Source organism: Nyctibius grandis (genome assembly GCF_013368605.1).
Source record: "Nyctibius grandis isolate bNycGra1 chromosome 34 unlocalized genomic scaffold, bNycGra1.pri SUPER_34_unloc_1, whole genome shotgun sequence".
NCBI classification, from domain to species: Eukaryota; Metazoa; Chordata; class Aves; order Nyctibiiformes; family Nyctibiidae; genus Nyctibius; species Nyctibius grandis.
Window position 1 is genome coordinate 26,449 of NW_027167468.1, and position 70,819 is coordinate 97,267.

General features: G+C 48.5%; 2 protein-coding genes, 2 long non-coding RNA genes and 1 pseudogene across 4 annotated transcripts; all 5 read left to right on the plus strand.

Annotated features, from left to right (window-relative positions):
- Positions 1 to 5,113: 5,113 nt before the first annotated feature.
- On the plus strand, positions 5,114 to 6,848 carry LOC137676986 (volume-regulated anion channel subunit LRRC8C-like; annotated as a pseudogene).
- A 1,192-nt stretch (positions 6,849 to 8,040) lies between these two features.
- Positions 8,041 to 22,214, plus strand: LOC137676987 (ubiquitin carboxyl-terminal hydrolase MINDY-2-like). Its single transcript, XM_068424182.1, is given in 7 exon segments — positions 8,041 to 8,275; positions 8,278 to 8,994; positions 13,079 to 13,215; positions 13,314 to 13,456; positions 19,733 to 19,809; positions 20,047 to 20,146; positions 22,109 to 22,214. Coding segments are annotated over 7 exon segments (1,482 nt in total). The 5' UTR covers positions 8,041 to 8,073.
- Positions 22,215 to 28,053: 5,839 nt separating this feature from the next.
- Positions 28,054 to 29,314, plus strand: LOC137677030 (cytochrome c oxidase subunit 7A1, mitochondrial-like). Its single transcript, XM_068424220.1, has 4 exons — positions 28,054 to 28,165; positions 28,865 to 28,957; positions 29,053 to 29,137; positions 29,217 to 29,314. The coding sequence occupies exons 1-4, from the start codon at positions 28,151 to 28,153 to the stop codon at positions 29,270 to 29,272; spliced, it is 249 nt and encodes an 82-aa protein (XP_068280321.1). The 5' UTR covers positions 28,054 to 28,150; the 3' UTR covers positions 29,273 to 29,314.
- Positions 29,315 to 34,736: 5,422 nt separating this feature from the next.
- Positions 34,737 to 38,059, plus strand: LOC137677026 (uncharacterized). The gene is made up of 3 exons (XR_011050208.1): positions 34,737 to 35,592; positions 37,714 to 37,836; positions 37,975 to 38,059. It is a non-coding gene; the product is annotated as an uncharacterized lncRNA (long non-coding RNA).
- A 3,718-nt stretch (positions 38,060 to 41,777) lies between these two features.
- On the plus strand, positions 41,778 to 54,395 carry LOC137677036 (uncharacterized). Its single transcript, XR_011050209.1, has 3 exons — positions 41,778 to 41,842; positions 42,395 to 42,630; positions 54,125 to 54,395. It is a non-coding gene; the product is annotated as an uncharacterized lncRNA (long non-coding RNA).
- The last annotated feature ends 16,424 nt before the right edge of the window (positions 54,396 to 70,819 follow it).

Consider the following 70,819-nt stretch of genomic DNA (forward strand, 5'->3'; position numbering starts at 1 on the left):
CCGGCAGAATTCTAGCCAGAATCAGAGCCTGCCCCTGGGCTCTGGCCACTTTCACAAACACCGCATTCCCCACAGTATCCAACATTGCATCCACATCCTCACAGTCAGGCTCCTGGGTTTTCACAATTAGTTCAGATCCTTTCGCAACCTTTTCAGGATCATCCCGATAATTCCCAGCAGCATCTCCTTCTCTATCTAATCTTTCATTCTGTGCACCAACCCTTAAACATTTTTGTACAATACTACAAGCCAAGCAACATCCTTTTAACCTCCTGCTTTTTTTTTTTTTTTTTTTAATGTTTTAATATACATCCTAGAGGAGATTTTTCAGAATCCCCCTTCCACCAAGGGTTTGTTACCCATTGCAAAATAATATCAGAACACAAAACAGTGTTAAAACACACAGAGACACAAAAGTAACAACACCACAGACACAAACATAAAATCAACGACTTAACACAAAATAATAAGATGCTGGGGACTCAAACCCCTTGTATCATTTTCAGGTGACTCGAATCCCTTATACCACTTTCAGTGGGACTCTAATCCACCCCTTTAGTAGACTGTTTGTTTCCTATTTCAAAAAGTCTCAAAATTAACACGAATATCCGAATAAAGCCACACAAGTATCATAATTACCACAATCACAAATAAATCCATCACAGTTCAAAGTTGGACCGGCTGTCAAACTGATAGCAAACAGCAAACAGTAAAACACCGTTCACCCCCCCTTCTTCTCCTTTCCCTCCCCTGAGAGGGAGGAATGGAGAACACAGAGACAAACCTGCAAGCTGAAAGTTAAAAGCAGTTTCACTAAGCAGAATGCCCTAAGTATTGCATACAGCTCACAAGCCTGTGTTGACTAGCCAGGGCTCAAAGGTCCAGCTTCTCTTAAAGTAAAAACTTCTCCCATCCACCTCTATCTTAGGTCCCCATTATAGGATTAAGTCCCTATCTAACAAATTGTACTCTGCTTCTGGTTTTAATAAGAGGGTTTCAATCCCATATTTATAATTTGATTCTATTACCACAATTTTAATATCAGGGGCCTTAAAGGGTTCCCCTTTTGTCCCAATCACATTAATTAATTTTCTCCTGATATTTCACATCCCTAGGGTAGAACTTGTACAGTGGACCTTTCAGCTCCTGTATCTACACGAGAGATGATTCTTTAGCGCTGGGGACCACTTTTAGGGTTATCAAGGGTTCTTTTTCACATGGGGTCCTCAGTAAGTAGAGTCCTTGACCCCCCCTAGTCTTTTGAAATGCTTTCTCAGCCCGAATCCTTTTTCTACAATCTTTCTTCATGTGTCCCTTCTTCCTGCAATAATAACACTTTATAGTCTTGTTCTCTTTCTTTTCAACCTTCTCTCTTAATACACACTTTCTGAGCCTCCCGCAACAATTCATCTACGTCCAACAAACACACTTTCTGAACCTCCCACAACAATTCATCTGTGTCCAACAAACTTCCCATTTTCTTCTTGAATTCTCTTACATCTCCTGTATTCAAAGGGACAGCTACATAGCCCGTTCCTGGCCGAGGTTTATCTATCTTTTCTTTAGACTCATTCTTCCTTCTAAGGGAATTGTTCTGATATATTTCCCTTCTTCCCTGTTTCCATGGAACCAGAAGGCTTGCTCTTCCTCTGTCCCACCGGAATATCTGGGGGTATCTTCCCCATTCCCATGGAATCAGAGAGCTTGCCTGGGTTCCCATGGAATCAGAGGTATGCCTGGGGGTCTCTCCCCCCTCCATGGAATCAGAGGGCTTGCTTTTCCTCTGTCCCATCTTCCAGGGTGCCCTTATTCACACATACACACTCACTTCCTCTCGGTCGTGACTCGCTCCCTCGCGGGTTACGAGTCCGCACTCGCTTCGTACGTATTTGTACATCTCACTCACACGTTCGGTGGCCTAGTCGAGAGGCTTCCCGTCACACACACAATCATACACAATTACTCTGTCCTTCTCCGGCTGTTTCCCTCGCTGGATAACAGAACCACGGATCTGGATTCCGCCCACATACAGTCTCACCCCAGGAATCACCCCAACCAGACGAACCTTACTTACCGCTCCCTCGCGGTCTTCGTTTGGTCTTCGTGCACAAAATTTAAGGGGTCTCCTTTGCTCATTTATCGTAATTTAGAGGGGTTCGTAGATCCAGTGTTTAGTGGCAGCACCCTCCAAAACAGGGCTATCCGTAGATAGGGCGCCCCCGTCTGCAGAGGTCTGCACTAAAGAAGCCTGGATCCGAGTCACGGCACCAAATTGTTATAGAAGCTCGTGATAAATCGGGAAAGTCAATTTATATTAATCATAAGAAAGTTTATTAACATGAATTTAGCAAGCGATAAATGAGCAAAAACAGCGCTGGGCGGCCGGGGAGTCACCGCTCCACCAACGGCGTGCGCCGAATCACACGGAAGACACCAATTTATTGGATAAAACATACATATTCATTAAGATGAGTAAGGGCTGTTATAATTAGTTTCTGGGAATGGGTGTAGTTATGTTAATTATTTCCAGGAACCCTCATTATTTGTAAATTTCCTTCTGTTTGTGTTCTGATAGTTCCTCTTGTCGGTGTTTGCCGTTAGTCGGTTGTGTCGACAACTCCTTATCTAGTTACAAGCTCAGCATATGTTATTTAAACCTACTATCTCTACCTAACAGGATGGTCATCTAGGATCACATTTTTTCTTATTACACGAATCATCCCATTTATGCCCCCCCCAGTCCTTTGTTCCTGCATACGTGGCCTCCAGAATCCTCTGCGTTGTTGTTAGGTGGTCGTTATCGGTCTCCTGGTGGTCGTTGGAATGAAGGTCGAAGTCTTCCTTACGTGTCCTGGAGTGAACCTGGTAATTTAGTTAGTTTGCGCAAACCAACCCCCTCCCTTGAGTTGCTTAGTCATAGGGATTCCAACAAGCATATGACAGTTTCCTTGATTAAACAGTTTTTAGGACTGCTTAGCAAGCGTATAGATAAGGCAGCAGTTGTTTCTGTATATGGCATTAGTCAGCAAGCAAGTGAGCAGATGTTTACTTATCAGGATGTTTGCGGAGCAGATGTTTACTTATCAGTATGTTTGTGGTTTCTCTTAGCTAAGTTACAGTGAAGCCCTCTACACTCACATACGATTTTATGAACAAAGTTAACCCGTTTATTACAGGGATTATCTACCATGAGTGCTCCGCCGATTTTGCACATTTTCAGAGATTATATACCATAAAGTTATATATAGTCATAAGATTCCCAAGAACTCATTTGCATAGTCATGAGATTCCCCAGAACTCATTAATATATGTAAATATCCGTTTCGAATGCGCAGTCTTTTTCTCTGGTGGTCGTCAGGGGTCTTCAGATGAAGGCTTGTAGTCTTCCTCACTGTGTTCGCTGACTGACCCCTGCTTCTGCGCAAACTCAGTCCATGGATCACGTATGTTCATGTAAGTTATGTCCTTCAAGGCAGCTGTTGCAACTCCCTTATCTTTAGGTTTCTGTTTTCCCAAGGCCAAGTTGTCTGAAGTGAAATACAGCCATCCTAACTAGAAACTATCTTTTCAAGGCCCAGTTGTCTGAAGTGAGATATACCCATCTAAATTAAAAAAGGCTCCCCTTTGTTTATTTATATAACTAGGTTAGTTGAATGTCTAAGGTATTTACATCCTCCTCCTTGTTCTTGGGGCCCCCAACCATTTCATTCCCCCCCTTACTTGTTACTTGTAAATTCTTTTACAAAGGTTCCAAGTTTTCATATTTCATTACCTTAGGTAGGATCCAAATTTTCATAGCTAATTTCTTCAATTTATACCATAAAAGGCAATTTAAAGCTGTTAATTATAATGACAAACACTAACAATATCAGAGGTGGTGTCAAAAACAAAAACACAATATAATCATTAACAGTCTCGAGTTAACTTTACGGATGTGGGTTCTGTGAGCTGGGATTTCCATGGTCCTTCGGGTGCCTTCTTGATTCTCAAGTAGCGGATCCAGGCAGTGTGCTTCTCAAGCCTGACCGCTGTGCAGGTCGTGAGCAGAACTTGAAAAGGGTTGCTCCATTTCTATTCGAGAGGGTTACCTGAAATATTTTTAACATAAACCCAATTCCCAGGTTTAAACAAATGCACTGGTGGCCATAAACCATTCATAGGTTTCCTTTAAACTGGTCAGCAAAGTATATGGGTTTTCCACTACTGGATACAAATCTTTACCTATCTGATTTATTGCTCACAAATCCTGCACCCATCGATAAGTTTTGCCATCAGGTTTTTCAACAGGTAAAATAGGTGTGTGTTATACTCTGAAGAGAGAATGACATTAAGGCATAAACGAGGTCAGATGCTGTCACTCAGACCGCTTTATTGAACGAGAGGGCAGAGAGAAAACGAAGCGATAGGAAAAGTAGGAAGTGAGAGGAGAAAACTAAGCAGGAGAGCGGAGAGAGCAGCAAGGTTAGTCACCACCACGGATCCAGCGGTGTGCTGTCGGTCCTCGTTCCTCGGTGGGGGGGGTGTACAGAAGTAGACGCTGCCCGGAGGAGGAGGGAGGCGGCGGCAGGGGGGGCAGCAGCAGCAGCAACGGGGAAGCAGGGAGGCTGTAAGGATCCTGCGGCTGGTCCATGGACTCGTGTCATCCAATGGGCATGTGTCTCCATGTAGGTCTCCTCCAATGGATGCGTGTCCACAGGCCTCGGTAACAGAGCTTGTCCCTGGCAGATAGAACATGCACACTTATCCCAAAATAACTAAACGCACTTCCTGTCTGCCCCAAAGAGTCCATTTTATGGTCCTCCACACCACCCCATGGCTCAAAGTTTGTTATGTCGTCTCAGATCGCTGTCTTCGGGATCCCATGGTGGTGGGAGAAGGAAAGGATAGTAAAGTAGGAAAAGAGCATTTGAACTTCCTAAAATGTAAACAATCAACAAATTCAAACAATTTGTATAACGGATGGCTTCGGTTGGTGTATTCAATGCCAGCCAGTGATGAGGTAGGTCAGACAGAAATAAATTCAAACAAAACTAGTCTTCAGACCTTATTGCTTTTTCAAACAGAAAATTGTAGGCAAACATATTATTTATCTGGGGGTCTGTCTCGGTGAGCAATGCACGCCGGCAGACCTGCTGCAGGTGAGATAAGGGCAGGGCACTCCAGTTACTTCTTTCCATTTCACTCTGTGTGCTTTTTTAAATCGCAGTGTCTCTACAAACTGCCTTGAAAGCTGAGGTGGGGCAGAGCGGGAGCAGCACGGTGGCTTTCACTGGTAACAGGGCGCTTGTCTCATAAGTTAATTTTACAGTAGTCTGTAATGTTGGTATTGAAGAACTGACAGGATATAAGAATTTTTGCTGTAATCACACGATGGCACATCTGTTCTCTAAACTTTCTTACTGCTACCTACGCTTTGTAAGCATCTATGGCCTCACATGCCTTTATACATTGCACTGGTTGTTCTACCGTTCACTGAAAGAATATTCTTTTGAATATGTTCGGCAAGAGACGGGAATTGATGATATCCCAGATGTCAAGAATGACTTTGCTTTTATGCTTCATATGATCAATCAGTATGATCCTCTCTATTCCAAGCGGTTTGCTGTCTTCCTCTCTGAAGTCAGTGAAAATAAGCTGAAACAGCTGAACCTGAACAACGAGTGGACCGCAGATAAACTGCGGCAGAGGCTACAGACGAACTCCCACAGGCATTTGGAGCTGCAGCTTTTCATGCTTTCTGGACGACCAGACACAGTTTTTGAAATTACTAAGCTGCAGTCATTAAAACTTGAAATAATTAATAACGTAGATACCAGCAACCATTGCACAGTTGGACAATCTCCAGGAGCTCTCGTTGCACCAGTGCTCTGTGAAGAGCCACAGTGCCGCCTTGGCATTTCTGACGGAGAATCTCAAGAGCTTGAGTGTCAAGTTTGATGACATCAGAGAACTTCCACACTGGATGTATGGCCTCAGAAATTTGGATGAGCTCTCTTTAACTGGCTTCCTAAGTCACAATATTTCCAAAAACATCACACTGGAGTCTTTTCGGGAACTTAAAAGCCTTAAAGTTCTTTACATAAAAAGAAATTTGTCCAAAATCCCACAATCTGCACTCGACGTTTCAAGTCACCTGCAAAAATTGTGCATCCATAATGACGACACTAAGTTAGTGAAGCTCGACAACCTGAAGAAGATGGTCAACCTGACACAGCTGGAATTGGTTCACTGTGACTGAGAGTGCCTACCTCATGCAGTCTTCAGACTTCTCAGTCTTCAAGAATTGGATCCAAAGGAAAACAACCTCAAATCCATTGAAGAAATAGTAAGTTTCCAACATCTGCGAAGACTGACAATCCTAAAGCTGTGGTACAACAGCATCACGTACATCCCAAAACATATAAAGAAACTCACTAGTCTCGAGCGGCTTTACTTCAGCCATAATAAAAGAGAGGTTCTTCCATACCACCTATTCCTATGCAGCAAAATCAGATATTTGGATTTATCTTACAATGACATTCGCTTTATGACACCTGAAATAGGAGTCCTGCAGAGTTTACAACACTTTTCCATTACTTGCAACAAAGTGGAGAGTGTGCCAGATGAACCATACTTCTGCAAAAAACTTAAAGACTCTGAACACTGGGAAAAATGACTTGTCAGTCCTTTCACCTAAAATACGTAATTTGGTATTCCTCTCCTACTTGGATATTAAAGGCAATCTCGTTGAAATCCTCCCACCTGAGCTCGGTGAATGTAGAGCTCTGAAGTGGACTGGTTTCGTTGTAGAGGACACCTCGTTTGAAACATCGCCTTCTGATGTCAGGGAACAAATGAAAGCTGAATAACCACCTTCCTCTCGCTCAGTTTTACAGAAATAACGCTTCTACCAAATATGCTGTAGAAAGTGCATACTCCGAACAGCCTGCTCCTGAATATTTAGCAATTCCCCTTTGAAGCATGTCCAGCCTTCCTGGACTCCTTTGCCCTTCAGGACTGACTCCCAAGGGACTCTGTCCACCAACCTCTTAAATAGGCTAAAGTCTGCCCGGCAGAAATCTAAGGCAGAAGTTCTGCTCTTGCCCCTCCTTACTTCCCCCACTATCGAAAACTCTAACATTTCATGGTCACTATTCCCAAGATGGCCACCGACCCTCACATCTCCCACTAGTCCTTCTCTGTTCACAAACAACAGGTCAAGCAGGGCCCCTCCTCTACTGGGCTCATTTACCACTTGCATGAGGAAGTTGTCCTCCACACATTCGAGGAACCTCCTAGATTGCTTCCTCTCTGCCACGTTGTATTTCCAGCAGACATCCGGCAAGCTGAAGTCGCCCACGAGTACAAGGGCCGGTGACCGGGCGGCTTCTGACAGCCGCTTGTAAAACGCCTCGCCCGCCTGCTCATCCTGGTTAGGTGGTCTATAGCACACTCCCACCGTAATGTCCGCCCTGCCGACCTTCCACCTGATCTTCACCCATAAACATTCAACCTTGTCATCCTCACCATCTTCCTCAATTTCGACACAGTCCAAGCACTCCCTAACATACAGCGCTACCCCACCGCCTCTCCTGCTTCGCCTGTCCCTCTTAAAGAGCTTATAGCCATCCATAGCAGCACTCCAGTCATGAGAGTCATCCCACCACGTTTCTGTGATGGCAACCACATCATAACCTTCCTGCTGTACAGTGGCTTCCAGCTCTTCCTGTTTGTTGCCCATGCTGCGTGCATTGGTGTAAATGCACTTCAGCTGGGCTAGCGGTCTTGCCCCCGATGCCGGACTGTCGCCCCTAGGTTCATTTGCAGTTGCCCTGGTCTTATCCCCCTCCCCCATCGAACCTAGTTTAAAGACCTCTTGACCAGCCCTGCCAGCTTCTGGGCCATAACCCTTTTCCCCTTCTGACTCAGCTGTTCCCCATCCGGCATAAGCAGGCCCGGTGCCACGAAAGCCACCCTGTGGTCAAAGAACCCAAAATCCCACCTACAGCACCAGTCTCTTAGCCACGTATTAATCTGCTGTATTTTCATATTTTCACCCAGAACGAGAACGGACCCTGCCCATTGCTGGCCATCATGAACGTGCTGCTCCTGGCTGGGAAGATTAAGCTGCCGCCAATGATGGAAATCATAACAGCTGAACAGCTGATGGAATACTTAGGAGACTATATTCTTGATGCAAAACCTAAAGAGATATCTGAAATTCAGCGTCTAAATTATGAGCGGAATATGAGTGATGCAATGGCAATTCTACGTAAGGTGCAGATGGGTCTGGATGTCAATGCATAGTGTTTGATCTTCTTGATATCCCCTTGTATCACGGATGGTTAGTGGACCCTCAGGTTGCTGACGTAGTTAAAGCAGCTGGTAACTGCAGTTACAATCAGCTAGTGGAGAAGATAACTTCTTGTAAACAGTTGGACAACAGTGAACTGGTTAGCGAAGGTTTTGCAGCTGAGCAATTTCTAAATAACACAGCTACACAGTTGACATACCATGGACTGTGTGAGTTGACTTCAGCTGTCCAGGAGGGAGAGCTTTGTGTGTTCTTCAGGAACAACCATTTTAGCACCATGACCAAATATAAGGGTCAGCTTTACCTGCTAATGACAGACCAGGGCTTTCTTACAGAAGAGAAAGTTGTTTGGGAAAGCTTACACAATGTGGTTGGTGATGGAAATTTCTGTGATTCTGAATTCCACCTACGGCCTCCATCAGACCCTGAAACTGTCTACAGAGGGCAGCAGCATCAAATAGATCAAGACTATCTGATGGCATTGTCTCTACAACAAGAGCAGCAAAATCAAGAGATTAACTGGGAACAGATCCCAGAAGGAATCAGTGATCTAGAGCTAGCAAAGAAGCTCCAGGAAGAGGAGGACAGGAGAGCTTCTCAGTACTATCAGGAACAAGAACAAGCAGCTGCTCAGGTCCAGGAGGTGCAAGGTGCTGCTTCTCCAGCAAGTGGAAGACAATCTGGGAGTAATGAACGCAAACGTAAAATGACTCTGCAAAATAGACTGGCCTTAGACTTACTATTAGTCAAAGAACAAGGAGTGTGTGGATACCTTAAGTTAGACAAAGAGCACTGCTGCATCCACATCCCAAACATCACTGATAATCTGCAAGAGCGATCGGATCAAATGAAGAGAGTAGTAGAAGACAGCAGGGCAATCAGGGATGCAGCAGAAAACAGTTGCCTCAGCAAAATCCTGCAAGAATTAGGTGCACTGTCTCTAAAAGGATGGTTAGCCGCATTGTTAGAGGGAATAGTTTATGTAGTTGTGATTATAGCTATCACAGGGATCTGCGTGGGTCGTGTTAAGAGAATCATTGAGAAAAGTATATGGAAGTAGTGAGATAATAACTCTAACTGCTTCCAAAGGGGGGAATCGATACCAGACCGTTTAGTAACGGTTCAGCAAGAGCAGGCCTCGGAGTAGGCTCTAAAAGGCCTGCTCTGTGTTACCTTTACACAGAATCAACTTTCCTGGTAGTAATTTTCCTTTCAGCTAGAATAACAGAGAATAACAGGATGTTCTGAAGCAAACTGCATGTTTTGTAGATAGAGTCTGCTTATGGGACTGATAACAGTGTTATAGTCATCAATGATTCTGGCTTGCGCTTAGTCTTAGAAAATCCAAGGTCTCTGTTAAATTCCTTGCTAATTATAAAGAAGGGCCAAAGACAAACAGGACTGCGAAAAACAGCTTTGTGATGTCTAAATTAACTTGATTCCCAAACTCTGGCGCCGGAGGAGAGGTAAGTCCAGTGAGAACCACAACAACCTCTTCTCCTTGAGGCCACCTGCACTCGTCAACAAGAAGGCCTCAACCACGCATGCGCAGAAGCTCAATTATGGGGGGACTGCGACCACTAGAGACCCCCAGGGACCACCCAAGACCCCTTCCCCAAGTTAGTACGCATGCGCAAAGACAATTACATAATGTATTAGCATATGCATAAGTTTCTTGGAATAGGTGGGCTTTTCTTGGAATTATATGAATATTCATTTTTCTATAATGTATATAATGAGTATGCTTTTATTCTTACGTGTGCATGCTAGGAGGAGAGATCCCCCATGCACCCAGCGCTGCAATAAACCAATGTCGGCTTTCTAAACTATCATTTGGCTTAGAGAGTTTTCCTGGTTACTATTTTCCCGTAACACGGTGATGGAGCAGCTATAAAATGCATGTTACTTACAACACGTTGAATTAATTGCACAAAACAGGGGACAATACACGGTAAGAACATCAACGTTACAAAACCACGTAACAGGTTAAATAAAACACGTTTGACCCATGGAGCGCCTGGAAGCCACGAAAAGGGATCTATTTCCCAACCCTCCCAGGTTTGTATTGGGACATGAGCTAATTTTCATATTCCTGACATTATCTGTTTAACAACTTGAAAGAACATCAATTTTCAAACAACAGTTAGAATCATTCAGTTTACCACATACCCTCCCCCGCCTTCTGCCAGCAATTAGTCAAGGACCATTCAATGTTAAAAATTTGCCGTTCTCATTTGCGTGGCCTGATCTGCTAATAGATCCAGAGCATGAGCCATTTCATTGGTGATGGTTTCTAAGACAGCCTGTAGCCAAATTATGTGGTTTAGGTTATTCTCAGGCACCGCTGATTTTCTCACGAGGATTCCGGGTGGCAGGTCCATAATAGGGGGCCAGGCATCTTCTCCCCACACTTGGCCACTACCACCCACTATAGCAGCATATAATTTGATACTCAAATCTTCGTCCTTGTCTCCTGGGAGCAGGAAGAATAAAGGGTGAATTGCCCCAACATAACACACCCCACTCCAATTTGCTGGCAGCACCTTATGTGTGTAGTGGCCACAAATCCAGTAATGGCCTTTTAGTGCTCCAATTCCCTTTTCAAAGGGGGCTCTGCTGCTTGCAGGTCTGTAAAGATATACATTTTTCTTATTTCCAAGGGGGACCCCCAAACAGGGATAAATTCTCTTTTTGTTTTATTCCAATAACAACGAGTACATTCCCAAACTTTTGAATCGTTTATCCAAGTACAGCCACATTCAAAACTGATTTGACCGAGGATGGTATCACTTGTGTGAGACCAATATTTTTGGAACCATACCGCCTTTCCAGCCTTGTTGGTCCAATACCACAGTTTTGATCTTTGTCTGGCGAAACGATCATATGTATAACCCGTGCCAAACGGACACACAACGCAATAAATACCAGTATTAGACACGGAATTAAAACCCACATGGGAGTCTGCTGCCGTCCTCCTTTGAGGGATTCACCTGCAGAAAAGGGAAGAAAAGCCCAAACACCTCTCCCTTGCCTAAGATGGGGGGGATGGGGGCTCCCTCGAGGGGGTGCCAGCCCAGCCGGCTGCGGCACTGGCCTCAGGCAGCGATACAGCTTTGACAGCCTCCCCCGGTAACCGGCCAGCCCCGAGGCTCCGGCCTCCCGGTAGAGCTCCTTTGCTCCCAGATGCCCCCTTTTCACATGCAACCACTCTCATCATCGCTCCCATTCTTCTACCACCGGCCCACTTAGCAGAGGAGCCAGTCGGGCTAGTTCATCAGCTTTGTTATTCTGCTGGCTGACCGGGGTTTGTCAAGCTGCTGCGGAGCCACCCGTGCCATGGCAAAATTTCCTTGTTTGGCAATAGCTAAAATATTTTGCCATCTCTCCTTCTGCCATACAGGTATTCTGTTAACTCCCCACCCATTCTGCTCCCACAAGGGGAGCCGCTCCGTACACCCCTTAAACACACCAAAGGAGTCAGTGTAAATAGAAACAGGGGAAGTGGATTGGGACACACGTTTGAAAACACTCCACACAGCCACTAACTCTCCCGCTTGGGCGCCGCCTTCCCCTTCCGTAATCAATTTTTGATCAGTTCTTCCCTGTACAGCGACTGCCCGGTATCTCCAGATCTTACCCTCCCGTTTAGCGGAGGCACCAGTGAACCACACGTTTTGCACAAAACAACTGGGGACGGGGGGGGGTGCACTAGGAGTCAGGGGTTTGGATATTGCTCCTTGGCTCGCCCGCTCCCCGGGCCACCCCGAGACCAACTTCTCTAGCTTGCCTGGGGGTAACCCGTCCGTGAGATCCTGCGGGATACCTTTTCCACACCCCAGGGCAGATGTCGCCGACGGTACGTTAACCGGACCATACTTTCGTCGGTAATTAATTAACTCCTGGGTGACCTCCCCCCAGGTCCACACCTCCAACTCCCGGGACCTGCGTTCAGGGCTCACCCGCCCCACCGCTGCGGCGGAGACCCTCTCGCTCCGAGGCACTGCTGTAACCGCGCTCTGCCATCGTATGCCCAGGAGTTTTAATGATGCCGGGACACCCCGTACCAAGGGTGTCCTCCGGGCAGGGCCCACGGGCAGCATCGCTGGCGATTCCTGTTCAGCTCCGAGCTCGCGCTCCTACACCGCTGGGAGCCAAGCCGCCCTCCGTACGCGTAACAGCGGGTGGTCTCCGCCGGACCGTGACACCCTCCGTGCCTATTCGGTTTCCGACTCCCCAGGAGCGCGGCTGTACTCCTGTTTTAGTGCGGCCAGGCCTACGGCCGAATGGGGAGTGTCTTTGGCGGCAATCTGAGCAGGGTAACTCAGATCATCATCATATATAAAGTCTGGTTTAACTAAGGCTCGCGACCAGCGGGCATTTCTTGCTTGTCTGGTCTGAGTTTTGCCGCCTCTAACTCCTCACAGAACACGCGGCTTCCCCCTCGGGGGGCGACTGGAAACGGCGACTCTCGCCCGCGCGGAGCTGCTCTGTAAGCACAGGCTGCAGACAGCCTGCCTGAGCCTTCTGCTCTTCCAGCCGCCCCTCCAAAGTCTCCACTTGCGCCTGCAGGGACCGGACGAGAGCCTGCAGGGACTGTACCAGCAGAGACTCGGCACCACGCTGCCGGTTTCGGGCCGTCACAGCCGCCACTAAACTCACACCCCAAACGGCCCAGGCAACGGCTTTCCCTTTCCCAGCCCCACATCTGCCACCTTTCAGTACGGCACGAGTTCGGTCATGCAACACGCTACTCACTGCCACATCTGACACGCGGTTTTTTTACAGAAGCCGAGACCGCCCACGCCCTCACGTCCACGAAAGTCTCAGTTCTCAAGCAATTCTCTCTCAAAACTCTGGCCCGCAACGCTGCCGAACACGCCGCTTTACCGGGCAAAGGCGCAGGAAACCGAGCAACAGGAAAGGTGGGAAATACAGGGGGGAAACAAGGGAGCGCCCCGAGAGAGAGAGATGCGCGGGGATACTCACCCCCGCGGGTCCCGCGACGCCGTCTCTCTTCCAGCGGCGAGTGACGCGGCGGGGTAAAGGCAACCGCACACCCCGACGAGGCAGCAGCGCTGGGAAAGCCGAGCGCGCGCAGCCCGGGCGGCAGCACGGCGAGAACCGGCGGCCGCGGGCCCCGCTGCGCAGTTCCTTGCCTGGGCAGTGAGGGAGGGCGGGCGGGAGCACCTGTCCCGTCCAATGGGCGTGTGCCCGCGCTCTCTCCATCCAATGGGTGTGCCCACGCGGCCCGCCTGAGCGTTGACAGGCAGGTGACGGGACCAGTGCTCGCCCCAGTGTCACCAGTGCGAGCGACAGGGACAAACGGCCGCTCCGGACAAGTCCTGCTGCGCACCAGCGTCCAGGTACGCCCGCACGGGCAGGCGCTGGGACATCTGTTTGCCAGTTCGGTCCCTCACCGTAACAAAGCCAGGAATCCCCATCTTAAGCATTGTTTCTCCTGCGGTGAAATAGACAGGTGAGGTGGCAAAGCCCGGCAAAATTCGAGGGAAAGCTGCAATGGCAAAGGGAACATTTTCTTTTTTCTAGGTCACGGACATTACTCGTGTCCATAGATCTTTCTCTGTGAATGTTCGTGCATACTTTTATATATTTCAATATTATTGGGAATTTTTCTGGTTTTAACTCTTTTGAAGGACAGTTCACAGTTTTTAGTATTTCGTGTCATACCAAGATGTTTCTGTTGACTCTGCCTATTGAATGTTTGTGTGTTTTAATTACACAAGCCTCTGGTTGAGCATTCATGCCACTTAACGTTAGTCACTGAATGTACATGCATGAGGCGTGAATTCAGCCCTCACATGCAGATGGTGGATGCAAGTGTCTCCAATGACTGGTTCAGGGCCCTGAAATAAGCTCTCCCTCCGAACTGTGCTTTGGATCAGGAGCGGGTTTGTGTCTCTGAGTGGATGGTAGCTGAGGGCTATTTCGCCCCTCAGGAACCCGAAGTTAAGCCAAAGAATGTCAACGGAATTCAAAACACTGCTCAAGCCTTTGGAACGTCCTGGCTATATTCATTTCGGCAAACAAGTATTTTAGTCAAGCAACCCTCACGCTAGATAAAAGGAGAGGACTAAAGGCTTTTGCTGCTTGGAATAATCATTGAAATGTCATTGTAGGTGTGGGTCTTCAGATGAGCTATGTGTGCATTTTTTTTCTTTTTCCTTCCCCAGCCCACCTCCAGGGAAGCTTATGCCAGAGGAAAGAAGGAAAAGCCTCCCTTTTTACCAGAGGAGCCATGCTCCTCCTCCTCAGATGATCCTGTTCCAGATGAGTTGTTATGTCTCATTTGTAAAGAGATGATGACGGATGCAGCTGTTCTTCCCTGCTGTGGAAACAGTTACTTTTCATTTAGTATAAATAACCTATTACAATGAAGAGCTTCTGCTGAAACTGCACAAAAAGCTTGAGAGGAAGGAGCATTTATATTACAAATTACCTAGTTTATCTAAATAAAAAAGGGGCATTCAGAACAACAACAACAAAATACTACCCTTTTAACATCACACCCCACTCTAACATTATGTACGTGTCCACGTGAGACGAGAAGCCCCCGTGGAGCTTAAAAATCAGCAACCGCTGGGCTTAAACCCAAACCTAAAAGTCCCATCGCCCAAAAACACTGGCCTGCATTTTGCGGTTGGGGCGACCTTGGAGAAAAGAAAACCCTTGAAAACCAGGAGCACAGCTCTTAGCTGAGAGCAAATGCTGACTGGGCAAATGCCCACTTTAATCGCGTTTTAATTCCAATTAAAATTCCCATTTTGATCGTGTTTTGATTCCGATTGAAATTCCCACTTTGATCGCGTTTTGATCACGGTTAAAATTCCCATCTTGATCGCATTTTAATTCCAATTGAATTTCACATTTTGATCGCATTTTAATTCCGATTAAATTTCGCATTTTGATCGCATTTTGATTACAGTTAAAATTCCCATTTTAATCGCATTTTACTTCCAACTAAAATTCCCATTTTGATCACATTTTAATTCCCATTAAAACTCCCATTTTAGTCGAATTTTAATTCCCATTAAAATGGAATAAGAATTAAATTGCCCCCAGGGGGGAACTTGATGAACCCCCGGGGGGGGTTAGAACAGCCCCGAAGGGGAGAGAATTGACCCCTGGGCAGGGGGCAGATCAGCCCCAGGGTGGGGGGCACAAAGTGTGACACCAGGTAGTGACAAACCAGCTTTATTACCCTGTGGGGGGGAGGTGAGCACAGTGTCTGGGGGGCGATACACATGACTCCTCCTAATTCTGCCCTCCTGGGGGGCTCAGCCACACCCCCCTCCCCAAAATACCCCCCCAAGCTTCCTCGTGTGGGATCCTGGGGGGGGTACACAAGAACGGGTGGGGGGGCCCCAAGCCGAGGATGCTGATGGTTCTCAGGGGAACCCAGGGCAGGGGGGCAGGGGGTCGGGGTGGTCCAAGGGGGTCCTGAGGGGGGGTCCTGCGTGTCAGGGGGGTCCAGCCCCAGGATGGCACATGGAGACTCGGCGTGACGTCGACAGACCCTGGGGACACGGTTTGTCCCCCTGAGGGGGCTCTCAGGGGATGCTGTGGGGGGCATCAGGGTGAACGGGGGTCCCCGGGTGGCGGGGGGGTCCCGGGTGACGGGGGGGGTCCGCTACTTCCCAGCGATGAGGGGGTTCCGGAGGACGATGATGACGGAGTCCCCACGCAGGAACATCTTGGAGACGCAGCGATCTTTGGTGACAGGCTGGGAGATTTTTCTGGAGACATGGAGAAAAGAAACACCTGAGAAGAAAGAGAAACTGGAAATTTCCTCCTGAAATCTGAAAAGGGCACGAGCATTACTGGGAAGACTACATTGAAGATCAACTGCAAAGTGGGAGAATTAGATAGAAATCAATACGCAAACCCAAAAGATGGGGTTTTTTTTTGCCTTTTTTGGACACTGGTGCAAAAGGTCATAACTACTTGCTTGAGATTATCAGTAAAGACTTTTCCTTGCTATTGCAATCTGCACTATGGCAAATGTGTTTAAAGTAAGTTTTCAAATGTTTTCATGCTGTAACCTTCAGGAGAGGGCTTTGGTACAACTTTCTCTCTGTCAGGTACAAAAGGATTGCAAATTCAATCTTGAAAGTGATTTAGGTTTGCTTTGTTGGATGACTGAATACTGCTGTGCTGCTAATAAAAAAAATACCCAAAACAACAAAACAAACAAACAAACAAAAACCCAAAGCAAACAAACTAGAAACAAAACCAAAAAATACACAAAACCCCCAAAACCAAACCAAAACAAAACAAAGCACCCAAAAAACCCCCCAAAAAACACAAAAAAAACCCAAAATGAAAAAAACACCAAAACCTCCAACTCCCCCCCAAAAAACAAAACCAAAAAAACCCCAGCCCCCCCCAAAAAACCCAAGAAAACCCTCAAAAAACAAACACCCCCCCCAAAAAAAGCAAAAACAAAAACAAACCGGAAAAAGCAAAAAAAACACCAAACCGAAACAAAAAAAAACAAAATCCCTAAAACAAACACAAAGAACCACCAAAAAACCCACAAAAGAACCAAAAAAACCCCCCAAAATACCCAAAACACAAACAAAAAAAAACCACCCCAAAAGAAACCAAAACACCCCCCTCTGAAAAAAAATCAAAAAACAAACAAACAAAAAACCCACCCAAAAACAACCCCCCCAAAAAAAAAAAACAAAAAAAAAACCACCAAAAACAAAAGAAACAGAAAAAAAACAAAAGAACCAGAAAACGCAAGGAACCTAAAAAACCCTTAAAAAAAACCCCAAAAAACAATAATAGGTTATTTATACTAAATGAAAAGGTGGTCCCTATTCCTGCCATCTTAAGGGGACACTTGTCAATGGATCTCAAAATTAAACTTTGTGCTCCTTTGCTAAAATATAGTTATGATGGTGGAAAAGCTCTGTGAGCTTTTCTATTAGCACCTCAGTATCTGGAATGTAGCAGCAGAAATAATGTTTACAGAAATAAGTGGAAGGTTCAGTGCTGAAGATATGCCAGCGGATGCATCTGAGTGTGCAAGAGCGATGTAGTAAAAACTTAAGAAAATGAGGACTTTAATAATTGCAAATATTAACGTGAGCTTATAGAGTGTGAAAAACTTATTACACTGAGGCAGAGAAAGTCTGTCTAAATCAAATAGAAAATGGAGAGTTGTTTTCTAGGTTATGAAGATGCCCTCGAAGAATTCAGGGGCAAAATGTCCCGAGTCCCTTGTTTCAGCGTTAATTCTCCTGGTGCTGCTCTGGGGTGGCTGTTGGGGCTCAGGGAGTCGCTGTCGGGGGGTTTTCTAGGAGTGGAGCTTTGACACACTCGTTGTTGGGGGCTGCTGAAAGGCCACAGTGCGAATAGTAAAGTCTGATCCCCCCCGCGGGGCCTGGGACACACCCCTGAGGCCTGGCACCCAGCCCAGCGCCTGGGACCCGCCCCCGGGCCTAGGACTCCCACCCCCACAGGCCTGGCACCGCCCCCCAGCACTTGTCCCCCTGCCCCAGATGCAGCAGCCAGGGGACAGCGCCCGGGGCCCAGAGCCGCCCCGCAGACACCGGTAAGGGGACACCCCCCCCCCCCCCCCCCCGCCCCGCATCCTTTCGCCTGTCAGCCCCCCCCCGTGTCCCCCCGCGCGCGGTGTCCCTTGTGCCCCTCCGGTGCCCCTCCCGTGTCTCCTCCCCCCCCCCCCAGTGTCCCCCTCATGTCACCCCCCACATAGCTATATGTTTCCCCCCACCATGTCACTGCCCCCCTGGTGTGTGTCCCCCCTCCCGTGTCACCCCCCCCACAGTGTCCCCCTCATGTCACCCCCAATATAGCTATATCTTCCCCCCATGTCACTGTCCCCCTCTGTCACCCCCCCAGTGTCCCCCTCATGTCACCCCCCATATCTAGATGTCACCCCCCCCGATGTCACCCCCCCACAATTGTCACCCCTCGCCCGATGTCCTCCCGCAGCTTACATTGGGGAGGGGGAAGCTGCGGGGGGGGGGCTGCACCTCAAGGTGCTGACCCCCACTTCCCCCCCCCCAGGCAGCGGCTGGTTCACTGCGATGGGAGAAGCAGGAGGAGCTGGGGGAGGCCGAGAGCCCCGGGCTGTGCCCTACTGGGCCGGACTGGGAGGCACTGGGTGGGGCTGAGGGGCTCCCTGTGTCCCCCAGCTCCCCCCCCCGGGGCGGGTTCTTGGGGCTCAGCCCCTCCCTGCTGGCATCCCCGCACCCCCAGGGCCCCCCCGAGGGGGTGATCAGAGGTGGGGGTGGGGGTGCACGGGGGGGGGGGGTGGCAATGTCTGTGTCCGTGTCCCCCCCAGTGTCACCGTGGTGTGTGTCCCCCCCCTAGAGCTCTTCAATGACGTGTGTCTTGGCCCGGAGGTGGGGACTGGCAGCCCCCCTCCAGTGTCACCGGGGTCTGTGTGTCCCCCCCCAGATTTTGTCGATGACGTGTGTCTCGGCCCGCAGGTGGGTACCGGCACCCGCCCCGGTGTCACCCCCCCACCCCAAGTGTCACACGCCCCTTGGTGTCACCCCCCTGCTGTCATCCCCCCCCGGTGTCACCCCAACTCTAGTGTCACCCCATCAGTGTCACCACCCCTCTGGTGTCACCCCCCCCCCCCTGGTGTAACCCCCTGTCCCCCCAGGGCACGGCAGTGTCCCCACCGGTGGCAGTGGCCCGTAGCAGCACGGTGTCCCCTGGGGGGGCCGGGGGGCCAGAGGGGACAGCGAGGGTCCCCCCCGGCCCAAGAAGAAATGTGTCAATGGGTTCGTCACATTCTGCCGCGTCCAGCGGGGACCCCTCCGCAGGTGGGGACAGGGGACATAGGGGGGACATGAGAGGGACAGGGGGGGATATGGGACCATGGGGGGCCATGGCGGGCCATGGGGGACATGGGGAGGAAACAGGGACACTGGGAGACATGGGGGGACATGGGGACAGGGGACACGGGGACAGGAGGGGACAGGAGGGGAGGTGGGGGACATGGGGACATGTGGGAAGACATGGGGACATTGGAGGGGACAGGGGGACGAGTGGAACATGGGTACATGGGGGGACAGGGGAGCATGGGGATGGGGGCACATGGGGACATGGGGGGCACACGGGGATACAGGGACACGGGGACATGAGGGGAACATGGGGACAACGTGGCCCCCGCAGGGGGATGGGGACAGCAGCGAGGGGACACAAGCTCTGGGGGAGGGCGTGTCCCGGGGAGGTGACAGCGAGGTGACAGTGACGTGACAGCATCCACTCGGGCCTGACCCCCACGGAGGCCACGCGGGAGCTGGCCCGGATCTGGCGCGGCCTCGGCCCCGCCCAGCGCCGCCCGTACTGGTTCGTACTGGGTTACACTGGTCCCCCCCCCAGTGTCTCCCCCCAGCCAGCGCGGTGTCCCCCGCCATGTCCCCTCTGTCCCCGCAGCCGGCGCGCGCGGCGCTTCAGCCGCCTCCACAACCGGGTGCTGCGGCCGGACGGGGACAACGACAGCGACGGGGACAGTGACGGGGACAGCGACCCCCCCCGCGCCCCTCCAGCTCCTCCTGGCCGCCCGCGCTGCCACGCCCGGGGGGGACCCTCTGCCACCCTGATGTCCCCTCCTGGCCCCAGCCCTGTCCCTGTCCCCAGTTACCCCCGTCACTGCTCACCCCAGTCACCCCGGTGTTGATGGGGTGTCACTGGGGCTGTACCCCCGGCTCTCTGCAATCCGGCTCTGAGCACCGGCTGATTCCCCGCAGCCCGTTTCCCCCCCGGCTCCTGTCGCCCCGGCCTCCCCCGGCACGGCTCGCAGGGGCTGCCCGAGGTGCGGCCGCTCCCCCGCAGGCCGCAGTGCCGGGGGTGGGAACAACCCTCCGCGGGGCTGGGGGGGATTTCTGCCCCTCTTGGGCCCGGACCTTGGCGCCATCGGTCCCTGGGTTGGTGGGTTTGGGGTTGCTTTGGGGTTATTTTTTTGTGGGGTTTTGGGGAGGGTTGTTTTTGTTTGTGTTTTTTGGTGGTTTCTTGGGGGGTTTTGTTTTGGGGGGTTTGGGGTTTGTTTTGGGGGGTGTGGGGGTGTTTTCTTTGTTTTTTTTCGTTTTGTGTATTTTTTGGTGTTTTTGGTGGTTTCTTGGTGGGTTTGTTTTTTGTGTTTTTTTTTTGTTTTGTGTTTTTTTGTTGTTTTTTGTTTTTTTGGTTGTTTTGGGTTTTGTGGGGTTTTTTTGTGGGTTTTTGTTTTGGGGGGGTTAGGTTTTTTTCTGTTATTTTTATTTTCTGGTTCTTTTGGGTTTTTCTGTGTTTCTTTTGTTATTTTGGTTTTTTTTTTGCTTTTTAAAAATTTTTTTCGTTTTTTTTTCAGGGGGTTGTTTTTGGGTGGTTTTTGTTTGTTTTTCATTTTTTGTGGTTTTGCATGTTTTGGGTTTTTTGGTTTTTGGTTTTTTTATTTGTTTTGGTTTTTTTTCTTGCTTTTTCATTATTTTTCGGGTTTTGTTTGGGCTTTTTTGTTGTTTTTTGGAGGTTTTTTTTAGTGTGTTTTTCTATTTGTTTTGGGGGTTTTAGTTTTTGTGTTTGTTTCTATGGCAGGGTTCGGGGTTTTCTTGAGGTTTTTTTTTTTTCTGGGTATTTTTTGTTTCTTCCTTGTTTAGTTTTTTGGTGCTTTTTTTTGTTTTGGGGTGTTTTTTTTTTCTTTTCTTTTCTTTCTTTTGTTTTTTTTGTTTCTTTTTATTTTTTTCATTTTTTTTTTGGGAGGGGTTGTGATTTTTTGGTTTTTGGGAGGTTTTTGGGGTTTTTTTTTTGGAGGGGGGTGTTTTAAGGGTTTTGGGGGTGTTTTTTGGGTTTTTTTGGGTTTGGGGATTTTTTCTGTGTTTTTTGTGTGTATTTTGTTGTTTTGAGTTTTTGGGGTTTTTTGTTTCTTTTGGTTTTGTTTTTCTTTTGGTTTTGTTTTTTTCTTTGGTTTTTTTTGTTGTTTTGTTTGGGGTTTTTTTAGGGATTTTGTTTTTTTCTTGTTTGTTTTTTTTAATCTTTTTCCGAGTTTTTTTTATTTTGTTTTTGTTTTTTATTTTTTTGTTTCTAGGGGAGGTTTTTTAAGGGTTTCTTAGGGGGGTTTTGGGGTTCTTTTGCTTGTTTTTTAATTTTTTTTCTTTTTACGAGTTTGTTTTTGTTTTTGTTTTTGGGTTTGTTTTTTTGTTTCTTGGTGAGGTTTTTTAAGGGTTTTTTGGGGAGGGGTTGGTGTTTTTTTGGTTTTGGTTTTTTTTGGGGAGGAGTTGGAGGTTTTGGGTTTTTTGGTTTTGGGGCTTTTTTTTGGTTTTTTTTCTGTTTTATTTTGGGGTGGTTTTGTGTTGTTTCTTTTTGTTTCGGGGAGTTTTTTTAGGGTTTTTTGTTGTTTTGGGTATTTTTTTTGTTAGCAGGGCAGCAGTATTCAGTCATCCAACAAAGCAAACCTGTATCATTTTCAAGACTGAATTTGCAATCCTTTTGTACCTGACAGAGAGAAAGTTGTACCAAAGCCCTCTCCTGAAGGTTACAGCATGAAAACATTTGAAAACTTACTTTAAACACATTTGCCATAGAGCAGATTGCAATAGCAAGGAAAAGTCTTTGCTGATAATCTCAAGCAAGTAGTTATGACCTTTTGCACCAGTGTCCAAAAAAGGCAAAAAAAAACCCCATCTTTTGGGTTTGCGTATTGATTTCTATCTAATTCTCCCACTTTGCAGTTGATCTTCAATGTAGTCTTCCCAGTAATGCTCGTGCCCTTTTCAGATTTCAGGAGGAAATTTCCAGTTTCTCTTTCTTCTCAGGTGTTTCTTTTCTCCATGTCTCCAGAAAAATCTCCCAGCCTGTCACCAAAGATCGCTGCGTCTCCAAGATGTTCCTGCGTGGGGACTCCATCATCATCGTCCTCCGGAACCCCCTCATCGCTGGGAAGTAGCGGACCCCCCCGTCACCCGGGACCCCCCCATCACCCGGGGACCCCTGCTCACCCTGATGCCCCCCACAGCATCCCCTGAGAGCCCCCTCGGGGACAAACTGTGTCCCCAGGGTCTGTCGGCGTCACGCCGAGTCTCCATGTGCCATCCTGGGGCTGGACCCCCCTGACACGCAGGACCCCCCCTCAGGACCCCCTTGGACCACCCCGACCCCCTGCCCCCCTGCCCTGGGTTCCCCTGAGAACCCTCGGCATCCTCGGCTTGGGGCCCCCCCACCCGTTCTTGTGTACCCCCCCCCCAGGATCCCACACGAGGAAGCTTGGGGGAGTATTTTGGGGAGGGGGGGGTGTGGCTGAGTGTTTCATTAGCATGCCAGTAGCTGTATTATACAATTATATTATGCTAAGTGATTGTGATGTTAATGTTTTTCCTTTGCTATTTTTTCTGAGTAGGTAACGACTGTATGCCAATGAACATTACAACATTGTTTGACAATGGACTGTTTCCTCCTCCAACACCATAAATGCAACCTCAACATCACTGATGAATCAGCCGGCACAGAGGACAACATTCAACATCTCCAGGACTTATAGCATCCAATGGAACAATCTACTGATGGTGCCTGGCTGGCTGAGTGGTTTCCTTCCCTGACAGGATGACTGGGACACTTGATTTACCATATTATTCTATAGATATATATGTTTATTCCTTTTCCTATATGTATTTATTGCGTGCCTCTGTATATTACTCTGTTCTATACCCCACAAGCCCAAATGTACACGTCCAGCTTTGTACTCCCCAGGAGACGCGGTCCTGAGATTCCTGCCCTGCTGGGAGAAGGATCAAAGCACAGTGGAAAACTGCCACCTGCAAGAAACCCTTAATATACAGGCGAAGGCAGCAGGCCTGGAATCTCTCACTCTCTGTCTAGCAGGAACCAAGCTCCGTGGTGCCTGCATCCCCGCTTGCATGCCTTTGCCCTGGGTGCTGCTTCGGAGAACCCCCGGTTTGCGAGGTAACGGGAATAAATTTGCTCTTTGCATTTTATCCGTGGTTTTGTGGTTGTTCCTGCATCCTGCCTGTGTCGGCTCACACAACAGTGAACACTTTTTCTTACCTTTACTTTGAACTGGTACAGCGTAGAACAAACCTGGGCTTACAACGTCTGTTACACAGATGGTTTCATCTATAGCCAATTCAATCGACTTCCCGCGCCCAAGTGAGGTTTCTAATAGACATAGTAAGAAAATGCAGTGTACCACTTTCCTCCAAGCACATACATAAGTAACTGTTACAGAATATCTTTTTGAATTTTAGAGACAACTTCATGTTTTCACTTCAAGAAGAGAAATCTAAACCAAGACAACTCTTGCTTAATTTGCTGTTCATAATCTATTAGCATATAAAAGTAGCTAAAGTAACAAACACATCAGAAAAATAAGATATTGGAAAGTAAACATGGGAAGTTTCAGTCATAGCAGATTTGTAATTCTCTACTGTCAAATATTCAAATAGCATTCATTTAAGACAAACCCAATGACTTTTATCTTTCTCTTTATGTCTCTAATGCCACCTGCAGGGCAGCTTGTGTTTAACTGTGAAAACTGACAATATAATCAAGATTATGCATGTTTATTATTGATATTAATTATATTCAAAGAGCAAGATCACAGTTTAAGTCTGAAATACTAAAAATTCTTGTTGAATCTAAAAGTTAACATTAATTGAATTACCTTTTTTGTCAATGGAGTTGTTTGGAAAGCTATTTTTATCTTGTAGAACTTCCTTTACAGCCAATTTTTCAGAAGTTAGTACCTCATTGATCACTTTTGGATGACCTGTGGGATTGTCAATAAGCTCTACACCTGTCCCATCTTTTGAAAGGGAAGTTACTCTGGCTTGAAGCTTTATCCCTGCAGTGTACATATGAAATCTTGCTGTAGCTTCTGGAATCCATTTGCTATTACCAGGCTTTATACCTAGGAAGTAGGAGAACTCTTCAAAATATCTCCATTAAGTGACTTTCTTCAATATTATGTTTTCCTTTAAAAAATTCCTTCTCCCCCCCTCCCCCCCAAACCACAACTCAAAATACCAAGGCTACTTTTACTACCTTAGGGACACGCATTGTACTTCATCTTGTTAACTGGTCTCCCTTTTCCTCCTTTCTTTTCCTCAGGACACAAGTTTTCTCAGGACTCCCAAGTTTTGTTTTCTACATTTGATGATATTCTACCAAGTAAATCCTTGTGCCTTAGCACAAACAAGACTGTTAAGATTGTTTATGAATCAGTTTAATATAGCCTTTTTGTCAAAGGAGCAGAAAAACAGTGTGTTTTAAGAGACAAAAATAACCCAGCAGAAGACACCTTGACAAAATGTGGGTTTGAGCTTTTTTCCTGTTTCCACATTTTTTATTTTTAAACCAAGTAGACTACATTAGAAAGAAAGAATAATTCTGTAGAATTTTGAGCGATTTGGTGTGGAAAAGGAAGAGGGAGAGAACTGGTAGAAGACTGAGAAACAGCAGTATTTTGCCAAACTCTGCAGAAATCAAATGAAACATCCCTACCGAGAACTAAAGGCCAACTTGCTTCAAAAAAAACAGATGAACTCCTTTTGCCTGCAAAAATTTTGAAAAATAATTAAGTTGCACAAAAGCACATTTAATCCTAGCAAGGCAGCAACCAAAAGCTGGTAAGCACTACAAATGAAGCAGAACTAAATGACAAGTTCCCTTTGACTGGTGAATCAGTAAGTAACCTCCATGCAGATCACTCCACAGCAGTGTCAGGAGCTCAGGGAAGAGCCACCATCTTTCTGTTAAATACCAGTCTGCTGTGCAGTACGGCTAAAACAACGGCTCCCACAATTCCCAGAGGCTGGAGGCACCACAGACATTTATTATTTAAAAACAAACAAACAAACACAAAACCAAACCAAAACAACTAAAAAAACAAACAACAGCAACCAACCAAAAAAAAAAAACCAAACCCAGACTTCTGTGAAGTATACCCTGTCATCACCTCCCTCTCCCAAAGCAGCAAGTCTCTAAATGCAATAGCTCTTACAAGAGAAAGAATCAATAAGAAGATCCACCTGAGAGCCAGCATTTAATTCCTTGAAATGGAAGGTTTAGGAATGAGGATGAGATGTGCTGTATTTTATCCAGTGGTACTTTCTCAGCAATTCCATAGTCCACAAAGCATACTTTAACAGTTCCATCCGAAGTAACGTTCTGCACTAAAGCACGGTACCAGTTACCATCATCTAATTTTAAAAACTAAAAAAAAATTACTTCACGTTTAGTAAGCTTACCAGCATTTATATTTTAGTAAATATGCCCAATTCTTTGCTATCCTCCACCAATGCAAACTCTCAGATATGCAATTTTATTTTTTTCCTTGCTTTATGTTCACCCTTTAAAGAACAAAAATATTTTAGTCTGTTACTTATCAGAGAAAAAGCACAACAAGGTTCTCCAGTTTCAGGCTTAAAAACATTTGGTGGAGTTTTCTGACAGTATTCAGACAATGATTTATTAAGTAATTTTAGAGCAAGTAACTCTGAAAATTAGAAAGAAAAAAAAACAAAGATGAGATCAACAACATAAGCTGACTTGAACTTTATCAATAGTGTTCAATGTATAGCTTGCTTATAAAAAACTTGAGAGGGGATTTCTGTGAATTTTAGAATTTCACAAAAAAAGAGCTGTCGACACTGAGTTAACTCTTTAACTTACTGGACAGACTTATCATCAGGAAGAGGTGAGATAGCTGATATTTACTGACAAATTAGTTCAGTATGATAGCAAAATGACCAGTAATTCTTCCTTCTAATCCAACTTCACCCCAAAATCTAAAGTATACTTTACAGCCAGATAACACCATGGGAATTACCTAGTTCAGCCAGTGCATACGACAGATTACGGGATCTCATCCTGCTTGCTTATTTATATTTTATATCAAGTCCTTTAGCCTGCTCTGTAACATCACTTTTAGGGAGGAATTCAGTCATGTTTTAAAGGCCATAAGCCACGAAGAATCTATACCATCCCTAGATAAGCCAAAGAATAAACTTCCCTCACTTTTTAAGATCTGCCCTATATTTTTGGTTTGAATGCAATTAGCTTCCACTTCCAGACACTGAATTTCATCATGCTCTTTCTCTAGTAGGTTAAAAAGCCAGTAGCTATCAGAAGTCTTTATACATGCAATAGATGAACAAGATTTTTTTTTGTTTCCTTTGCCTTTGGAACGTCCTGGCTATATTCATTTAGGCAAACAAGTGTTTTAGTCAAGCAATCCTCACGCTAGGTAAAAGGAGAGGACTAAAGGCTCATTAAAGAAATGAGCCTTTGGACCCTAGATGAGGAGTTTGGACCATGAATGTACCCTCTATGTACCCCTGGGGGCACCTATGGGCTCTATATACCCCCCAGGGGCACCTATATGCTCTATATACCCCCCAGGGGCAATTATGGGCTCTATATGTCGCTGCAGGGCACCCATGGGCTCTATACACCCCTCCCAGGGGCACCTGTGGGCTCTATATATCCCCGCTGGGCAATTATGGGCTCTATATGTTCCTGGGGGCATCTATGGGCTTTATATACCCCTGGGGGCAGCTATGGGCTGTACATACACCCCCAGGGGCAATTATGGCCTCTCTATGCCCCCAGGGGCACCTATGGGCTCTCTATATCCTGGAGGGGCACTTATGGGCTCTATCTACCCCCCCAGGGGAAATTAGGGGCTCTATATGTCCCTGGGGGGAACCTATGGGCTCTGTACACCCCCCAGGGGCACTTATGGGCTCTGTATACCCCTGGGGGCACCTATGGGCTCTATATACCACCCCAGGGGCAGTTAAAGCCTCTATGTGCCCCCCCTGGGGCATCTATGGGCCCCATCTCCTCCCGGGGTACTTAAGGGCTTTGTACCCCCCCAGGGGGGGCACTACACTCCGAGGGGCACCTATAGGATCTAAATACCCCTGGGGGAGGCACTACACCCCCCAGGGGACAATTCTGGGCCTTATCTCCCCCCCCAAGGGGCAATTATGGACCCTATAGATGCCCCCACCCTGGGGGCAGATCAGGGCTCTACATTCCCCCCTGCCCCCCCCCTCCCCTCCCCCAGGGGGGGCTTTTTACCCCCCCAGGGCAATTCCAGCCTGAAGCCCCCCCGGGGGGGCCCCCCCAACACTCCTTACTCCCCCCCTTGTATATTTGTACAGCCCTGATAATGCCGCCGCCTCCGACCCCCATTTACCCCTCCCTTCCTTCCCGGGGCTGTCACCGCTGACTTATCACTGTGTGATAGTCCGGGCCCCTCCCCCACCCCCGGGGCCCCTCCCCCCAGTGGTGGCTTTTTTGGGCGGGGGGGGGAAGGGGCCGTGCCTCAATAAAACCCTTTGCCAAGAACCTCGTGGTGCTGTTGGGGGGGGGGGGGGGGGCGACACGGACCACCCCCAACACCCCTAATGACCCCCCCAGCCCCTAATTACTCCCCTGTCCCCTAATTACCCCCCAGCCCCTAATTGCCTCCCCAATCCCTAATTACCCCCCAGCCCCTAATTACACCACCGGACGCTAATTACCCTCCCAGCCCCTAATGACCCCCCAGCTCCTAATTAACCCCCAGCCCCTAATTACCCTCCCAAGCCCCTACATACCCCCCCCAGACCCTAATGACCCTCCCCAACCCCTAATGAACCCCCAGCCCCTCATTACCCTCCCCAGCCCCCCCCCCTCCCGTCCCCCCCCAGGGTCATGGGGACAGGGGGGTCACAGGCCCATGGGGGGGGAAGGGGCGTGGTGCTTGCGCTGGGGAAGTGACACCCTGGCCCACGTGACGTGGTGGGTGTCACCCTGTCCCGCCCCCCCCTCCCCGCGGTGCCCTTTGTGGTGGCAGAGGACGATCGGGCCGGGCTGAGCATGAGGGTTCTGCGGGTACGGGGAGGGGCGGGGGTGTATTGGGGGGGCCCTATGGGGAGCGTTATGGGGGGGGCCCTATAGGGGGGCCCTATAGGAGGGCCCTATAGGGGGGACGTTATGGGGAGGACACTATGGGGCGGGGGCATTACTGGGGGGGCACTATGGAGGCCCTATGGGGGGGCCCTGTAGGAGGGACCTATGGGGGGGGACATTATGGGGGGAACACTATGAGGGGGGCGTTATTGGGGGGGCACTATGGGGGGGGGCCACTATGGGTGGGGCGTTATGGGGGGGCGCCTATGATGGGGTCCCTATGGGGGGGTCCTATGTGGGGTGTTATTAGGGGTTACTGGGGGGGGCACACTATGGGCGGGGCATTATGGGGGGGTCCTATGGGGGAGAGCACTATGGGGGGTGTTATAGGGGGCTACTATGGGGGGGGCCCATGGGGGGGCAGTATGAGGGGGGGACAATATAGGGGGACACTATAGGGGGCCCCTATGGGGGCGGCGTTATGGGGGGACACTATGGGGGGCCACTGGGGAGCCCTATAACGGGGGAAGTCCCTTATGGGGGGCGTTATAGGGAGGGCTGGGGGGGGTGCTCCCTACAGAGGGGGGTTATGGGGGTGCAGGTGACTTGGGGGGTGGCCCTGGGCGGGGGGGGTGGTGTGTGTCCTGCCCCTCCCCCCCCCAACCCCGCCCCGCCCCCAAGGCCGCCCCCTGGCGGCTGCTGCGCTCGCTGCGTCCCCCCGCCCCCCCGCGGCACCTCCATAACCGCGTGCAGGAGCATCAGAAGCTCTTCCAGGTGAGGGGGGGAGAGGGGCGGGGGAGGGGAGGGGTGTCCCCTGGCGGGGGGAGGGGACACCCCCCCGACGTCCCTTGTCCCCTCCCCCCGCCCAGGAGGACAACGGGCTCCCGGTGCATCTCAAGGGGGGAGCGATGGACTCGATCCTGTATCGCTTCACCACGCTCGTGTGCTCCGTGGGTACGGGGGAGAGGGGCAGGGGGAGGGGTGGGATCCCCGGGGGGGGAGAGGCGGTCCCTGAGTGTGCCCCTCGCCCCAGGCACGTGCTACTCCCTGTGGTCGCTGGCCCAGGCCTCGAGGCCCAAGAAGAACTAAGGGGGGGGCCCAGACCCCACCCCCCAATAAAAGGCTCCAGTGGTGCTGGTGGCCTCCTTGGGGACACTTGGGGTCATGGCAGGGGTGGCACTTGGGGATACACACCGAGGGACAAGGCGGAGACTGAAACAACGAACGGGTTTTATTGGGGGGGGCCGGCTGGGGGGGGCAGTGCTATGGGGGGGGGGTGGTCCCCAAGTGTCCCCAAGTGTCCCCTCCCCCAGGGCAGGACTGGCCCCCCTGGGGGAATAAATAGTTTTGGGGTTAAAGGCATGAGGAATGGGGATGTCCCTGGGGGGGTGGGGACAGGGAGAGGGCTCGGGACAGAGATGGGGCCAGGGGAGGGGACATGGATGGGGACAAGAACAATGACAGGGTGAGGACAAAAACTGGGATGGGGACCAGAACTGGGATGGGGACCAGAACTAGGTGGAGCAGGGCTGGGATGGGGACAAGAACTGGGATGGGGACAAGAACTGGGATGGGGACAAGAACTGGGATGGGGCCAGGAGGGGACATCAGGGTGGCAGAGGGTCCCCCCCGGGCGTGGCAGCGCGGGTGGCCAGGAGGAGCTGGAGGGGCACGGGGAGGTCGGTGTCCCCGTCACTGTCCCTGTCGCTGTCGTTGTCCCCGTCTGGCCGCAGCACCCGGTTGTGGAGGCGGCTGAAGTGCCGCGCGCGCCGGCTGTAGGGACAGAGGGGACATGGCGGGGGACACTGTGCTGGCCCGGGGGGGAACACTGGGGGGGACCAGTATAACCCAATACATACCAGTACGGGCGGCGCTGGGCGGGGCTGAGGCCGCGCCAGATCCGGGCCAGCTCCCACGTGGCCTCCGTGGGGGTCAGGCCGGGTGGGTGCTGTCACATCACTGTCACCACACTGTCACCTCCCCGGGACCCCCCCCCCCCCCCGGGCTCATGTCCCCATCCCCCTGGGGGAGCCGCATTGCCCCCTGTCCCCCCCATGTCCCCCTGTCCCCCCCATGTCCCCATGTTCCACTCATCCCCCTGTCCCCTCCAGTGTCTCCATGTCCCCCTACATGTCCCCATGTCCCCTCATTCTCATCCCCCCATCCCCCGTGTCCCCACGTCCCCCCATCCCCATGCCCCCCTGTCACCCGATGTCCCCGTGTCCCCATGTCCCCGTCCCTGTCCCCCAGTGTCCCTGTATCCTCCCCACGTCCCCCCCATGTCCCCTGTCCCCACCTGCGGAGGGGTCTCCGCAAGAGGCAGCAGAACATGAGGAACCCATTGACACATTTCTTCTTGGGCCGGGGGGGGCCCTCGTTGTCCACTCTGGCCCCCCTGGGGGACACTGCGCTGCTACTGGCCGCTGCCACCTGTGGGGACACTGCTGGGGCCTGGGGGGACACGGGGTGACACCGGGGGGGTGTGGCACCAGAGGGGTGGTGACACCTGAGGGGGGGTGACACTGATAGGGTGGTGGCACTAAAGTGGGGGTGACACCAAGGGGACGGTGGTGACACTTGGGGGGGGGTGTCACCGGGATGGGGATGACACTGGGGGGTGACACTGGGTGGGGGGGGGGGGGTGACACCTGGGGGGTTTGACACCCGGGTGGGGGGTGACACCCGAGGAAATGCCGGTACCCACCTGCAGGCCGAGACACACGTCATTGAAGAGCTCTGGGGGGAACACACACACTGCGGTGACACTGGACACACACACACACACAGACATTGCCACCCCCCCCCCGTGTCCCCCCCACCCCCACCTCTGATCACCTCCGAGGGGGGGCCCGAGGGGGGCGGGGACGGCAGCAGGGAGGGGCTGAGCCCCAAGAACCCGCCCCGGGGGGAGGGGAGCTGGGGGACACAGGGAGCCTCTCAGGCCCGCCCAGTGCCTCCCAGTCCGGCCCAGTAGGGCACAGCCCGGGGCTCTCGGCCTCCCCCAGCTTCTCCTCGTCGCAGTGAACCAGTGCAGTTCCCCCCCGCCGCAACTTCCCCCCGCCAGTGTCACCTACCACTCTGTGTCCCCATCGCTCGGCCCAGCCACAGCGGTGCCACTGTAACCGGGGTGTCTGTGGGGATGGGGGGACACTGGGGGGGGTCCTATATTTAGGGGGGGTCCCCAGTTTGGGGGGGGTGTCCCCTGAATGGGGAGAAGGGCTTGAGGGGGAACTTGAAGGGGGGGAGGGGGCCATGGCGAGGGGCGGATCCCGGGGGGGTCTCAAAAAATCGGGGGGGGTGTTCAGGGAGTGGGAGGGTGTCCAGGGTTGGGGTGGGGGGGTTTCCCCTTGACCTGCCCCCCCCCTCACGATGCTCATGGCGCTCTGGGGGTGCAGGATGTGGTCCGGGGTGTTGCTCAGCAGCTGCGTATGAGGGGAGGGGTCCGGGGGGGCGTGGGGGTGCACACCCCCCCTCCCAGGCCCACCCACTAGACCCCCAGTTTGGGGGTGTCCCCAGTTTGGGGGAGGTCCCAGTTTGGGGGAGGGAGGTTTCCACAGTTTGGGGAGGGAGGTTTCCACAGTTTGGAGAGGGTCTCCAGTTGGGGAGGGAAGGGTCCCCCCAGTTTGGGGGGGTGTCCCCAGTTTAGGGGGGGTCCCAAATTTAAAGGGGGGTCCCCATTTTGGGGGGGAAGGGTCCCTCCAGTTTGGGGGGTGCCCCCAGTCCCGGGGGCCTCTCCAGTTTGGGGGGGGTCCCCTGAATGGGGAGAAGGGCTTGAGGGGGACTTGAAGGGGAGGGAGGGGGCAATGGCAGGGGGGGTGCCGGGGGGGTCTCCAGAATCTGGGGAGGGGTCAGGGAGTGGGAGGGTGTCTGGGGTTGTCCCTCTTACCTGCCCCCCCCTGCAGGACGCTCACGGCCCTCTGAAGGTACAGGATGTAGCCCAGGACATTGCTGAGCACCTGCACCTGAGGGGGAGTCGGGGGGGTGTGTGGGGGTGCACCCCCCAGGCCCCCCCCCACTAGATGCCCAGATGCCCCCCCCAATCTCCCCCCTCAGCACCCTGCCCCCACCCCCAGCCCCCCCCTCCACAGCACCCCAAACCACCCCACCCTCCAGCACCCCAACCCCCCCCAAACCCCCCCCGAACCTCCCCAAATTCAGGGTGCCCCCCCCATACCTGGGTGCAGCGCCCCCCCTCACTGGGGGGCCATGCCACGAGCTTGGCCAGTTCCCCCACGAGAGAGCGCCAGTCCGGGGGGGGGGGCCCTGGGGGGGGGAAACTGGGCGAGGGGTGACAATTGCGGGGCGATGACATCGGGGGTGGCGACACATAGATTGGGGGGGTGACATGAGGGGGACAATGTGGGGGGGGTGACAGAGGGGGACAGAGACATGGGGGGGAAGATATAGCTATGTCGGGGGTGACGTGAGTGGGACACTGTAGGGGGGGTGACACGGGGGGGGACCAGGGGAGCACGGGGTGACACGGGGAGGGACACACACCAGGGGGGCAGTGACATGGTCGGGGGAAACGTATAGCCATGTGAGGGGTGACATGAGGGGGACACTGGGGGGGGAGGCAACACAGGGGAGGCACCATGGGGGCACGGGGTGGGGGTCAGAAGGGACACCGCGGGGGGAACACACACACGGGGGGGGGGATGACAGGTGAAAGGACGCGGTGTGTGTTATCCCCCATCCCCCCTCCCCCCCCTTACCGGTGTCTGCGGGGCTGCTCCGGGCCCGGGCACTGTTCCCTGGCTGCTGCATCTGGGGCAGGGGGATAAATGCTGGGGGGCGGTCCCAGCCCCGGGGAGGGGTCCCAGGCCTGTGGGGGTGGGAGTCCTAGGCCCGGGGGGGTTCCCAGGCACTGGGCTGGGTGCCAGGCCTCAGGGCTGGGTGCCAGGCCCCGGGGGTGTGTGCCAGGCCCCGGGGGGGACGCAGGCTCCGGTGGGGTGTCTCCAGCCCCTAATTATGCTCCCCAACTCCTAATGACCCCCTCAGACCCTAATTACCCTCCCAAACTGATAATTACCCTCTAGCTTCTAATTATACTCCCCAACACATAATTACCCTTCAGCCCCTAATTACCCCCCAGCCCCTAATTACCCTCCCCAACCACTAATGACCCCCCCCCAGCCCCTAATTACACCCCTAGTACCTAATTACCGACCCCAACCTATAATTACCCCCAGCCCCTAATTACCATCTCCAACCCCTAATTACCCCCAGCCCCTAATTACCTCCCAGCCCCTAATTACTCCCCCAGCCCCTAATTACCTTTTCCAACCCCTAATGACCCCCTGAGTCCCTAATTACCCCCCCAGCTGCTAATTATCCTCCCAGTCCCTAATTACCTCCCAGCCCCTAATTAACCTCCACAACATCTAATTAGCCCCCTAGCCCCTAATTACTCTCCCCAACCCCTAATGACCCCTCAAGACCCTAATTGCTTCAAGCCCCTAATTGCCCTTCCCAACTCCTAATTAGCCCCCAGACCCTAATTACCCTCCCCAACCCCTGATTACCCTTTCCAACCCATAATGAACCCCCGAGCCTCTAATTACCCCCTCAAGCCCTAATTACCCGCCAGCCCTTAATTGCCCTGCCAGCTCCTAATTACCCTCCCAGTCCCTAATAACTCAACCAGCCCCTAATTGTTCTCCAGCCCCTAATTACCCTCCCCAGACCCTAATTACCCTCCCCCAACTCCTAATGACCCCTTCAGCCCCTAATTACCCCCTCAGCCCCTAATTATGCTCCCCAACCCCTAATTACCCCCTCAGACCCTAATTACGCTCCCAAACCGATAATTACCCTCCAGCTTCTAATTACACTCCCCAACCCATAATTACCCTTCAGCCCCTAGTTACCCTCCCAGTCCCTAATTACTCAACCAGCACCTAATTGTCCTCCAGCCCCTAATTACCCTCCTCAGATCCTAATTACCCTCCCCCAACTCCTAATGACCCCTTCAGCCCCTAATTACCCCCTCAGCCCCTAATTACCCTCCCCAACCCCTAATTACTCCCTCAGACCCTAATTACCCTCCCAAAACAATAATTACCCTCCAGCTTCTAATTACACTCCCCAACCCATAATTACACTCCCCAACCCCTAATTACTCTTCAGCCCCTAATTACCCCCCAGCCCCTAATTACCCCCCCAGCTCCTAATTACCCCCAAGCCCCTAATAAACCCCCAGCCCCTAATTACCCCCCTAGCCTCTAATTACCCCCTAGCCCCTAATTACACCCCCAGCCCCTAATTACACCCCCAGCCCCTAATTACTGCCTCTGCCCCTAATTGCTCTCCCAGCCTCTAATTACCCTCCCAGCACCTAATTACTTCCCCAGCCTCTAATGACCCCCCTAGTCTCTAAATGCCCTCCCCAACCCCTAATGACTCCCCCAGCCCCTAATTACCCTCCCCAACCCCTAATGACCCCCCTAGACCCTATTTAATCCCAGCCCCTAATTACCCTCCCCAACCCCTAGTTACCCTCCCCAGCCCATAATTACCCTCCCCAGCCCCTACTTAACCCCCCCGCCCCTAATTGCTCTCCCAGACCCTAATTACTCCCCCAGCCCCTAATTACTTTCCCCAAACCCTAATTACCCTCCCCAGCCTTTAATGACCTCTCCAGCCCCTATTTACCCTCCCCAACCCATGACCCTCAAGCCCCTAATTACCCTCCCAGCCCGTAATTAACCTCCCCAACTCCTAATGACCCCTCAAGACCCTAATTATCCCGAGTTCCTAACTACCCTTCCCAACCACTAATTACCCCCCAGCCCCTAATTGACCTCCCAGCCCCTAGTTGTCCTTCCAGCCCCTAATTACCCTCCCAAACAGTAATGATCCCCCAGCCTCTAATTACCTTCCCCAAACCCTAATTACCATCCCCAACCTTTAATGACCTTTCCAGCCCCAAATTGTCCCCCCCAACCCCTAATGACCCTTTCCCACCTCCTAATGACCCCGCAGCCACTAATTACCCACGCAGCCCCTAATGAAAGAATTAACCAGAATTAGGTAACTCGGTCTTCCTTTGTTAGGTACTTTTGTTGAAGGAATGGGGCAGTGACTGTGACTTCTCAGTTGTTTTCAGTCTTCTGTTGGAAATTTGCTCTAGTCAGCTTTCTTTTCTCCTACAGGGAGAAGTGGCCGGGCATGGCTGGCGTGTGGTCCTCAAAGTGAGGTGGTGAACGCTGTGACAGGAGGGCGGCTCTCTGCGCGCCGCTTCAGTGGAGTGAATGAACAGCGTCCCACTGTTCGTGTGATAAAGGGAGTTTCCCTGGCAGGAGAAAACTGGACTGCTGGTTGGGTTGGAAGAAGCAGAGGGAAGTGTTCTGTGTCTGTGTGACCCTGGAATATCACGAGCGGTTAAAGCACTTGTTCTTCCAGGAAGGGTACATACTTTTGAATCGGAGAAACGAAACTTCTATGTTGTTATGTGCTGCCTAATCCTGTTTCAGGAAAAGCTTTGGAGCGTCTCTTTGCAGGAGGAATTTTTTCTATATGACATTAACATACTGTCCCTTCAGAGTATCCAGTCCAGAGAGCCCTGATGTAAAATCTTGGGCTTCATGATACCATTAACTTTTGAGTATACTGGTAGTAAAACAAGTTTTCTGATTTTATTGTAGTGCACAATAGTTACCTAATTCTCCACTTCCACAAAGAGGCATTGAAAACTCGCTTTTTTTGGCCAGAGTGAAACAGAAAAAACCTGCGCTCTTTACAGCGTCTGTAACAGCCATTTAGGAAATGCTGAACTTCTGTCAGAAATACTGCCTTTAAAATATCTCAAACTTCCATAGTGGTGCTGTAAATGACTTGGACACATTCCCATGAATCTCAGACTAGCAAGCAGGTGACTTGAGAGCAGAACACATTTTTGTGTTGACTGGGGATAGGAAAAAAGAGCCTGAGTGAGTTATGTGGCAGATTGTTGAAAGATTGCCTTTCAGTCTGCAGTCCTTGAATCACTGCTTATTGAATATTGTGTCTGTGTAGATGGGATACACTGGTGTAATGGTACGAGTTTTTTCTGACCTCTGTAACCCACAAACTCAAATGATGTAATGTCCCCTGGTCCCATTATCTTCGTGTAAGCAAGAATCAGCGTAAGTTAATAGAACATCAAGGTTCACTATGTTTCTATCATCTTAGAATTCGCAAAAATAAATCCTTAGTTATGACCCCGCTTTCCATAAGGTGATTTGGTTGGACATGCTGGAAGAGGGCGTAAGTAGGCCTTTACCCTTGGCTGTGCCTGGTGAGGCAGGGGGGTCTCCATATTTTTTTGCTTAAGGAAGTGTGTTAATTTAAAGAGAACTTTTTTCAGGGACTGACATTTTGAGGATAACCTTGGAATGTTTAGAAATCCTCTTCTGAAATGACTGTCAAGTCATACATGGATTAATTTGACTGCCTTCTCCCCAATGGACTAAGACTGTTTTTCTTCTTGTGCCTGTGGATTGAGGAATTGTGGAAAGCATGCTGCTTTGGGTTATGTCAAGCAGTTAGGATGTGATAGAACTCATTTCTTTAAGTCATTTTGTTCTCTCAGTGGTATTCAGTGAAACAGGCAGTGTGTGTATTGTGATGAAACAGAGTCTACAAATTATTTTTCAGAACCAGTTCCCCCAATTAGGACATGCATTGCAACGCTTAAGTATGTTAATAATGGGATTACAGTGATAATATTCTTTAAAGTGTCCAGGATGAAACTAGTGAGACATGAAAAATCAATAGCTGTTCTCTGCCTGAAAAGATATTCTTTCCTGCATTTCAGCCTTGACCGAAATAGGGGATTGACCCATTCCAAGGCAATGATGCATGTGAATGAATGTTTGCTTGGAATACTTGGAGACGAGAACAAGGCATATGTAAATTTATGAGCAATAGAAAAATTGGGAGATGATTTTTTAGTTCTGCCATGGAGCAATCTCACTTGAAACACTTGACCAAATTCAGACAGGGATTCGCTTAAGCAAATCTGCAGTGACTCACCAGAAACTGTGGAATGGATAAATAGACAGTGGAGGAATAATTAGGTGGCAAGAATAGATTGTGCACGTACAAATGGGGTTTGGAAGCCTGGAAGGAAAATGCTTTACATAGTCCAAGTAAAGAAACGAGAAACTACTTCTGTTTGGTGCTGTTTTAAATTTGTTCAGAAGATATGCTGCATTTGAAGTTCAATATCGAGGCAGGCTACAACAACACGAACAGTCTTTGGCCTGGCAGCTGAAGTCATCGTTTATGTTCCTCCTCCTCAGGCAGAGGAGGACATAAACCCAGGGGACTGCATTGGATGGATGGTAATTTCCTCACCTCTTGACTATTGCATAGAAAGCAGTCGCTTCCTTGACTCACTTGTTTGAGATGGAGGTATGACCTTGTGTACTTTGAGGATAAGCATGTAAGGTGCTCTTTTCTCAGAAGATGATTCTACCCTTCTACAAACAGTTAGGGCCGGGAGGCTCACCTTTTTTTCTTTTTTCTTTTATATTTCTAACCTGTAGGCACCACTGTCAGCTAGAAGGAGGAAGGATTCCTGTCCATGCTGTAGTAACAGAGTCTCAAGAGCCTGAGAATGATCCTTGCAATTGTTGCTACTTGTGGGCTGTTCAGTCTACACAAGAAAGGTGAATAAAAACTTACTATAACCTCTGAATTATGTTGTTTTATTGGTTCACATAGAGTTGATACATGTCTATTTGGTTAGCTGTGCAGGAGATCCTCTCATGTACGGAAGGTGTTAAGCTTACAATGTATTTTTACAGGATTTAGCAGGTGTGAAGAGGGACCTCGTAGTTCCTACCTTCTGAAAGAAGGCAAAGCAACAGTGGCTACATTCTTGTGCTTGCTTTCTTAAATGGTTTCCTTTGTTTCTTGATGTCTGCTTCATGATTTGTGTGATATTCACACCTTGGTGTTAAAATACCATCAAAAGCAGTTGAGGCTGCAGATCTGGACCACTAAATGTGCCGATACAATAGCCTGCTGCCCCTAAAGGAGGGAGGTGACTATCGCTGGTGACCTTGTGCCAGCTTCAGCAGTGCTTGGAGCCTTCGTGAGCCAGTTCAGCTCATCTGGCAGAGAACGATCCCTGTTCAGCTGAAAAGTCAACGGTTTCCTGATGGACTGATGAATTAAATGAGAATGTGGAAGGGTGCAGTGTATGCAAGAGAAGGGCTGGAACTTTGATGGGCAAGGGAGAAAGATCTCTCTCTTTCAGCATCAGTAAGCTATTTAATCATCTCAGCTGTTCATAGAGTGGCAATCTTTTGAAGTTTGACTTTAGAGCAGTTTTCTTGTGAGCTCTGTCAGCTGCACTTCCAATGAAATGTACCTACAGTGCCACTGAAGTGTTTATCCTGAAACTTGGTGGCTCTAAAGAGAGCTCTTTCCACTTTTTGGCTGGGTTACCTATTAAATCTACTCTTAAAGCCAGCAAAATACGTAAATAAACAGTGGTATGATTTGGTCAGAAGAGTACACATAAATTTTTAGTACTGGCTCCAAAATGATGTGTTTAAAATATAGATGAGGTATCATTATACCTCAGAGAGCTAACAAACATAACATGCATAACTATAATGTCTGATTCTATTCAGTAGTATGCTTGGAACTCTTGCAAAATCTTTTTGAGGGGAAAGTAATCTTAATTCAGAGCAAGTCTTTCCTCCTATTTTGATACGTTCTCTTGCATTTTCTCAATAGGTATGTAATGCAATAGGGGTTGATTCTTGTGTTGTGGTACTCTGTTTTTATAGGGACTGTGCGTTTTGATTTTTTTGGAATGAGTTTAAATTTTGACCTTTTCCCTAGTACCTGGGAAAGCTCTTTCCTCATCTGTAGGTGTTTCTTTTGAATAGATAAAGATTAGGTGTTTGTTTCTTTAAAATGCATTACCTGTCATGGTGACAAGGTATAAATATCTTCCACTGATTCAGCGCGTTCTAAATATGGATGTCATCTCTCTACCTTTATGTGCAATTTTTAATGACAGTAGTATACAGCAACGCTCGAGGGGAACAGAGCAGCTTGACTGTTTTTTTTTTTAATTTTGAAAAGGCTTTCATTGTAGTTCACTTCATCTCTTGTAGTGCTCTGAGCACTTTGGCAGGTTGATAGGAGAAAGTTTCTTTAATCTTTTTCCAGTTTCACTTATGTTAAAATATGGGACCTTTACCTATTTGACAGTTCTTTGTCTTGGTCATCTTATTTTCCTGAACAAGATGTGACAAGTGTCAGTTTTTACCTCCGAGGGTTGAAATGTTTCAGCAGCCTTTAAAAATGGGTCTACTAGAAATTCCAGTTGACACTCTTTCGGAAAAACACACAAAGTGATTGAATAATGTTATTGTGTTTGTGACCTCAGGAAGCTGTGGTGTAGTTAACCTAAGACTTTTAGCCGTCTACAGACCATGCAACCAATAATACATTCGCAGGCTTATAAGAAATGTCGGGCGCCAGTCTCTGGATTTGATATATTTCACTCCTCTGCTGTTTCTGCTTCCCTGTGATGAGTGTTGCGGAGGATTGAAACAGGAACCAATCTTACAAGGCAGTTGAAGAGAGAACTAAACAGCTGTATGCTCTGGTGAGAAAAGACAGGTTCTTCAGCTAGCTTCCAGATGAGCCATTAGCACATGTAGCTTCATACCAAGATCAGATAACACCTACTGCCAAAAAAAAACAACCCCAAAACAACTCCCAAGCCCCCAAAAACCCCAACAGACGCATTAGGACAGAATCTGTGCTCTACAGCGAATGCTTCTAGTCTCGGAATACTTCCTTGTAGTCACAGATTGGTCAGCACTAGGTGACTGTCTGCCTACATGTCTGTCTGAGTCAAGTTTCTTGTCCCTCTTCAGTGTCAGAAAATTCAAAGAGTTGTTCCCATTTGCCAGACCAAGTCTGAGTAAACAAGGAGGAGTCTACTGTTGATCCTTGTTCATTGAATAGAGGTCATAGGAGCTTGAAAGGCTTGTCTACTGCAGCAGTGTTTTACGCTCCAGGAATCAGACCTGAGGCTATGCAACAGTGCATCTTTTTCTTTGTATTATGGTAAAAAGTCACGAACATGCCTTTTGGAACCTGTGTCACTGTGTTTTTATGAATGTGTGTCAAACTCGTGTCGCCATTGCCTTCAAGGCTCGTTTAAGTCTGCTCAAGTAATTAAACATAAAGATAAGTTTGAATTATGCTTTTTAATACCATCTTTTTTTATACCATGTCAGCAGCTGCTAAACCTAGTGCATCAAATCATGGAGCATGTCTTTACCTTTGTCCTACACAATGCTTGTGGACGGACAGCATGTACAGTCTCTACTTTCATATCAAAGTGTGACCAGTGCATCTCATTTGAAAAGTGTCTTCCTATTTTTACTCTTCCATAAAGTCGTTACTTAATATCTTCCATATAATGGACTTCCTTAACGTAGATTTGCTTGCCCCAGGGTGGAAAATTTAAAACATTGATATTATTTTCCCCTTCCCCTCTGCACCAACTTTGAGGGGGGACTGGCTCTTCATACATGAATAAAAGTTGACATTTCTAGCTGGTAAAATTAATCTCTGACAGCTTTATGGAGTTTTAGTACTTTATCTGGTGAAACTGTCTTTTGGAATGGTGGAAGTCCCGTTCAGGACAACTTCTTTTTTGAAATTGTTTTTAGTGACTATTCGTTCTATAATAAAAGTAAGATTCTTTGCTTAAGCTTCATGGTAGGTTGTCAAAGAGATGGTTTTGATTTTTCTTATCTACTCTGCACGTGTCTGTTATTTCAAGAGTTACTTGATAAAATAGAATGGACTGTGCATGCTTCAGAGCAAATTTCAGCATTTTTCTTTTTAGTAAAGAAATACAATTTTTTTTTAACTTGTATATTTTTTTAGAGAGCCTTGATATTTATTTGTATCGTTTCCTAGAACCGTTAAGAGAAAGCTTGTCTCTTCCCAGATTAGGTGAACAGCATGTATCCTATGAAACCATATGAGAAGGTGTTGCTTCATGCCAGTTCATTTTAGCGCTTTGAGAGTTTAGGAAATTTGGGTAGGATGTGGTATGATCATTTTTTTGGAGGTGTTTTTTTTGTTCAGCGGCTGTTGTGTTTTTTTTGTTGTTTTTTGCTTGGTGCTTATTCTTAATTGTAGAGCTGCTAGCGGTCCACAATACACACACCCATGTGTTGCATGGTAGACAGGTTGAGTGAATGCTGTATTTGAAAAGACATTATATTAGTTAATGCCTATTTTCCCCTTTTGCTGTTGACTGTGCTTGCTGAAGGAACTGTGGGATATTGCACCCATTAGTCTCTGGCAAGATTAGAGGAGGAGCTGGGAAGAGCTGTGGTTTGAAAGAAGATTGTTAATCACTAAGAAGTTCTCATAGTTCCTAGAGAGGGGTGCCTACAGATAACACCTCTCGACAGAGCTTTAGCTACTGTAGTGCCATGATTCTCTAACTTCATCGGTTCTGTTTTAGGTCTTGCATTTGAAAACTTACATCCAGCCAGAAAGTGTGCATGGGTGGCTTTTTTTTTTTTAACTCCTTTTAATATTCACATTGTTTTGTCCAAGGTAATTTGCAGTTGTCCTGTATATTCAGTCATCTCAGACAGTGGTGTTTCAGGAAAAGGAAAGGTAAGCTTGCTATTTTGTAAGGCATTTGAAAATTGCAGGTGATGACGAGTGTGTCAGAATACGGTTCTGTGAAGTGCCAGAGTGGTTTTGACTTCTAGTTGTTAGTTCTGCTGTTATTCTAGTCTTTCTTCCACTTGGCTAAAACAAAGGGCTGAAATTGGCATGTGCTGATGGGTAGAACTTGCTGCTGCTCTGTGCAGTGATGTGTTTTGCTGTAGAGGAAATTTATTCACTAATTAGAAACAGCACAGATTAAGTCTGTGCAGTGAAGTTCTTGTAATTAGTTAACTTCGTCCATCAGAATGCTCGAGGTCCTCACTTGAGAGAGAGCAGCTGCCAGAAGCTCTGTATTAGACCACTGTGGCAAGATCCTTCCTAGAGTTCAAAGGAAGCTGGCTGTAGAGAGAGCCAAACTTTACCATTTGGCTTCATCGGTCTTAAGAGAAGTTAATTTTGGGGGGAATACGATATAATGGACGACTAACTAAGTGTAATCGCTTCGATTACACAAGGTTGATTTTTTTTTTTTTTTTTTCCCCTCTTGCTTTACAGTCTCGAGACCAAAGCCTTTATCAACAGGAACAAACCAAGTCAATGCAGGAAATGTGCTTACTTTCATCGGTAATGTATTGTGCAAAGTTCGAGAAGTACCGAGAGGAAATGAGCAGAAACCCAGTTTCTCACAATGTGATCCGTAAGCAGCCTTTTAACAAAGTGTCATCCTGAGCTACATATTTGGAGAGCGAGACAAGAATCCACGTGACTTATGTCAGTGTTTTGGAGGGAAGGTACTGATGCCGAAATTATGCCCCAAAAGGCTCTATGAAACTGCTCAGAGACAAAGTTTAGTCTTTAAGCAGCGAGGTATTTATTTTAGGCAACGTTGGGGAACCCCGGGCTCGTGCCGGACAAAAGAGTTCCAAAGCAGTCCGTGGAAATCGGACTATTTATACAATTTGCATAAGAGATTACAACATCTTTTCATGCATATTCATATTATTGCAACATTTAATTATAATATTCATAGCAGGTGGAGTTAAGGCAGAGTTATAGGCGTGGTCTTCAATTCGGGGAGATTTTGAGGGGTCGTTCCGTTCTTCAGCTTCATGAACCCAGTGTCCTTTCATCATCATCTTCACAAACTCTTGAACTTTCCTTAATTTGGATGGTTTCCCTATGTACCTGGCAAGGATTCCTAGTGTCTTGGCAAGAATACTTGATTTCTTGGCTCATCCTTTTTCTTATCTTCCCTTTTTATATATATGTTAGCATAGTATTGCCAAAGCATACATTGAGCTGTTTGATTCACCTCCTGAACTAACTTCTCCACTTCAGGATGCACGAGCATTGCCTTGAGAAGCTTAGTATCCATACCTATCTGTAGCTTTGGTATCTCATGATATAAAGTATATCCAGCTTCGATTAATTGCTGGGTAGTTATAGGAGCGGTATAGTTAAAGTCACAGCTTATAATTGTAGTGAAGTTACATACACAAAGGTTAGTATCATTAGTCGTTTCGTGACAATTATCTATGATAACATCTTTGCAAGCGGTTCTAATACAAGCGCATCCATTCCCTATATAAAATACTTGTGACCGGGCTCTATTGTGTGGAAGCATTTCAAAGGTACATGCGCTGTCTTCAGCATCTAAGCATAAATCTTCAGCTTCTATAATGGCATTTTCGCAGATATAACCTAATTGTCCTTTAGGGATATATGTTTCTGTACTAACTGACTGCCACTTGTTCTTAATATTGTTATAATTTGCCCATACGTTATGGTCTATAGGTTTCACAATGACGTTCTGATGTATAGCTCCTAATGTTAGAATAGGAAATTTAGCCCTTTCTTCTGCAGTGTTGATAGTAAGGATATAAGCCTCAATGTGTTCGTGTTGTGGTTCATAAGTAAAGTTTACTAGTTGCCACCAGGCTTGGTGGTCTTTTTCAAATTGTGTAGTGGAGCTATCTTTTAGTATTATCTCTCTTATTTCTTGAGGTAATATGCTTGACATTCCTTCTCTCAATATTCCTGCTGCCACTGATTGTACCCATTGTTGCGTCTGAATGCACTGGATAGCAAGTGCAATTTCTTTGCTAATATCTCCGGTATAATCAGCAATTTTTATGAACCAAGCGTTCCAGCCTCTGAGGCTTTGCTGTATGAACGGTTGACAATCTTTCTGTAAATGTGTAATGTCTGTCTGAATGTTTATCTGCACTTTCTTCAGAGAATATGTGGGATCTAACAGCAGTTTTAATTCGTTCGATTGTCTTATCACCTGAGGCCCTATAAAAGTTGAATTATGTATTTCTAAATCTCAAATTCTGGGTGAGGGGCAGAGGTTGGTAGTGCGCGTGCACTAGACCACAGTCCTCCTGGAATAGGGTCTTGGGATAATACAATACTTATCAAAAGTCCGATGATCAGCGCTGAAAGGGTTTGAGAGGGAGCTGGATTCATGATGTCGGGTCTTCTTGCTTATTTTCTGGAGCTTTCTTGGCTCGAGAATAGTGAATCCATGTAGGCCGCTCCTTGATCCGAATCGCGGTGAAGGTGGTCAGCAGCACTTGGAAGGGTCCCTCCCACTTTTCTTGCAGGGGTTTTCCTAAAAGATTCTTAACATACACCCAATCACCGGGATTAAACGGATGTAGTTTACAGTTAGGTTGTTTGGGCTGATGTTCCATTACTGCTGTGGCATTTTTATAAAAATGTTTTCCTACTGCAATTATATAATCATATATATATTGATTACCTATTTGGTCTATAGCATCGCTATTTACAATTTGCATAGCATAAGGTCTACCATACAGGATTTCAAACGGGCTCAACTTTTCTTGTGATCGAGGTTTGACCCTCAATCTAATCAGAGCAATAGGCAAAGCTTGATACCATTGTAAACTGGTTTCTTGGCATATTTTAGCAATTTGTTGTTTGATAAGATGATTCATCTTTTCTACTTGCCCACTGGCTTGTGGCCTGTAGGGTGTATGCAACTGCCATTTAATCTGCAATGCTTTGCTTATTGCTCTCACAACCTTTGCACAAAAATGTGAACCTCTATCTGAAGAGATACTTTTTGGTATTCCAAACCGTGGTGTGATTTCATTTAACAAAACTTTAGTTACCTCTCTCTCTTTATTTGTCCTGCAGGGGAATGCTTCAGGCCACCCAGAAAATGTGTCAGTTAGTACTAACAAATATCGATACCCTCCTTTTCTTGGGAGTTCAGAGAAGTCAATTTGCCATACTTCACCTGGAAATTTGCCTCGATTTATTGCTCCTTGGTGTATTTTGATTCTGGTATTTGGATTATTCTTCAGGCATCGTTCGCATTGTGATGTGATTTGCTTCACGGTAGTGAATAATTTTGGTCCTGCTATTCTAGCTTGCAAATATTGATAAAGTGGATCCAAACTCCAATGAGCCTTTTCATGTTCCGTTTTTACAAATTGCCAAATTAATTTCCCTGGTATTATTAGCTGTCCCGTTTCTAATTGACCCCATCCATTGTCTAACAATTTGCCTCTGTTCCTTTGAATCCACCTATGATCTGATTCCTGATAGTCTGGTTGAAAATTAGTGCCTAGCTCCCCTGGTACTAAAGCTGTTATATTCACTTCTTCGGTCCTTACAGCAGCTAATTTAGCCTCTGCATCCGCTTTCCTATTTCCTATTTCCGGAACAGTGTTATCTTTCAGGTGTCCCTTGCAATGCATTATGGCCACTTGTGCAGGGAGTTGGACTGCTTCTAACAATTGTAGAATTTCTTCTGCATGCTTGACAGTTTTCCCTTGAGCAGTTAGCAGTCCTCTGTCTTTCCAAATTGCTCCATGAGCGTGTACGACTGAGAAGGCATACTTAGAATCTGTCCAAATATTAATTCGTATGCCCTCTGCCAGTTCCAAGGCTCGGGTAAGAGCGATCAGTTCTGCCTTTTGGGTTGAGGTCCCTGCGGGTAAAGGATTTGATTCAATTACCTCCTCCGTTGTGGTCACCGCATAGCCTGCCATCCTTACTCCTTGCTTCACGAAGCTGCTGCCGTTGGAGAACCAGTTGTCCGCACCTTCAAATGGCTCTTCTTTGAGGTCCGGGCGGCTGGAGTAGACCGCTTCGATAGTTTCCAGGCAGTCGTGCTCGATTGGTTCTGCTGACACTCTTCCCTCTAGAAATGAGGCTGGATTCACAATGTTAATGACTTGAATGGTTATATCGTCTGACTCAACCAAGATTGCTTGGTATTTTAGGAATCTAGAAGGTGACAACCAATGGCCTCCCTTTTGTTCTAGTACTGCGGATACAGTGTGGGACACTAACACAGTCATTTTCTGGCCCAACATCAGTTTTCTGGCCTCTTCTATGTTTGTGATTACCGCGGCCACTGCTTTTAGACAGCTGGGCCATCCTTTGCTTACTTCATCCAACTGTTTGGAGAAATAGGCCATGGCTCTTTTGTGTGGTCCCAATTGTTGTGCTAGAACTCCTAAAGCCATCCCTTGTCGTTCATGAGAGAACAGCCAAAATGGTTTTGTTACATCTGGCAGGCCCAAAGCCGGGGCTCTCATGAGTTCTTGTTTCAGTCTCCTAAAAGCTCCCTCTGCTTCGGGAGTCCAGACTAGGATACTCTTAATTTCTTTTAATAAATCATACAATGGTTTGGCGAGTATTCCATATTGATAGATCCATAATCGGCACCAACCTGTCATCCCCAGGAAGGCTCGAAGATCTCTCACCGTTTCTGGTCTATGCATTTGGCAGATGGCTTCTTTTCTTGCTGTTCCTAAGGATCGTTGTCCTCTGGAAATTTCATATCCCAGGTATACGATTTCTTTTTGCACCAGTTGCACCTTCTGTTGAGAAACTCGATATCCGCTTAGACCCAGGAAATTTAACAGAGAAATAGTCCATCTAATACACTCTTCTTCCGTCTCAGTTGCTATTAGTAGATCATCTACGTATTGTAGAAGAGTACCATCTCCCTGTGGCCTTTCCCATTGTTCTAATTCCTTGGCTAATTGGTTCCCAAAAATTGCTGGACTATTTTTATAGCCCTGAGGTAACACTGTCCAGGTTAATTGAGTCTTTCTCCCTTTGTTCACAGATTCCCATTTGAAGGCAAAAATCTTTTGGCTTTCTGGGGCTAAGGGAAGGCAGAAGAATGCATCTTTTAGATCTAACACTGTAAACCAAATTAAATTGTCTCTTAATTTAGTTAGGAGTGTATAAGGGTTGGCTACCACTGGATGTAGTGTTTTTGCTATTGCATTCACAGCTCTTAAATGTTGAACTAGCCTGTAAGTCCCATTTGGTTTCTTAAGTGGCAAGACTGGTGTATTACAGTCTGATTCGCACTCTATTAATAACCCTAATTCTAAAAATTTGTGAATTATTGGTTCGATTCCTTTTCTATCTTCTAACCTCAGTGGGTATTGTTTTCTCACCACTGATCTTGCTCCAGGTATAAGTTCAATAGTGATAGGTGTTGCCTGTTTTGATTTCCCAGGTACGTCAGTAGCCCATACCAATGGGTATATTTCGCCCATGATTCGCTCGATATTATGACTTTCAGGTTTTGGTTCTACACAACTGATCGCCAAGCTTAAAGCCGTGATCAGTTGTTCTTCATTTATCTGGAATTCAAGTTTGTCTTTGTTGAATTTTATTACAGCTCCTAAATTTTCTAATAAATCTCTTCCCAAAAGTGGTCTACGAGCATCAGGCAGGTAGAGAAATTTATGAATTACTACACTTTACCCAATTTTGAGTTCTAATGGTTTCAAAGGAAAGCTTTCTCAACCTGCCCAGCTGCTTCCACAATGTTAACATTTTGTTTGCTTATTGGCAATAAGGTCTGATTCAATACTGAAAATGTGGCACCTGTATCTACTAGAAATTCTACAGTTTTTCTCTCCTTTCCCTAGCTGCATTTTTACCAAGGGTTCTGCTAGGGAAGATTCCCCTCATTCCAGTCAGTTAGCTCCTGTGTCAGTAATCATTACTGATTTCAGTTTGAGACAAGCCTTTTTCCAATGCGCCATCTGTTTATAATACACACATTGATCTTTTCGGGAGGGGTGTATTTCCCCTCGGTGGGGCATTTGCACTTCGTCTCACGGCGTTAGTGTTATTCCCCGGTAAGTTCCAGAGGGTCTCTGGCCCCTGCGGTGCGCAGAGCAGCCGCTGCAGCACCGGCAGCCGCTGTGCCCTCACTCTCCCTCTGAGTCTCCCTATTTCTATACGCCTGCCATGCAGTCTCCAGCAACCTCTCTAAATCTCTCGCATCCATTCCTTGCACTTTCTGTAGCTTCTCCTAATATCATCTGCCGATTGTCCCAAAAACAGAGATCCACTGTTCCCGGCAGAATTCCAGCCAGAATCAGAGCCTGCACCTGGGTTCTGACCGCTTTCACAAACACCACATCCAACATTGCATCCGCATCCTCCCAGTCAGGATCCTGGGTTTTCGCAATTAGTTCAAATCCTTTAGCAACCTTTTCAGGATCATCCCGATAATTCCCCGCAGCATCTCCTTCTCTATCCCCTCCTCCGATCTTTCATTCTGTGCACCAACCTTTAAACACTTTTGTACAATGCTACAAGCCAAACAACATCCTTTTAACCTCCCTTTTTTTTCTTTTTTTTTTTTTTTCCTTTTTTTTCCCCTTTTTTTTTCTTTTTTTTTTTTTTTCCCTAATCACCAGGACCATAGGGTCCTGGGGTGCTAAATTAATTCCACATTCCTTTTGTCACCCTTTACTCTGGGTGATTCCAGAGAGTAAAGAACATATCTGCATAACCCACTTCATCCCATTTTCTTTCCCTTCTTAAAAATAACAGAAGTTGTCAACTGTCGGATGTCTCTGCGAACTATAAAATACACCTTTTACAGGAAATGCAGTTAAGATGTTATGAATACCTGTCTGTGAGTATGATAGCTGGTAAGATATTATTCACTCTTATTGCAATCTCTCCTCATACAAAACTTTATAAACATATTACAAGACGACACACAGCAAACAAGGAAGCGAAAGCGAGCTGAATTACACAGGAATCACATAAAACACAAACAATACGGGATTAGATTTTCCCATTTAAAATTTATAAAACACAAAGGCAGGGACTGGGGCCTGAACACTTACACACACACACACACACACCCCCCGACAAACAACAATTAACAATTACTATAAACACAGTTTTCCAGGTTCCCACATTTATCAATCACTTTGTCCTTCTCCGGCTGTTTCCCTCACGGGATAACAGAACCACGGATCCAGACTCTGCACTTGCTTCGTACGTATTTGTACGTCTCACTCACACAATCACACAAATTCAGATACAAAGTCAAGTTACCATAAACAAATTTTCCTCTGAACATTCACTCGCCCCCCCGCCAAAACCTCGGGGAGACCAACAAAGGTATAGAGATTACAAAGTTAACAACAGCAGCTGCTACTTCCCATATAAAATTTTAAACATATAGAGACTGGATTCTACAATCGTTATCTCTACCTCATTCCAAAGATTCCTCAGTAAAAAAAAAACAAGGCTTTCCTGGGTCCTAAAGACCCTTTGTCTTAAATCAAATACGGAAAAGCAAATACAAATAATGACAACACAGAGCAAAGCGCCTTTTACACTGCAGTGGTGGGACTCTAACCCACGGTTCGCAGGACTCTAACCTGCTGAGGTGGGACTCTAACCCACAGTTCGCAGGACTCTAACCTGCTTAGATGGGGGACTCTAACCCCCTTAGGGGACTAATGCAGAGGGCGTCCCCTCCTGCTTCCCCGGGCAACCACGTCCGGTCCCCACCTTTTCTTTACCTCATGAGTTTAAACAAGAAAAAAATATAAATACCTCTGAATGTAGCAGAAGGTCCTTGTCCACCGGCGTGTGAAGCCAAGGGGTTGGGGAGACTTTGTCGACAGAAGATCAGTCGGGGGGGCCCCACAAGTGTCCCCAGGCCCCCCGGATTACAGCACAGCGGAGCGGGAGCCTCCTGGCTGGCTCGCCAGAAATGATGCCGAAATTATGCCCCAAAAGGCTCTATGAAACTGCTCAGAGACAAAGTTTAGTCTTTAAGCAGCGAGGTATTTATTTTAGGCAACGTTGGGGAACCCCGGGCTCGTGCCGGACAAAAGAGTTCCAAAGCAGTCCGTGGAAATCGGACTATTTATACAATTTGCATAAGAGATTACAACATCTTTTCATGCGTATTCATATTATTGCAACATTTAATTATAATATTCATAGCAGGCGGAGTTAAGGCGGAGTTATAGGCGTGGTCTTCAATTCGGGGAGATTTTGAGGGGTCGTTCCGTTCTTCAGCTTCATGAACCCAGTGTCCTTTCATCATCATCTTCACAAACTCTTGAACTTTCCTTAATTTGGATGGTTTCCCTATGTACCTGGCAAGGATTCCTAGTGTCTTGGCAAGAATACTTGATTTCTTGGCTCATCCTTTTTCTTATCTTCCCTTTTTATATATATGTTAGCATTTTTCAGCTTTCTCTGTTCCTACTTCATGTCATAGCGTCCTAGGCCATGTCATAGCGTCCTGTTCCTTAGTGAATTATTACCTCCGCTTGTTAATACTAAATTCTCTAAGTTTTTGCTTAAAGCCTACATTTAAACTTTAACTCTCTGATTCCTATATTGCTACACTCTATTCACTTTCCTGGCTTCAGTACACCTGAATAAAACTTGCTTTGGCTTTTTTGCACATAAAATATGTAACATTTAAGACTCAATACCGCATAAGTATTGGCTGGCAGGGATGATACTGTTGTGGGTGTCTATTACAGGCCACCGGATCAGGATGAGGAGGGTGATGAGGCCTTCTACAAGCAGCTGAGAGCAGTCTCGCAATTACAGGGCATGGTTGTCGTGGGGGATTTCAACTACCCTGATATTTGCTGGGAGGCCTACTCAGCCAGCCATCCCCAGTCCAGGAGGTTCCTCCAGTGCGTTGATGATAACTTTCTGATGCAAATGGTGGATGAGCCAACTAGGAGAGGAGCGCTGATGGATCTTATCCTCACTAACAAGGTTGAAGAGGTGAAGGTTGAGGGCAGCCTTGGTTGTAGTGACCATGAGATGGTAGAGTTCAGGATCTCATGTGGCAGGAACAGAATAGCTAGCAGAATCACAACCCTGAACTTCAGGAGGGCCAACTTTGGCCTTTTCAAGCAATTGCTAGGGGAAATCCCATGGGAAAGGGTACTAGAAGGTAAGGGGGCCCAAGATAGTTGGTTAGCATTCAAGGACTGCTTCTTCCGAGCTCAAGATCAGAGCATCCCAACAGGTAGGAAGTCAAGGAAGGGTACCAGGAGACCTGCATGGTTGAACAGGGAACTGCTGGGCAAACTCAAGTGGAAGAAGAGGGTGTACAGATCATGGAAGGAGGGGCTGGCCACTTGGGAGGAATATAAGTCTGTTGTCAGAGGATGTAGGGAGGTAACTAGGAAAGCTAAGGCCTCCTTGGAATTAAACCTTGCAAGAGAGGTCAAGGACAACAGAAAGGGCTTCTTCAAATACATTGCAGGTAAAGCCAACACTAGAGGCAATGTAGGCCCACTGATGAATGAGGTGGGGGTCCTGGAGACAGAGGATAAAAAGAAGGCGGAGTTACTGAATGCCTTCTTTGCCTCTGTCTATACTGTTGGAGGCTGTCCTGAGGAGCCCCGGACCCCTGAGGCCTCAGAAGAAGTCAGGATAGAGGAGGAATCTGTCTTGGTTGATGAGGGCTGGGTCAGGGACCAATTAAGCAATCTGGACGTCCATAAATCCATGGGCCCTGATGGGATGCACCCGCGGGTGCTGAGGGAGCTGGCGGAAGTCATTGCTAGGCCACTCTCCATCATCTTTGCTAAGTCGTGGGCAACGGGAGAGGTGCCTGAGGACTGGAGGAAAGCGAATGTCACTCCAGTCTTCAAAAAGGGCAAGAAGGAGGACCCGGGTAACTATAGACTGGTCAGCCTCACCTCCATCCCCAGAAAAGTGATGGAGCAACTTGTTCTTGGTGCTGTCTCTAGGCACATCAAGGATAGGGGGATCATTAGGGGCACTCAGCATGGCTTCATCAATGGGAAGTCATGCTCAACCAACTTGATAGCCTTTTATGAGGATGTTACCCGGTGGATAGATGATGGTAAAGCTGTGGATGTGGTCTATCTTGATTTCAGTAAAGCGTTTGACACGGTCTCCCACAGCATCCTCGCAGCTAAACTGAGGAAGTGTGGTCTGGATGATCGGGTAGTGAGGTGGATTGTGAACTGGCTGAAGGAAAGAAGCCAGAGAGTGGTGGTCAATGGGACAGAGTCCAGTTGGAGGTCTGTGTCTAGCGGAGTCCCGCAAGGGTCGGTTCTGGGACCAGTTCTATTCAATATATTCATTAATGACTTGGATGAGGGATTAGAGTGCGCTGTCAGCAAGTTCGCTGATGACACAAAACTGGGAGGAGTGGCTGACACACGGGAAGGCTGCGCAGCCATTCAGAGGGACCTGGACAGCCTGGAGAGTTGGGCAGGGAGAAACTTAATGAAATATAACAAGGGCAAGTGTAGAGTCCTGCATCTGGGCAAGAACAACCCCATGTACCAGTACAAGTTGGGGACAGACCTGTTGGAGAGCAGTGTAGGGGAAAGGGACCTGGGGGTCCTAGTGGACAGCAGGATGACCATGAGCCAGCAGTGTGCCCTTGTGGCCAAGAAGGCCAATGGCATCCTGGGGTGTATTAGAAGGGGTGTGGTTAGCAGGTCAAGAGAGGTTCTCCTCCCCCTCTACTCTGCCCTGGTGAGGCCGCATCTGGAGTATTGTGTCCAGTTCTGGGCCCCTCAGTTCAAGAAGGACAGGGAACTGCTAGAGAGAGTCCAGCGCAGAGCCACGAAGATAATTAAGGGGGTGGAACATCTCCCTTATGAGGAGAGGCTGAGGGAGCTGGGTCTCTTTAGCTTAGAGAAGAGGAGACTGAGGGGTGACCAGACTGAGGGGTGACCTCATTAATGTTTATAAATATGTAAAGGGCAAGTGTCAAGAGGATGGAGCCAGGCTCTTCTCAGTGACATCCCTTGACAGGACAAGGGGCAATGGGTGCAAGCTGGAACACAGGAGGTTCTGCATAAATATGAGGAAAAACTTCTTTACAGTGAGGGTGACCGAACACTGGAACAGGCTGCCCAGAGAGGTTGTGGAGTCTCCTTCTCTGGAGACATTCAAAACCCACCTGGACGTGTTCCTGTGTGATATGGTCTAGGCAATCCTGCTCCGGCAGGGGGATTGGACTAGATGATCTTTCGAGGTCCCTTCCAATCCCTAACATTCTGTGATTCTGTGATAAGTAAGATTTGGAGAGAGATTACTTTTGCTATGATAATCTTATTTATGTAGATGCATATATTTACATTATGATACATGTGTTTCCAGGACTTAAGCTAGCTGAAACTAAAACTCTGATTACTATCAAGCTTTTGGCATCTGGATTTTGATAGACTCGATTGTGCGATCAAACAGCAGTCTTTTACCGCTTCCTGCCCAGTTTCTGCCTTTTTTACATAAAACCAGGCAGGATTATAAAGAGCGGAAAAGAGGGTAGTAGTTTGATGATTTGCCTGCAGGTTCTGTTGTCAAATAACCTTGAATTCTGCTGTGTTTTGACTTCAGGGGAAGGCCAGTTCAGAAAGTCAGTTCCATTTTCCTTTCAATTCTAGTCCTAGAGCTGCAGAACCACCAGTCATAACACATCCTCGCCCTGATGCAGAGTTGCACGAGACATTGGTTGGGCCACTATTTTTCACAAAAATGTTCCTGGTATAGTAGATCTACAGAATGAATATTTCAAAAGGTGTTGCTTCTCATATAGGTGTGTATATACTTTCTGTGTTGCAGTGTTCTGTTTGAAGAAATGTTAAAGAAATGGTCAAGTTCGGGACACAGCTAAGTGGAGAATTTGAAGTGGTCACAGCATTGAAATGGAGATGAATTTTCTTCTAGCATGAGAATCACATCACTTTTGCAACATACTAATGGATTACTCTTGCCTCAGAGGCAGTGATTTGGGAAATTAGGTATGAAATGCAAAGGAATAATTAAAAAAAAGAAAATGCCTGTAACTTGTTCATGGAGCTGATACATCACCGAACAGTGGGGATCGACCCATATTTCTTGTTCATTGAACGTTTTTGTTGTGTATCATCTCATCTCAGATTTCTTGAACTCAGCATGATTTTTTCATTCATTTGTTTATTTTCAGTTTTAAATTGTGTATCTTAACAGATTGCTGGATTCAGTGGTTCATCCTGTTCCTTCATGGTCTGCAGCACAGTCACCATGCAGAGCTTCTACTTCATTCATGGCATCCAGCCTGCTGAAATCAAAGATACATGGTTCCAGCTCACAAATGAATTTTTCAGGAGCATCACAGATGAATTTACTAGAGACTCCTCCTGTGGTTAAGATTCACATCTTAAAAACACAGTAACAACCAACCAGACCAAAAGCAGGTGAACTTTATTTAAAATAAAGCCACCAAATTATTTAACACAAATGCTGTTGAATTCAAATTGTGGACTATTCGCAGTGTGCATGTGGTTATTGTATATCTAGTCCTTTTGCAAGCAGTACGTTGGCAACAGTCTTCAAGAGGGAAAGTTTGGTTCTAATTGAATTGCAGTATGCACGTTGTCCCGTAGCTTCGTGAAATACACTTGTTTTTATTGCAGGGAACAAAGTAAGTTAAAATTGGACTTCTCAAAATACCTAGACACTTAAATATGCAATTTGTAGCTTAACCATCTCATTAAGTGCTCAGTCGCTCTGTATAGTTTGACTTGCATACCTACAAACAAGATGTATATGCTTCAGTTTCCTTAATCCAGTGAAATGAATGACAACCGAGTGATGTCCATTAAGTGATGTGAGTCTCTGTCAAATTCAGTGATGGCTTTTTGCAGTAATTTTAGATATTAATTGTCTGTGTTAAACTGTATTTCCATTCACTGCCATCGAACTCTTATCGTGCAAGGAAGTAACACTTGACCTATCTTCTTGGTGCTGAGCTTTTTGCTTTTGCCTACCTGAACAAAACAGCTGTGATCTTTGTGAATTATAATCTTTGTCTTCTTATTAAATACTTCCCATATCATTAAGCTAGTTTCGTTCTCCTCCTCTTAAACTGTTTCAATACTGTAAAATCTTTTTTCTTTTTGAGGTGAGGTAAGAAGACCTGAACACTTCTAGATGAAGATCTGCAGGTACAGATCTGCAGGCATACAAAACCGCCTCAGTTTCTTTAGCTGTATTGTGTGTTTCCAAGTTTACATTCAGTGGTGATCTGAAAGGCAAAGCGTCCTCAGTTTCATCTAGCTCAGTTTGAAGTTACTCTGTTTGGTAATTAATAATGCATTAGGAGACATTTTTTAACTGTACGTTACTGAAGAGAGTGCATCTAAGGCACTGGCCTCAAAAGAAGCACCTGAAACATCACCATATAGTGAACGACATCCATCAGGCAATGTTCAACCCAGCTACGATCCTATAGCTAGAAGAAATGCTGGGAAGGGGGCACAAAAATCTCTTGGCAGACACAGAATCTCTCTCCACTCCAGGCAGATATACATGCAGGTGGGAAAGTAGAAATCCTTGCTGCTCCTACAGGCTGGGGGAAGAGTGGTTAGAAAGCGGCCCGGCGGAAAGAGACCTGGGGGTGCTGATCGACAGCCGGCTAAACATGAGCCAGCAGTGTGCCCAGGTGGCCAAGAAGGCCAATGGCATCCTGGCCTCTATTAGGAATAGTGTAGCCAGCCGGTCTAGGGAAGTGATCGTCCCTCTCTACTCAGCACTGGTGAGGCCGCACCTTGAATCCTGTGTCCAGTTCTGGGTCCCGCACTTCAAGAAAGGTGTTGAGGTGTTGGAGCGAGTCCAAAGGAGGGCGACCAAGCTGGTGAAGGGTCTGGAGGGTCTGACCTATGAGGAACGGCTGAGGGAGCTGGGGTTGTTTAGCCTGGAGAAGAGGAGGCTCAGAGGTGACCTTATTGCAGTCTACAACTACCTGAAGGGAGGTTGTAGTGAAGTGGGAGTCGGCCTCTTCTCCCGGGCAAGTAGCGATAGGACAAGAGGACACAGCCTCAAGCTTGGCCAGGGGAGGTTAAGGTTGGACATTAGGAAGAATTTCTTTTCAGAAAGGGTTATTAGACATTGGAATGGGCTGCCCAGGGAGGTGGTGGAGTCACCATCTCTGGATGTGTTTAAGACAAGACTGGATGTGGCACTTAGTGCCATGGTCTACTTGACAGGGTGGTGTCAGGGCAATGGTTGGACTCGATGATCCCTGAGGTCTCTTCCAACCTGGTTGATTCTGTGATTCTGTGATTCCTAGGAGAAGACAAGAAGAGTTACACACGCCAAATGAGAAAAAAAGAGATTGATCAAACACCTACCGAGCCACATGAGGAACAACCACACCCAGAACGACAGGAAGGGCAGCAGGGCGTCGGGGCAGAAAGAGATGATTAATATTGGAGGCCTTCCCCCAGGCACGGGATGGCAGTCCTTCGCTGCCTGAAGACGTAAAACTATCAGGACGTGATGATACATCAGGAACTTGAACAGATCCTATTATACAAACATGCCCAGTGTGCAAATATGGCCGCAGATAACTAAGCAGTGGAGTTGTTAGGCAATGCTTGTAACCAATCTAGGCCAAGCTGAAAAGACTATGAAATCACAGAATCACAGAATGTTAGGGATTGGAAGGGACCTCGAAAGATCATCTAGTCCAATCCCCCTGCCGGAGCAGGATTGCCTAGACCATATCACACAGGAACACGTCCAGGTGGGTTTTGAATGTCTCCAGAGAAGGAGACTCCACAACCTCTCTGGGCAGCCTGTTCCAGTGTTCGGTCACCCTCACTGTAAAGAAGTTTTTCCTCATATTTATGCAGAACCTCCTGTGTTCCAGCTTGCACCCATTGCCCCTTGTCCTGTCAAGGGATGTCACTGAGAAGAGCCTGGCTCCATCCTCTTGACACTTGCCCTTTACATATTTATAAACATTAATTAGGTCACCCCTCAGTCTCCTCTTCTCTAAGCTAAAGAGACCCAGCTCCCTCAGCCTCTCCTCATAAGGGAGATGTTCCACCCCCTTAATTATCTTCGTGGCTCTGCGCTGGACTCTCTCTAGCAGTTCCCTGTCCTTCTTGAACTGAGGGGCCCAGAACTGGACACAATATTCCAGATGCGGCCTTACCAGGGCAGAGTAGAGGGGGAGGAGAACCTCTCTTGACCTGCTAACCACACCCCTTCTAATACACCCCAGGATGCCATTGGCCTTCTTGGCCACAAGGGCACACTGCTGGCTCATGGTCACCCTGCTGTCCACTAGGACCCCCAGGTCCCTTTCCCCTACACTGCTCTCCAACAGGTCTGTCCCCAACTTGTACTCATACCTGGGGTTGTTCTTGCCCAGATGCAGGACTCTACACTTGCCCTTGTTATATTTCATTAAGTTTCTCCCCGCCCAACTCTCCAGGCTGTCCAGGTCCCTCTGAATGGCTGCGCAGCCTTCCCATGTGTCAGCCACTCCTCCCAGTTTTGTGTCATCAGCGAACTTGCTGACAGTGCACTCTATTCCCTCATCCAAGTCATTAATGAATACATTGAATAGAACTGGTCCCAGTACCGACCCTTGAGGGACTCCGCTAGACACAGGCCACCAACTGGACTCTGTCCCATTGACCACCACTCTCTGGCTTCTTTCCTTCAGCCAGTTCACAATCCACCTCACTACCCGATCATCCAGACCACACTTCCTCAGTTTAGCTGCGAGGATGCTGTGGGAGACCGTGTCAAACGCTTTACTGAAATCAAGATAGACCACATCCACAGCTTTACCATCATCTATCCACCGGGTAACGTCCTCATAAAAAGCTATCAAGTTGGTTAAGCATGACTTCCCGTTGGTGAAGCCATGCTGAGTGCCCCTAATGATCCCCCTATCCTTGATGTGCCTAGAGACAGCACCAAGGACAAGTTGTTCCATCACCTTTCTGGGGATGGAGGTGAGGCTGACCGGTCTATAGTTACCCGGGTCCTCCTTCTTACCCTTTTTGAAGACTGGAGTGACATTCGCTTTCCTCCAGTCCTCAGGCACCTCTCCCGTTGCCCACGACTTAGCAAAGATGATGGAGAGTGGCCTAGCAATGACTTCCGCCAGCTCCCTCAGCACCCGCGGGTGCATCCCATCAGGGCCCATGGATTTATGGACGTCCAGATTGCTTAATTGGTCCCTGACCCAGCCCTCATCTACCAAGACAGATTCCTCCTCTATCCTGACTTCTTCTGAGGCCTCAGGGGTCCGGGGCTCCTCAGGACAGCCTCCAACAGTATAGACAGAGGCAAAGAAGGCATTCAGTAACTCCGCCTTCTTTTTATCCTCTGTCTCCAGGACCCCCACCTCATTCATCAGTGGGCCTACATTGCCTCTAGTGTTGGCTTTACCTGCAATGTATTTGAAGAAGCCCTTTCTGTTGTCCTTGACCTCTCTTGCAAGGTTTAATTCCAAGGAGGCCTTAGCTTTCCTAGTTGCCTCCCTACATCCTCTGACAACAGACTTATATTCCTCCCAAGTGGAATACACTTGTGGAATTATAACCCCTTCTAATAACGCATCCCGAATGATCCCTTTCCATTTCACTCCTCCCCCCTCTTCCCCTGTATACGCGGGCGGACGCTGACTCTCTCCCTCACCTCCCACATTACCAGATGGACGCAGACCTCCCCCCCCACCCTGACCTAAAGGTGGAGTAGGGAGTTGTAAAGGAGGTTGGGGTGGCCCTAATACTTGTCCCGAATACGGAGGGGGGTTTGGGGAAGACATAGTCACATGTTCCGGTGCGTTGGCTGGACGGTGCTGCTGCAATTCCGTCTTTAATTCTTCCAGTCCTCTACCAAGCTCTGTCATGTCAATTTCGTGTCCATTTCGTGATGGTAATGGTCCTTTAAATCCTTGTGACTCTGGTACTGCTGATTCCATAAATGGTGACTTTAACGGTGGTCGTTTAGCGCCGGAATGTGAACTTTGTTCAACAGACTCAGGAAACGGCGAATCCGGTAAAGGTGGATACGAAGCAGGTTTACCCTCCTTCTTGTCCTCCTGCTCAGCTTCATCCGTAGAGAGATCAGTGAGAAGAGGAGGGAGTTTCGGAGGGGGTTTCAGCCAATTCTCCTGTTCAGTATCTGAATCAATTAGTCCAAATCGAGTTCATGTTTTAGGGTGCACTATCGGTTCTGATGGATATGTATCTATTTTATTCACTCCCCGCTCCTCGGCTTTTTTCGGAGCCATTTTTACCCACGGCGGTAAAGGAGCTGTCACTGGTACAGCCACCGGGGCCGTGGGAGGGTTTGGTCCCGCAAATAGCGAGGTAGTAGTAGGTGCCTGCGGTCCTAAAGCCATAAAAGCTGTATGTATGACTTCTCTCTCTGCTTTTATTGCTTTTAACACTTCGCTAACCAGCCTCCATGTAGTAGACAATTTATAGGCTTCCTTATCACCACTTGACACCGCATCCCAGAGAGAGTCACCAATCTTCTCCCATAAAGGCACTTCAAAGACATCATTAAAGGTTGTAAAATGTCCTTTATCTTTTGCCCAGGACAGTAACTGCTTTAACGCAGCTTCATCGTATTTAATTCCTCTCACAGAGAGTATATGTTGGAGGAGTTTCACCACTGCCACTTCTGTCTTGGTCAGGGTAGACCCCATCTCCTCCCCCAGCTGCCTGGGAAGCCCTACCCAGGTTTTCCTTTGCTAGCAAAACTCAGGCTTACCGCATCTGTTTCCCGGTGTGAACGGCATCCATTTCTTTTTCCCGGTGCGAAAATCCAGTGCCGGGGCAGCACTCTACAGCTGGCTTCCTCTCATCCCTTCCCTTTCGGTCCATTGTCTGCTGCTTCTCCGCAGTCTCCGGCCGAAGGGTCCCTGGTCCGGGTTCAGGTCCCTGTTCGGGCGCCACTTGTTTCCGTTAACTTGAGAGGGCACGGAGTAAATGCATGCAGACCAATATGATCGTTAAGCAGATCTCTTTTATTTGCGTATCTGAGGGTACATTTATACTATTCTATTTTTGTGCACGGTCCGTGTACGTGTCATTTCTATTATGATTGGTTAGTATGCTTTGTTCACACGCCTCTATGTTAGTTCTGATTGGTTTATGCTAAAAAGCTATGTCTTGCAGGTGCAGCATTCTTTCTTATTTTTCAACTTCCCCATATCTTGTTGGTCTCATAGCCAAGGCCCTTGTTCTGTATTATGATTGGTCAGTTCATCACCACCCCATTACCACCCCCTGGACATGCCTGGACATAGCTCGTTCAGTACGTGACCATTGTCCCCTGGGAACCCCACACACCACAACTCTTTGGGCCTGGCCATCCAGCCAGGTTTTTACCCAGAGAAGCGTTTGCCCGTCCAAGGCATTTGGCTCAGGAGGGCAAGAAGCTGGGAGGGGACTTGGACGAGACAGATGAGATGGGGCATAGCCCACACCGTGGGACGTTGTGCTCAGCAGTATCCACTTGACTGTCCCCCAGGAAGAAGGAGGAACCTTTGGGTGACAGGGCTTGTCTTCCAAAGCCACCGCTACATCTGAGGGAGCCCTGCTTCCCAGCAAGGGCTGGACATCCGCCTGCCAGGGCAAGCGGTGAGCGAGCTCCTCGCTTGGCTTTGCTTGCACACACAGCTTTGTTTCACTTGTTAAACTGTCTTTCTCCTGATCCACGGGGTTACCTCCCCGTTTGCCCATCTGATTCTCTCGCTCATCCTCGTGGCAGAGCAGCGAGCGAGTGGCTGGCTGGGAGCTTAGCTGCTGGCCAGGGTCAGCCCACCACGTAGGTCACGGACCATTTCAGTTCAGGGAATGGTGTCATAGAATCATAGAATCATTTTGGTTGGAAAGGACCTTTAAGATCATCGAGTCCAACCATAAGCACCAGGCAAAGCCAAAACAAAACCCTAAACAGTGCAAGCGTTGTGAACAATTAAAGATGTTAAGACAGAGAAGAAAACTGAGACAAATTTGTTCAAGTTTCTTATTTCAGTGGCATCCGGTAAGAAATACCTAAAGTCCTGTCTACAATTGTGACACCAAACCACGACCAGATGAGAGAAGCAGGTGTAAAGAACTTTTTTATTGCCAGTGCTGGAAGAGATTTTTCAGAGTGGGGGAAAGGCTGTCATTGTAAGAGGGTGTTCTCCATCTTGGTCACAAACCAGACCGAGAAGACAACTGGTGAGCCAGGAATCGCCATTTCTGGGAGCTTCCAAACCCTAAAAGGGCAAACTCAGTGGAAGAAGTTTATGTTCTTTTTCCTCTTTTGTGCACGAGCTCTTCCTGTTTGCTGGGAGGAGGGGAAGAGTTGAAGGGAGAAAAGCTAGGATTTCTGTGAACCTTGAGTGAATCTTACACATTTAATGTCAGGGTGGAAAGGCAGGGCTCTGCAGTGTGCCGAAAGGAAAGGGACGTCCTGGGGGCATGCTGGGGTGTCTGAACACTGTGGACACCCACTCCTAAACTGGGAACCCCCCCCCCAAACTGGGTGATAGATTGGATATCAGGAACAGTGTCTTCACTGAAAGGGTTGTCAAGCACTGGAACAGGCTGCCCAGGGAAGTGGTGGAGTCACCATTCCTGGGGGCATATAAAAGATGAGTAGATGTGGTGCTGAGTGATATAGTTTATTGGTGGACTTGGTAGTGTTGCGTTGATGGACCTGATGATCTGAAAGGTCCTTTCCAACCAAAACAATTCTATGATTTGATGAAATCTCTGGGGGCAGCGTGGGAAAAGGAAAAGGCCTCTAGGATGTGCAAGCCCCGCTGGCCTACCACCAAACACGGCTGGCATCATCAGCTTGGGCGAGTATTCCCTTTAATGTCCTGTCCCGTGCACAGCGCGATGAGGTGGGGTTGGCATTGCCATGGATGGTATGGCCACGCCCGTGCACGCAAAGGTCACAATGGGGCCCTTTGTGATCTCACTTGGTGACACCCCCCAGCGCAGCACGTGGTCAGCAGGGCAGGAGCGAGGAGCTGGCGAGGAGCCCCCGAGTGCAGCCCATGTCTTTCCCCGCTGCCCCCGGCAGCCCCCCAGAGCTGAGGCGTTTCGCTGAAGCTTCCCCCTTCCCTACTCCTGCCCCTTAACTCTGTCACGCAGGATGGCGGAGAGACAAGGCAGGAGCGAAGAGCTGGAGAGGAGCCCTCAAGGGCAGCCCTCTCCTCTGTCCAGCGGGATGGAGAGGAGACCCCCCAGCCACCCCAGAGTGGCCTGGGAGGAGAACGGGGCTCCCCAGGAGAGCAGCTCTCCATTGCAGCCCCACGAGGTGACTATAGTGCAGCCACTGGAGATTGGTGAGTGAGAGGCCCCGTCAGTCTGGGCAGGGCCAGGGCCAGCGAGTGCACTCTGCTCAACGCCAGGGTCATGATTCCCCGGCTTGCTGGCAGCGGGGATCCCGCGGGTGGTGGGCGTGATGCTGCCCGAATGCCGGGGCTGCTCAGGGCTGGCAGCTGGCCCCAGCACAGCCTCTCCCAAGGAGGGAGAGAGCAGAGGGGACCCGGCTCCTGCTCCAGGGCACAGGCAGCGCAAGACAGCTGGGCTGGCCGGAGGCAGCGATGCTGGGGGATGGGGACCTTTCCTGCCCGTCTGCAAGCGAGTTCCTCAGCCCGGTGCAGTGGGGGCTTTCCCCATTGCGCCGTGAAGAAAAGGGGGAGTCGAGGGCGCGGCTTTTGGGTGCTGGGCGACGGTCCCAGAGTAACGACACAATCCCAATATGAGTATGGAAGTTCTCCGTTTAATGATTATACGTACAGGATATATATAGACTCTAAGCAGAGAGCACACTGATCACGCACCAAAGCCCGCGTTTCCATTGGTAAAGCCTTGCTGTCCACGCGTACTAGTAGCATATACGATTGGTCTATAATTTTAGATACACGGAGCGATGAGCACCCCCTCCCCTTTTCCTGTTTCTCTTATCTGTTTGTTACAACTGCCAAGTTCTTGTTTTGTTGCACTTTTGCAGCGTTCAAGGAGAGTCCAAGGTGACTCGCTCCAGGCCTAACTCTTGCTCAGAGCCTGGATTGCTCAGACTGCTCAGAAGTCATGCCCCCTCTCACTTAACCAAGCCTCCACAATTCCCCCTTCTTGTTTTTGAGCAAGCCAGGCCTGATTAACAATTTTCGTTACAGATTGCTGCAAGCAGGAAAATAAGCAAGGCACTATTAGCAAAATAACCATGATTATAAGCGCTCCCATAATAAGCATTTTTATCAAGTCCATCAACCACCCTCCAATTCCAAAACTACCAAGCCAATTATCCACAAACCCATGACGTTCCTGTAATTTGCTCGTCGAGCTCATCAAGTCTTGAATCTGTCTGTGAATGGACTGCGAAGAGTCATTCAAATCCATGCAACACATCCCATCAAAATCCTGACAACCATGTCCATGCATAAGCAAAAGAAAGTCTATGGCAGCTCTGTTTTGCAAAGTTGCATGCCTAACACTATCAACATCATTTGCCAAGGCTCCTAAGACCTTGGAAGTCTCATTGACCCTTTTTCCACTCCAACAAGTTAGCCTTCTTAACTGCGCTATGGCATGCGCCGAAGCAACCCCCGGTGCAAGGAAAGACGTGAAGATTGCTTCCGTTTTTGACCATAACTCTACCTCCTCCTGGCAGTCCTCACGAAACGAGGACGTGCTCCGCCTTTGTCTAAGGCGATGTAATTGAGTGTGATTTAATATCAATTTTTGAGAGGGCATTAGTAGGCTTAACTTACCCAATGTACATGGACCTCCTATCTTTTTGCTGGGCAGACCAGGCCAGGCCCGGTCTCCACAAATTAGGAATAGACCTTTTGGTAGCTTTCTAGGAAATTTAATGTCTGGAATCTGCCACTGAGTGCCTGGGTTTGGTCCTTCCCCCTCTTTTCCATAGGTCCGGTGACAGCAGACAGAGTCATTTCTCCATACTTCACCACTAGGGGTTACATTTTGTTTCCCAGTGCCGTTGTTCCAGTCTGTATAGTTACGACCTTCAGAATAATTAAAAAAGATACAAGCCTCTGCCCCTAGAGTCCCCAATATATCCAATTCTTGGGGCTTTAGTGGACTGACTGGTAATAAGTCATCCCATACATCCCAACTGTTGATGCATTTTACTGCTGTTTTACACTTTGTTTGTAAAGCCTCACTTCGTCCTGACAACACCTCTTTACTCGCTGATCCGTTTAGGGGCATCCCCACTAAACAGTTGTGGAAGGGTTGTTCAGGCTGAGCTAAAGAGGCACAAAATTGCGTTTGATTCAGTGTTTTCATTAGTGAAACCCAGATATTGTTACTGCCTTCCCAAGGTGTTTTGGGATGATACACAGTATCATGTGTCACTAACAGAGGTAACAGGATTAAGAGGGACCAGACCAGTCTGAATTTCTTTTGGCCCATCTTGTCCATCGCTTCTTACACTCCTTTTTCGTCTTCTCCCACTTCCTTCTTTCAACTTCCCACTCCACTGGTATACAATTACCGTTACTACATTCAATTGCCACCAATAAAACTATTTCCCCAAAAATACACGTATTATTAAACCACCCTGCTTGACAGAATTGATATTCTTCCTCAGTTAACAGTTCTGTACCTGCTTTTAGCACTTCGTTTCCCAACTCTATCTGTTCTTTTAGACACCTCCTACACCATCGACATGCATATGATGCTCTCTTCCAAAACCTCTCATCACATGTAAAACTCCTACGCAGAACCCATGTGTCACATTCAATACCCCAAATATTACTCATACACACTGGACACTTGATTTCCCTCCTGTTTGTAAATAAACTGTAGCTTTTTATCTTTTGGTAGATGTGTTAACAATTGTTCGGTAAAGTCCTATAAGGCCATACACCACTCAAAGTATTGAGCTGCAATAGGAACGGTTAGTGATGCAGGATCTGTGCCGATAGCTTTATAACGAATTTGATCATTCTGAATTCCATTGACCAATTATTGCATACGGAATTTGTCTGTTAAACAAAGTGATAATTTATATTTCCTGATTCAAATCAATACGATGAACGAATTTGGAATGTAGCCTGCTTTCTATTTCTGTAATCAGTTGCTGTACCTCTGCGCTTCACTGTGGTTCGGGTTGCGAGCTGACTGCTTAAGCCTGGCCTTTCTCCAGTTTCGCTGTATTCTGCAGCTGGTTGTTATCAGCTGACCTTGAGCCTTGTACTTGGATCTGTACAGTTTCACAAAATGCCTCAGCTTCTCACAGCAAAGACACATCAAAACACAGTTATCTCTCCCACTCAGCTTCGACTTCTTAAGGCAGTTTCTCTTAAAGTGACCTTCTTGTTCGCATGTATAACAGCAATGAACTATCTTAACTGCCACTGCAAAAGTTTTTGCTAAATGTTCCATCTGAAATGTGGTGTTTCCTACTTTCCCGCACGCATCCATTAGCTCGGTTAAAGTGGGGTCACTATTTGCCATCCCTGTAATAATTTTCCTGCAGTCCTCATCTGTGTTGTCCCTTGCTAACTGTAGTAACAATGCTTCTTTTACAATTTTCCAATCTAATGGTTGCCAAATATTTCTTCCCTCAGGACCCGCACCCACAATCACCAGATACGCTTGTGGAATTATAACTCCTTCTAATAACGCATCTCGAATGCTCCCGTTCCATTTCACTCCTTCCCCCCCTTCCCCTGTATACGCGGGCGGACGCTGACCCTCTCCCTCACCTCCCACATTACCAGATGGACGCAAACCTCCCCCCCCGCCCTGATCTAAAGGTGGAGTAGGGAATTGTAAAGGAGGTTGAGGTGGCCCTAATACTTGTCCCGAACACAGAGGGGGGTTTGGGGGAGACAGAGTCACATGTCCTGAGGCGTTGGCTGAATGGTGCTGCTGCAATTCCGTCTTTAATTCTTCCAGTCCTCTACCAAGCTCTGTCATGTCAAGTTCGTGTCCATTTCGTGATGGTAACAGTCCTTTAAGTCCTTGTGATTCTGGTACTGTTGGCTCCGTAACTGGAGACTCCGGTAAAGGTGGATACAAAGCAGGTTTACCCTCCTTCTTGTCCTCCTGTTAAGTCTCAACTGAGGAATAATTCCCCTGTCCTGTAAGAATGTCCATAGTTACACCATGCAAGGGGTCATTTGGATCAGTCATTCTCCGTGTAGCCTCATTGACGGCTCGTTGTGCCCATTCCGACCCCCACAAAAGGAACTGGGTAGGTGTCAGCAACAGTTTCATTAAATTCTGGGAGTCATGTGGGCATAAAAGATCAGCAGAAAAAAATCCAGGAAACTATATTCCTTGTAGCATCTGATTTCACTCCATATTGTGTAACTGCCGCCTTTGCTTGTTGAAGAATTTTCCAATCAATTGGTTCCCAGGTAGCTGCTCCATTCTGTTGCACCACAGGGAATGCTCCTATTCCACCCAAATCAGCTACTGCGCTCCACTGTCCCTCCAGGATGGCATCACGAATCACTCCGCTCCACCTTGGTGCATGTGGTGCAGGTGGGGGTGGGGCACTGTTGGTATTGTCCCTGTTTTGTAATCCTGGAGCAAATGCTCCTGATTGTTGCGGTTGTATCTTTAAATCTTTCAGTCCCTCCGTTAGTTGTTGCAATGCTTTAGCAATGTCCGTTTCCGGGTTCCCACGGTCACATGGCGGTGGCGTTGCAGACCGCGATGAGTCAGAGTATGAGGGGGGTGGAGGAAATAGCGGGGGGGCGGAAGGAGGGGGCCTGTCTTTCTCTCCTCCCAGACCCAGCAGCTGGGCAGGGTCAGAAGGAGCCGGTCACTCCTCCCTCTCCTCCTCCTCTTGCACTTCCTTCTTTCTGTCAGTTGAGCTGCTGGCTCTCCGAGCACTAACTTCCTCTTTCTCCTGAACTTCTGCTTTCAGAGTGCTGCTGCGTAGCTGCTCAGTGCTAAATCCCGGTTCTATTGCTGCCCGAGCCACAGCGACAGATGGCTGAATCGGTGCAGACATACCCTTAACCGCTGGTAGCCCAAAGAATCGCGCTACAGCCCCAGGAACTTTCACCTTCTTTATAGGGGGAGTAGGGACTGCCAGCATCTGAGCTGCTGCACAGGCAACCTCCCTCTCTGCCTTCATGCTTTTAAGAGTCTCTATCACATTCTGCCACAATCTGCTCACTTTCTTCACCTCCTTTTCTTCAGGATCTTTATCAATAGTCTTTTTCCACATCACATCCCCCATTTCTTTCCATTCCTCCACAGAGAATACAAGCGCCGTGTCCTTAAAACGTACCCAGCGCTGTCACGGCTTTATCAATTTAATTAGTTGTTTTATCGTTGTCTCATTTCCTCTCTTAGAGAAGATAATAATGAGCAACGCGGGGGCAGCTTCTATCTCCATAGCCGCCCCCTGTTTTGGTGTCTGTCGGCCGGCACAGCACCAACCAGTGTCTGCTCTACCTTTTCTTTCAAGCAGCACCAATTTCTGGGAGTGGAGTGATCAGCTCTTCCAGTGTCTGCTCTGCCTTAGAGACCTAAGCAGCACCCTCCCAGCCGTCCTTTCCCAGCACCCTCCAAAAAATTCTGCCTACCGCAGTTATGGAATTGAGTTCGCGGCGAGAAGGATGTCCTTTTGCTCCATGGTAACCATCCTCTGCTACCAGTTGAAGAAAAGGGGGAGTCGAGGGCGCGGCTCTTGGGTGCTGGGCGACGGTCCCAGAGTAACGACACAATCCCAATATGAGTATGGAAGTTCTCCGTTTAATGATTATACGTACAGGATATATATAGACTCTAAGCAGAGAGCACGCTGATCACGCACCAAAGCCCGCGTTTCCATTGGTAAAGCCTTGCTGTCCACGCGTACTAGTAGCATATACGATTGGTCTATAATTTTAGATACACGGAGCGATGAGCACCCCCTCCCCTTTTCCTGTTTCTCTTATCTGTTTGTTACAACTGCCAAGTTCTTGTTTTGTTGCACTTTTGCAGCGTTCAAGGAGAGTCCAAGGTGACTCGCTCCAGGCCTAACTCTTGCTCAGAGCCTGGATTGCTCAGACTGCTCAGAAGCATGAAATCATGCCCCCTCTCACTTAACCAAGCCTCCACAGCGCCGTGCTCCAGCACCACAGCCCGTCTGCCAGGCACCCTCCAGCCCTGACACGCACAGGAAGGCTGTTCCAGGGCAGCGGGCACGGGGCTGGACGGAGGGCAGGGCTCTTTCCTCTGCTCTCCTGCCACCGGACCCTCTCTACAGCCCTCCCTGCTCTCCTCCTTTGGTAGATGCCAGCTGGCTGCCTGTGTACGAAGAGGAGCGAGAAGCCATGGACTTCATCGTGGCCTTTGTCAGCAGCCCACGAAAGGTAACTGTGGCCATGTCGAGCGCGGCTGTGCCGGCCTCTGCTGCCTGCTGCCGGGCTGCTGGAGGTGTGCTGGCTGGGCAGAGCTGCTTCTCCCACACGGCACTGCACCCCCAGTTCTCCGGTCCCACTGGCCGTGTGTCCCCACCTCTCACACTCCCTGTTTATCTCTCTGGCCCCCCGGGCTGCCAGGAGGAGGAACAGAAGATGAAATTTCTTGAGAGCATCTGCAAAATGTGCGAAACTGCAAAGCGCCACGGCTTGTCAGAGGGCCTGGATGTCTTCTGCCAGAGATATGAGCTGGCAGACAATATCAAGGTGAGGGGACACCCAACAGCTCTGGGGAATGAGGCCAAGGCCCCCTGGCACCAGCACCCTGTGAGGACAGGGCTTGGGCATGGTGAGGGTATGGTGGCACTGGGTGCTGGCAGCTGCCAGGTCCCATCCTGGTTGTGCTCTGCAGGTGCTGCTGGAAGAGGAGCCCAGGGACAAACTGTGCACAGCATTGCGGGAGCAAGCTATGCTTGCCATCGCCGCCTTGAGGTACCTGCCCATCCCTCCTGGGGACCCCTGCCCCACAACTCCATGTCCACCTGCACAAGGCCTCGGGGCACTGCTCCCATCACCAGCGGCCGACTGGCCCCTCTCTCTCTTTGCAGCTCAGTGGAGAAGGTGCTGGAGGGCAGAGTGAAAAGCCTCCTAGAAGCCTGCTTCTCAAGTGTTTTCGTGCCTCCTTCAGAAGGCCAAATGCCATACCTGGACACTTACTTCTACTGCAAGGTAAGTGCTGGGTGAACTACAGGACCCCCCCCGTCCCTCTGGGCTGCTCCCTGGACACCCCGTGCTGTCATATCACCAGAGATCCAAGGCAGGGCAGGGGCTTAGCTTTGCTTTCCCACCCTCATCCCTCTCCCCACTTCCCGTGGGCCTGACCATGGCCGGGGCTGTAGGCTGCTCTGCACGCAGCACTTTGTCCGCCCCTGGGTCTCTCTCAGGCACCACGAGGCAGTGCAGGAGTCCTCCCTTGGCTCTGGGAGTTTGGATCAGTCTCCTGGGGGTGGGAGGGACAGCAGGAAACACTGCTACAACTCTTTGTCCTCCTTGCAGACCATGAGAGACATGGACATCATGCTCCAGATGATGGTGCTCAACTGTCATCCCTCCAGAGTCAGCGAGGAGCTGCAGAACATCTTCCAGGTCTGGCATATGCACTGAGTGGGGCTGTTGCTCACCCTGGAGGGAAGGGATTGTCCACTCCTGAGTGGATGGTCCCCACCCCAGTGCCATGCAGAGACAGCATACAGCAGGGAGCACAGTGGCTGCAGGGGGTGGCATCTGCCTTCCTGCCTGGCCACAGGGTTGGCCCGGGGGGTTTTCTCCCAAGCCTGCAAGGGACCTTAGGGACAGGAACCCCACTACAGGCTTTGCTCAAGACGAGAGGAAGCCTTGATGGCCTGTGCGAGCCCAGCCCAGGAGCTGAGCAGTGCTGCTTCTGCTGGAGCAGGTGTCTGCTCCCGGGGCACACCAGCAGCTTCTCTCTTCCCAGCTACTGATCAACTTCACCGACTCTGAGAGTGCAGCTGTGCGGGAGAGAACCCTGGGCAGGATTGAAATGCTGAGCGCTTTGCTGGCCAGTAATCCCAGACTGGAGGTAAGGAGCCAGGCACCCTCCTGCCAGGCCATCTCCCCCTCCCTGCACACCAGAGCAGCCTGCAGCTGCTCTTGGGTTCAGGGCTTTGGCCCCAGCTGCCTGCCCTCGACCCTTCTGCTCTTCTGCCTCCCTCACCCAGGCCTGGGACCACTTTGGAAGAGACGCATGTGGTCCTGTCTGCTATGGAGACATCCAGATCCCAGTCCTGGGGCAGCTGCTCGGACGTCTCCTCCTTTTCGTATTTTCCAAAGAAAAGATGATTGCAGATTATGGTGCTCTATTTCACCTTGGAAGATTCATCAAGAGGCGAAAAAGTAAGAGAAGTTGTGGTGGGCTTCATCCCTCTGCAACCAGCCATCTCCTGATCGTTCTGCTTCTCTTCCTGGCTTCCTTTGGCCCTCACAGCTTCTTGCCGTAGCATCCCAGCTGTCATTTTGCTGCAGAAGCTCAGTGCTTTGCTGAAGTCCAGGATCTATTCTATGCTGCTCTCCTTCCTCCTTCCTTTCAGCATCTTTAACCCTGCTGATATGTGGATCCCACAGCCAAAGCTACCATTGATTACCATGTCCCAAAGCCACGTCTTCTCTGTTAACGAAGAGCAGACCCATCTGTGCATCACCCCACTGGGCCCCTCCAGTGCTTGCAGCAAGGAGCTATTCCTGATGCCCTCCAGAAATCTCCTTGACCGCTTGTGTCCTGCCTTCTTGCAAGCAGATCTCGGGGCGCTTTGGTAAGCTTTCTGGCAGAGCTGCCGTGTCTTACTGACTCTTCTGTGCTTCCTCTGCTGTTCAGGCAGGTCAATGCCAAAGGATAAATCACAACGGCTGCACTGGAAACCTGAGACCCGCTACTTGCTGAGTTTTCTCCTCCCCATAAACATGGTAAAGAGCTCCGCCCTTCCTGGGACTCTTCT

What these genes read in the sequence shown, in the direction of transcription:
- LOC137677030 (XM_068424220.1), top strand. An exon ending in AGCATCAGAAGCTCTTCCAG is followed by an intron (nt 28,958 to 29,052) that starts GTGAGGGGGGGA and finishes CCCCCCGCCCAG; the next exon opens with GAGGACAACGGGCTCCCGGT. An exon ending in CACGCTCGTGTGCTCCGTGG is followed by an intron (nt 29,138 to 29,216) that starts GTACGGGGGAGA and finishes CCCTCGCCCCAG; the next exon opens with GCACGTGCTACTCCCTGTGG.